The sequence below is a fragment of the Rattus norvegicus genome, assembly GCF_036323735.1.
Source record: "Rattus norvegicus strain BN/NHsdMcwi chromosome Y unlocalized genomic scaffold, GRCr8 chrY_unlocalized_12, whole genome shotgun sequence".
Classification (NCBI taxonomy): domain Eukaryota; kingdom Metazoa; phylum Chordata; class Mammalia; order Rodentia; family Muridae; genus Rattus; species Rattus norvegicus.
This window is the reverse complement of record NW_026947370.1, coordinates 390-72478: the sequence shown is the minus strand read 5'-3', so window position 1 is coordinate 72478 and position 72089 is coordinate 390. Positions and strand designations below refer to the sequence as shown.

The following is a 72089-nucleotide window of genomic DNA, read 5'->3' as shown; positions in this document are numbered from 1 at the left end:
GATATATGTGCCTTTAAAATTCATTTATTTATTTACTCACTTTACATCCCAATATCGGTGCTCCATCTTCCAGGTACGCCAACACGCATTGTCGGGAAAACCCGTGAAAGGACAAAGCTACACATTTCCTACCTATGTTCTGGGGGCTCAATGTCAGTCCATGTTCACTCTCTGGTTGGTGGTTCAGTCTTTGGCAATCCCCAAGAGTCCCGGTGAGTTGACTCTAATGGTCTTTCTGTTGAGTCGCTCATATCAACTGGGCATCAATTCTTCACCTGTTTTTTATTTTTTTAAAGACTCCCCAAGCTCCAGCAAATGTTTGGTGGTGAATCTTTACACTTCTTTCTCTCAGCTGTTGGGTGGAGTCACTCAGAGGACAGTTATGCTAGGAATCTGTCTGTAAGCATGATAGAGTATCTGTAATGTGTCAGGGATCAGTGTTTGCCCACGGGGTAGGTCTCAATCTGTGCTAATCATTGGTTGAATGTTCCTTCCATGTCTGCTGTATCTATCTTTGTCTCTGAAGATGTTGTAGGCTGTGTTCATGGTGGATTGAAGGTTTTGTGGGTGTTTTTTTTTTTCCTTGTCACACCACTGGGAGTCATGCCTGGCTACAGAAGTGGCATATTAAGGATCTGTATCCCCAGTGCTAGAGTCACATCAATAGACACCCTGGGGATTTGCCTTTCCCAGGTCTCTGGCACTTCCTAGAGATGCCCACCCAACACTTGTGTTTTCCATTCCCTTTTCCATGGATTCACTCTACGTAATCCCTCCAAACCCACTATACCTGATTCCTGCAAAACCACTATACCTATTTCCTCCTACCCATTACTTTCTCTACTTCCCCTCCCATTCAGTTTCCTTCCTCCCTACATCCACCACAATATCTATTCTGCTAAATGCGTTTTAACACAATATTTAGGAAAAAACACTGAGTAAGTATAGGAAGTATCCCATAAGTATTTGCGGTGGATGTGTAGGCAAGTTATGCACATATTAAATTTTATAGAGGTCAAAATTACTACATATATTGTTAGAAGAGACATTGTCTTCATTACATTTACCATGAAGGAAAACCATTTATATATTCTATTAAGTTATACAAGGGAAACTGTTAAAAGAGTTATACACATCACACAACTTCATTACTTTTAATGCTCTCTTTATTGCAAATATTTACACAATGAAAAGTACAAAGGCTGAAACTCATGGGAGTGTACTTTGTTTCAAAGTTAAAGTTTATATATACAAGTTAATGACAACAGTCATCTCAGACTCAGAGGCAATAAATACATCAGGGAGTTCTCTATTACTTTACCTGTCTTCTTTCCTTTATTCCTGATGAAGACTCATGTCATTTGCAGCCCCTATTGTGAGAGATGGATCATAAAATGCCTGAGAGTCTACAACCCAGAATCCATCTATAGGAAAGAAAAAAAGACAACATCTCCAAATGATACACGCAATCAAAACTTTCTTGTAGATCTTAATACTTGAAACAAAATGCAAAGAGAAAACCCATTTCCGAGGATATTACAATATACAGGAAATGATAGCTGTAGGAAGCATTCTCAGGGGATTTTAAACATTTGTACCTAAGAATGAAACTGCCTCCATGAAGTTGAAGATTTATTTCTTTGGGAAGAAAGTCAGTTTGCCTCTTAAAAGTTGTGCCATCTGTCCATCACTAGAGCAATGGCCATCTTTATGAATGTGAACAAATAAACACATACCAGTTTTCACTTCTTCAAACAATTTCAAGAAGAACCTGAGAGAGAATGTATAATGCTTTAGAGATACAATACAGGAATTTAAATTAGCCAGCAAAAATATGTTGTTAAAATTTTCTGCCTTCTATTAATAATTTTGACTATTCTTGCTTTGAATAAAAAGATGGCTATGTAACGTCTACCAATCCCCAAAGCCTGAAACATTGTGAAAACTGTCTTACTCCTCCATAATTTGGTGTCACTCTCATGTAGAGGACCAAGGAACTTTCTGTACTTTAATATATTTGATCCTGGGAGCATGCAAATAAATCTTTCAGTTCCAAGAACAAAGACATGGCCATCCATTGTGACCCATTTGAAACAAAATCTTTCTTCCTAACGTCAATGAACTTTAGCACACTGGTAACAATGCAGAGAGCAATATGAAGGAATAATCCTATAATAATAATAATAATAATAATAATAATAATAATAATAATAATAATAATAATGGAATAATCCCCTCAAGGGATCACGGAATAAGGATAGTAAATGTTGAGATGTGTTTTTCAAGTGATATTGTATCCAAGAAAGCAAGTTTCAATAGGACAGACTCCTCACACATGAAAATTACTCAACCTGTCATGGCTTCACAGAGAGAGTTGAGAACCAGAGTGGTCTTTTAGGACAAGAGAAACATTCGCCAACCTCCTAAAAATAAAAGCAATCCAGACAGTCTGTGTGAGGATGGTTAGCTTATGCATGACGGACACACACACACACACACACACACACACACACAAACACACACACACACACACATGCAACACACACAGATACACAGAGAAACACAGAAAGAGACATAGACAGACAAACTGACATACACACAGACACAGACAGACACAGACAAACACACAGACACAGACACACACACATACACAAACACACAGACACATACTCATATACACACACGGAGAGACACAAAAACACATACAGACACACACAGAGACACACACACATACATACATATACACAAATACAGACACACAGACGATAACCAATATACAGATACACACACACACACACACACACAAACACACATACAAACAAACACACACACAGACATACACTCATCTCTTGTCTCCTTCCTAGAGTGTCCAGGTGCACAACAGGTGTGAAAGGATGGAGTGGACCCAGGAAACAGTCAGCCAGCAGAAGATTGGTCTGTGTGAAAGTGAATTATGGTTTCTTCCAAGGATTTCAGTGTCACAGTTCTGTTAGAAGGTATTCAGGGACACACTATCATTGTTTGTATAATTTCTCAGGGTGAACAACGGCTAACCAAACCTTAGAGTGCAGGAAGGGTTTTCCTGTGCATTTACATCAGTTGCAGGTTTAAGGTACCAGGAATCCCTCATTTGCTATATCTTTATAATCTCTTTCCCAGCATCAGTCTGTTGTTCAGGGATCTCCATTTTACCTCCTCAGAAATTGACTCCACTGAATGTGCCCCATCCCCGACCCTGAAGTCCTACTTGCTCGATTTCAAAGGATTGCAGGTTCGTACTCTGCATTCTCTGTCAGATTAAATCCTCAGGAACGTGGCCCTCTAGACACCATGAATTAATCAGTGTTTTCATCGAGTTTCCACATTAACTCGTATGTTCCCTATTTCTGGCTGTTTCTCTCTGCACCGCGCTTTCCCTCCATCTTCCCCGCTGACCCTCCGCTTCTGTCCTCAGTCGCCCTCACTCACTCACAGAATCTGTTCAACTTTTCCTTTCAGATAGGTCTATGCTTTTCCCCTCACGGGCCTTCTCCTTTCCTTTGTTCTCTCTGCATTTGTGGATTGTAGATATAATATGATTAATCGCACAGCTGATACTATGCATAGGTAAACGCCTTACATGTTTGTGTCTCTAGGTCTCAGTTCCCTCTTGGGCTGATTTTTTTTCTAGTTTCATCTATTTTCTCTTAAGCTTCATGATATCATGCCTCGACCACTATGATGTCATTCACCCACCCCTATGATATCATGCCCCAAACCTATGATGTCATGCCCCACCCCCATGATGCCATGCCCCCGTCCCCATGATGTCATGCCTTTGCCCCTTGCTAAAGTGTTTGTACATATTCACCAGGTAACACTCTTAATGCTGCCCTGTCAACCACACTCCTCCAGGCTCCCACCATTTATAGTACCTCTTCCTATCCTCTCCCATTCTACACTGAATGAGCAGAAGACCACTCTGGGTACATCCCCTCCTCGGGCACATCAAGTCTGTGCAAGACTAGATTCATTGTCTCCCAGCAGGTCCTGAAAACGCAGCCCGGGTAGGAGAACAGGATCCACAGACAGGCAACGGGTTTAGTGAACCCACGTGGTGACCATTGTGCTTCTCTACCTCTCTCAGTCCTTCCTTCAGTTCTTCAGTGAGACTCACTGAGCTCCATCTGATATTTGACCGTGCGCGTCTGCTTCAGTGTCAGTCGTCCCTTGGTGGAGCCTCGCAGAGGAAAATAAACATAAAATGCAAACATAAGAAAGGACCATTAATAATGTCAGTGTTTGTCGTTTGCTCATAGGATAAGTCTCACATCCGGCCACTTATCCTTTGGCCATTCCCTCATTTCCTCTTCCATCTCAGTCTCTGTGTTTCTTACACAGAGGGCAATTTCTGGGTCAAAATTTTGGGGGTGGGTTTGGGTCCTTATCCTTCCACCTTGGGTCCTCTGTGGCTACAGAAATTGATCATTTCAGTATCTGTATCCCCACTGTTACGAGTCTCAGCTAAAGTCACCCTCATGGACACCAGTGTAGCCTCACCCATCCCAGATTGCTGGTAAATCAGAGATAGCGCCCACCCTGGACTGTCACTGATTTCTCTTTATTCTCTTGGCCCTCTGTCCCTCTTGCTCGTCTCTCCCAAGAAATGATTCTCAAACCACATTTCCCTTCCCATCCCCTTAGGCACCCACTCCTTTCCTTCCATCTGCCTCCTTTAATTAGTTTATTCCTCCTTCTGAGTGAAATTCAAGCATTTTTCTTTGCCCTTTCTCCTTGTTTATCCTCGTTGGTTCCGTAAATCTTAGTGTCGGAGGAAGAATGAAGAGGATGAAGAGATTCAAAATGGGGAGGAAGCTGGCCTTCTATCTTGGTATAAAAAACAGGGAAGAAATACATGGTCCTTTGGAAAGCTCAGTTAGTCCTTGGTAAGGGTTGAGTGGTATCGCTGAAGAGATAGCCTTGATCTGAGCATTCTACATAAGGGACTAAGGAACTGTGAGGCTCTCAGAAGCAAATGAACTTCCCTGTTCTTAAGGTTCCTGGAAATTAGAGAGTTTATATCCTTCATTCCTTTATTCCAAACCCAAGTGTTGTGAAGGGCACGGTTGTTTTCCTGAGAGGTCATGACCTTTACTCTTCTTTTCTTTTTTTTTTCTTTTCTTTTTTCTTTTTTCTTTTTTTTTTTAACTTGACTATTTCTTATATACATTTCGATTGTTATTCCCTTTTCCGGTTTCTGGCAAACATCCCCCTAACCCCTCCCCCTCCCCTTCTTTATGGGTGTTCCCCTCCCCATCTTTCCTCCATTGCAGCCCACCCCCCAACAATCTAGTTCACTGGGGGATCAATATAAGCAGGACCCGGGGCTTCCTCTCTTTTTTTCATGAAGAAAAGTTCCTAAGGAAGAAGGGAAAAACAAGTATTGTGTCCCTAACTCACGGTAAACTCCTCCATGCTTTGGATACCTATAGTGAAGTTTGGGTCTGACACTGATATTTGAGAGAGAGAAGTGATTCTAGTGGAGACTTCAATAACTCAGTCGTTCCACTACTATTACTCTGACTACCACTTCAGATTTCCGAGATGTTTCTATATATACATTTTGAATATTATTTCCCTTCCCAGTTTCCTGCACATAAGATTGCTAACTTTTCCATTTCCTTCTACTCTAACCAACCTTTCTGCCTCATGATATTGCCTTTAACTGGGAGACAAACTAAGAATGACAAGAGCTTCTCTTTCCAATGTTGCCGAAAAAGGCCATCCTATGCAACATATGCATTTGTATCCATAAGTCAGTCCATGTACTTTCTATGTACATTGGTCTAGTATTAAAAAGCTCTGGTTCACTGGCATCGTTGTTCTTATGGGGTTGAAAACACCTTCAGCTCTTCTAATCCTTTTTCAACATTTACCAACAAGAGGTCCGTTTTCAGATCACTGGTTTGCTACTAGCATTCACTTCTGTATTTGACATGCTGTATCTGTGTCTCTCAGTAAATATCTGTACCCAGTTCCTTGCAGAATGTATTTCCTACCTTCATCAATCTTATCTAGTTTTTTTGTCTGATGTATACATATGTACTTTGGTTCCTCTTAAACCTATGAAGTTAATTGGAAAGTTAACATGGATTCTGAACAACTATGTCAAGAATATAGAATTCAAAAATGACAATTTCAAAGAGACTCCCCCTGTTTTTATGAACCTACTGAAGTAGACTTTATTTTTTCTCCTTTTTTCGGAGCTGGGAACTGAACCCAGGGCCTTGTATTGCTAGGCAAGCGCTCTACCACTGAGCTAAATCCCCAACCCTGAAGCAGACGTATAACTGGTCCTCAAGCCATCCTTTTCCCTGCATATCACATGGTATGTTACGTTTGGCCTGAAGAAAGAATCATTTAAATTATCCTAAACCCTCATGTCTGGCCATGGGAACATTGGAAGCTAGATAGGGTAGTACAGATATCAAATGGGACAAGAAACAGAATTCAATAGTCCATGTTGTCCTTTGCTTTCCTGATGTCTCGTAATTTTTCGATAAAATAAGAATTTGGGAGATTAGCATTTGAAGTAAGTACACAGAATTTACACTATTATAGTTACTATATAGCTGGGCCCCATTTGTGACCATATCATTGCAGAAAATGGTATTGAAAACAGAATTTTTGTGTGTATTGAGAAATATTTACAAAGTCCCCTAACAAGGAATTTACAATAAGAAATTGAAATACAGGATATTTAAGTTCTTTTTATTTCCAGAGCTGGTAAGAGCACCAGTGGAAGGGGAAGCCCTGGGTCCTGCTAAGATTGAACCCCCAGTGAACTAGATTGTTGGGGGGATGGCGGCAATGGGATGAGGATGGGAAGGGGAGCACCCATTAAGAAGGATAGGGGGGAGGGGGATGTTTGCCCGGAAACCGGAAAAGGGAATAACACTGGAAATTTATACAAGAAATACTCAAGTTAATAAAAAAAAAGAAATTGAAATACAATATTCATTCAATTTTACGTCTGTAGGGAAAATACTGGTCATTGGGAAACAGAGAAAACCTAGAAAATTCAACTGTATGTCACAAGAATGAACCTAGGAATAAAAGTATTATCTAGGAGAATCTCCTACTCTTCATGTTCCTAAATCTTTTTCAACCATGTCAAGCGCCACAGCATGTAACCACTAGTGAAGCAGCGAGAAGTCTCTAGCTTTAGAGAGAAGGAATATATAATGGTTTCCACTGTGTCACAGGAGACATACCTTTAAAGTGCAAACTTGAATCTTGTCAATGTAAGGAAAGTTGTTCATCAGGTAGTCCATGAGAGTTTTCAGTGACATCATCATTAGGCATCATGACCTTCACTCTTTTTGTCAAGTATAAAAGGTCCTAAGGAAGAAGTGAAAAAGAAGTATCTAGCTCGGAGTAAACTCCTCCATGCTTTGGATACCTATAATGCAGTTTGTGTCTGACACTGATATATGGGAAAGGGAAGTACTTGTAGTTGAGACTTCATCATCTCAGTCTTTTCACTTGTATTATTCTGAATAACACTTCAGATTTCTGCATGAATATGTCTTACTTGGCAACTCTCTTTCTTTTATATCATTCTTTTTTATTTTTTACGAAAATTTGATTTTTTAACTGAATGTTTCTATACTTACTTTTAAAATATTATTTCTTTTCCCAGTTTCCTGCCCATAAGGTTACTACCCAATCCATTTCCTTCTTTCAAATCAGCCTTTCTGCCGCAATGCATTCCCTTGAACTTGGAGACAAAGTAGGGAATACAAGGGCTTCTCTTTCCAATGTTGCCCAAAATGGCCATCTTCTGCCACATATGCATTTGAAGGCATAGGTTAGTCCATGTACTTTCTTTTTATATTGGTCTATTATGAGAAAGCGCTGGTTCACTGGCATTGTTGTTCTTCTAGTGTTGAAAGCACCTCAGCTCTTCGAATCCTTTTTCAAAATTTACCAACAAGAGGTCTGTTTTCAGATCACTGGTTTGGTCCCAGCATTCACTTCTGTATTTGACATGCTGTATCTGTGTCTCTCAGTAAATATTTATATCTGGCTCCTGGCAGAATGCACTTCTTACCTTCATCATTCCTATCTAGTTTGGTTGTCTGAAGAGTACAAATATAGATTTGGTGCGTCTTACACCTCTTTCGTCAAGTGGAATGTTCACATGGATTTTGCCCAACTATGTCAAGAATGTAGAATTAAAAAATGCCAACGCAAATAGACTCTGCCCTGTTTATATGAACCTATTGAAGTAGTCGTATAACTGGTCCTCAAGCCATTCTTCTTCCTGCCCATCATCTGGTATCTTCCTTTTGGCTTTAATAAAGAATCATGGTAAAACATCCTAAACCCTCAAGTCTGACCATGGGAACACTGGAAGACAGATCGCGTAGTACTGATATCAAATGGGACTAGATAACCAAATCCAATAATCCATGATGTCCTTTGCTTTCCTGATGTCTGGTAATTTTTTGTTAAAATAAGGATTTGGGAGTTTATCGTTTGAAGGAGGTACACAGTATTTACACTGTTATGCTCACTCTATAGCTGGGCACCCTTTGTGACCAAAATCATTGCAGAAAATGGAATTGGAAAACAGAATTATCGAGTACACATTGAGGAATATTTACAATACCCCCCATCAAGGAATTAACCATAATTAATTGAAATACAATATTCATTCAATTAAAGGTCTGTAGGGAAAATACTGGCCTTTGGCAAACAGAGAAAACAGAGAAAATTGAACTGTATATCACAGGAATGAAACTGGGAATAAAAATATTATCTAGAATTATCTCCTACACTCCATGTTCCTAAATCTTTTCTACCCATGCCAAGTCCCTGTCTAATTTTCTCTATTGAAAGCATGTAACCACTAGTGAAGCAGAGAGAAGTCTCTAGCTTTAGAGAGATGGGTTATGTATAGGTTTTTACTGTGTAACAGGAGACATACCAGGAAAGTGCAAACTCGAATCTGGTCAATGTAAGGAAAGGTGTTCAGCAGGTAGGCTATTGCAATTCTCACTGATATCATCATTAGGCCTTCCTTGAAAAAGCTCTTTTATCCTGCAGAGGCCTAGCTTCTTTTGTGATGTCACGAGTGTTGTCCTGACTGCAATTGAATTGATGATAATCCTTCAGTACCTCTAGGGTTTACTAATTCGCTCCAAATTCAGAGTAAAGAGCTATTTGCAAAGGAGAACAAAGAGGAAGATGATATCAGGGATGGGGAGGAGGAAGCTGCCCTTCTGTCTTTGTATAAAAAATGGAAGAAATATGTGGTCTATAGGGAAGCTCGGTGAGGCCTGCGCAGGTGTTTAGTGGATTCGCTGAAGACATATCCTTGACCTGAGCCTTCCACATATGGGTATTAGTAGTTGGAAGCCTCTCAGAAGCATCTGGACTTCCCTGCTTGTTATGGTTCCTGTACATCAGAGAGTTTATACCATTAATTTCTTACAAAATTCAAGAGTTAGGAAGGGAATAGTTGTTTACCTGAGAGCTCATGACACATATTCTTTTTGTCACAGAGGAAAAAGTTTCTAAGGAAGAGGGAAATACAGGTATTGTGTCCTCAGCTCACAGTAAATTACTCCATGATTTGGATTCATTTAGTGCAGTTTGTGTCTGACCCTGTTATCTGGGAGAGAGAAGTGATCCTATTCGCCACTTCATTGTCCCCGTCTTTTCACTAGTATTTCTCTGCCTACCATTCCCTGTCAATGACTTTTTAGATTTCTGAGTAAATAGGTGTTATTAGTTGGTTGTACTCTTTTCTTTAATTTCTTTAATTTTTTTATTTTTTACCATATTTTATTCCTTATTATTAATTGGATATTTCTATATTTATATTGAAATATTATTTTGTTTCCCAGTTTCCTACCCATAAGATCCCTAACCATGCTCCTGCTCTTGTTCCATTATGCCCCAAACTGCCCCTTTACGTTCCAATGAACTGTGAGTCTAACCCAGGGAGAACAAATGGGTTGTCCTTCCATTGATGCTTAAGGAGGACTTAACCAGCCATAGTTGTGTCTGTGTACCTACATTGAATATTGGTTTAGTACCAGAGAGCACTGATTCATTTGCATTGTTGTTCATATGAGGTTAAAGCCCCTTCACCTCTTGTAATACTTCCCCAAAATCTACCAACAAGAGGTCCATTTTAAGTTCACTGGTTTGCCACTAGCACTCATTTATGAATTTTTTCTAAGGAAAGATCTATATCTGGTTACTGACAGAATGCACTTCTTAGCTTCATCAATATTATCAAGTTTTTGTGGCATTCATATATATATATATATATATACATATATATATATATATATATATATATATATATATATATATATATATATATATACAGTTCGATGGCTCCTGCAGTGAGGAAGTAAGGACGAATTTTAACATGGATTCTGCTCAACTAGGTCAAGAATGTAGAAGCTGGGTAGGAGATTTGGCTCAGTGGAAGAGCGCTTGTCTAGTAAGCCCAAGGACCTGTGTTCGGTCCCCAGCTCTGAAAGAAAAAAAAAAAAAAGAATGTAGAAAATGCAAATGAAAATGGCAAATAGAGTCCCTCCTTTTCTTATGAAACTACTGAAGTACAGTGTTCCCTGGACTTCAGTCATTCTTCTCCCTGCCCATCCTCCTGAATCTTCTGTTTGGCCTGAAGAGTGAATCATGGAAAAGCATCCAAAACCCTCAAATCTGTCACTGGGACACTGGAAGGTTGATACTGTAGTACTGATATCAAAAAGGTCTAGAGAAACAAATTTGTTACTCCATGTGGTCCTTTGATTTACTGATGTCTGAAAAATTTTTGAAATAAATAAGGATTTGGGAGTTTACTATTTGAAGTAGGTACACAATATTTACACTGTTTTACTCACTCTGTACCTATGCTCCTTTTTTTGCCAAAATCATTGCAAAAAATTGAATTGGAAAACAATTTTTGAGTACACATTCAGGAATATATATTTCCCCTCTCAAGGAATGTAGAAAAAATATTAATACAATATTTCATCAATTGAAGGTCTGAAGGGAAAATACTTGCCTTAGAAAACAGAGAAAACCTGGGAAATTGAAGTGTATGTCACAGGAATGGACCTGGGAATAAAATTATTATTCAAAGAATCTCCTCTTCTCCATGTTCCTAGACCTTTTCTCCCATTCCAAGTCCCTGACTAACTTTCTCCATTCAGACAACATAACCACTAATGAAGCAAAGAGAAGTATCTAGCTTTAGAGAGATGTAGTATGTAAAGTTTTCCACTGTGTCTCAGGAGAAACTCCTTGAAAAGCCACTTTCGAATCTGTTCAATGTAAGGAAAGCTGTTTAGCAGGTAGTCCATGCAGCTCTCAGTGACATCACCATTAGGCCATGCCTGAAAAATCTCTTCTATCCTGGAGATCCCTATCTTCTCCTGTGATGTCACAAGTGTTGTTGTGTCTGCAACTGCCGCTCAGATATTCCTTCAGTACCTCTACGGTTTACTAATTGGTCTCTAATTCAGAGTCAATAGCCATTTGGGAGTGAGAAGAAAGAGGGTAAAAAGAACAGTGATGGGGAGAAAGAAGTTGGCCTTCTGTATTTGTCTAAAAAAGGAAGAAACACTTGGTCCATTGGAAAGCTCAGTGTTTCCTGGTTAGGGGTTGAGTGGGTTTGCTGAAGAGATATCCTCTATCTCAGCCTTCAACATATAGGACTTAAGAACTGAGAGTCTCCCAGAAAAATCTGGACTTCCCTGCTCCTTGAAATCAGAGAGTTTATATCATTAATTTCTTTATTCCAAAAGCCAGGTATTGGAAAGGGCCCAGTTGTTTCCTGAGAGCTCATGGCTTTTATAACTTTTCCGAGAAGAGAAAGGTCCTAAGGAAGGAGGGAAAGACAAGTATTGTGTCCTCAGCTCAGAGTACAGTCCTCCTTGCTTTGGATTCCTATACTGCAGTATGTGTTAGACAGTGATGTCTGGGAGAGAGAAGTGCTTCTATTTGAGACTTCATCATCTCAGTCTTTCCACTAGTATTACTCTGACTACCATTCCCTGAAAGTTACCCTTTAGATTTCTGAGTCAATAGGTGTGATTTGCTTGCAGTTAACTTTTCTTTTTCTCTCTCTTTTTTATTTTTTAGCAATATTTATTACTTTTTCTAATTGTATATTTTTATATTTACATTTCAAATATTATTTCCCAGGTTCCTGTCCATGAGATTCCTAAGCAGTGCCACTAACCTACTTCTATAACCCCCGTTACTGCACGTTGACATTCCCTTGAACTTGTAGTCAAACCTAAGGAGCAGGAAGGGCTTCTCCTTCCATTGCGGCCCAACAAGGCCATTCTCTGCTACCTATGCAGTTGGAGCCATAGGTCTGTCCGTACACAGTCTTTGAATATTGGTTTAGTACCAGAAAGCTCTGCTTAGTTGAATTGTTGTTCTTATGGGGTTGAAAGTCCATTCAGTTCTTGTAATCTTTTCTAAACATCTACAAACATGAGGTCCATTTTCAGTTCTCTGGTTTTCCACTAGCACTCACTTCTGTATTTGACGTGCTCTAGCTGTGTCTCTCAATAAAAATCTATGTCCAGTTGCTGGCAGCATTCTCTTCTTAGCTTCAAAAATCCATCTAGTTTTGGTGCCAGATATATATATATATATATATATATATATATATATATATACTTTTGGTGGCTTCTACTACTAAGAATTTTGATGGAAGATATACTTAGATTCTGTGTAACTAGGTCAAGAATATAGGATTCACAAATAACAAGGCCAAATAGACTCCCTCCTGTTCTTATAACCTATGGAAGTTGAGGTTTCACTGGACCTCAAGCCAATCTTCTTGCTGACCATCACCCAGAAATTGATGTTTGGCCTGAAGAAAGAATCGTGTTAATACAACCAAAACCCTCAAGTCTTGCCCTGGGACCACAGGCAGGTCGATATTAGAGAATTGATCTAAAAGAACTACAAAACCGCATTCTATAGTCCATGTTGTCCTTTGCTTAACTGATGTCTGGTAATTTATGGACAAAATAAGTATTTGGAAGTTCAACATTTGAAAAAGGTACACAATATTTACACTGTTATATTCACTCTATAACTCGGCCCAATTTGTAGCCAAAAAATTTTATTGCAAAAAATTGAATTGGAAAAATGAAAATTTTGAGTACACATGCAGGAACATATGTAATGTCCCCTATCAATGAATGTAAATTCAAAAAATGTAGCACAATTTTCACTCAATTAAAGGTCTGTAGGAAAGGAAAATACTGGCACCTGGGAAACAGAGAACACCTTGGGAATTGAACTTTATGTTACGGGATTGGACCTGGGAATAAAATTAATCTTCAGAAGAATCTCCTTCTCTCTGAGTTCCTAGATCTTTCTCAGCCCTTGACTAGCTTTCTCCATTCAGATCATGTAACCACTAGTGAAGCAGAGACAAGTCTGTAACTTTAAAGAGATGTAGCAAATAAAAGTTTCTACTGTGTCACAGGAGACACGCCCGGAAAGGACACCCTTGAATCTGGTCAATATAAGGAAAGCTGTTCAGAAGGTAGCCATGTCAGTTCTGAGTGACATCATCATTAGGCCATGCCTGAAAAATCTCTTGTATCCTGGAGAGCCCTAGTTTCTTCTGTGATGTCACAAGTGTCGTCTTGACAGCAAATGCCTCACAGATATTCCTTCCTTATATCTAGGGTTTGCTAATTGGCCTATAATTCAGAGTAAACAGCCATTTTGGAGGGAGAACAAATAGGATGAAGAGATCAGAGATGTGGAAAAGGAAGCTGGGCTTCTGTCTTGGTATAAAAGGAAAGAAGAAATATGTGGTTCTTGGGAAAACACCCTGGGAAGATGGCTTTAGTTCTTTTGTTCTCTAGGTGCACCAAGCTCTTGGAGAAATTGCTGAACATCCTAAAGACCTTTGGGCCGACGGTTAAGTTTCTAGATACCCCTTTTTAGATTTCGATGGTCCTGGGGATTGCATGACTGATGGTAAATGTTTCCCAGGAAGAGTTTGAGAGTCAGACTGATTTTTAGATGTTTTAGAAGACATGGAATTTTTCTGATATAAAATAATTTTCTGCATATCCATTAATAAAAAGGACACTAACTGGCAAGCCCCAACACAAGGAGGCAAGTAAAATCATAGATAAAGCAAGAAATTAATCTTTACAACAAAAGAAACAGAAGCACACAAGCATAAACTAACCTCCAATTATGAAAATAAGAGAAAGTGACCATCACTAATCCTTAATATCTCTCAACTTCAATGGACTCAATTCCCCACTAAGAAGACCCATGCTCTCTCTTCCACATGGAGGTAGTCTCTACAAGGTCCCTCTACACACTCCCGGCATTTTACTGAGTCCTGATAGTCTCATACCTCTCAGGTCTCTGGAATATTCTAGAGCCACCAACTACCTCCAACATTTTAGCTCCTGAGATTGCTTGTTTCCATTAATTCTGCTGAAACTCAGGGTTTCAGTCTTACTCCCCACCAATAACTGACCATGTTCCCCTCTTTCCCTTACTGTCTCCTTTCTCACCCAGGTCCCTCACTCTTCCCTCCTGAGGTTCATTTCTTCACCCTCTCTAGTGCGATTGAGACTCTTCACTTTGGCTGTTCAACTTGTTAAACTTTTATTATTTCTTTTATAAATATTAGATATTTTTGTTTACATTTCAAATATTATTCACTTTCCCCGTTTTCCGGTCATAAGAGTCCTATCACTTTGCCCACCAGTTCTTCTATAAAGGTGTTCCCCCTCACCAACCACTCCCTTTCCCAGCACACCCTGACATTCCCCTACACTGGGGTACTAGCTTTGGTAGGTTAAGAGCTTCTCCCCCCATTGATGTCCAACAAGGCTACATATGCAGCTGCAGACATAGTTCTGTCCATGTACAGTCTTTGAATATTGTTTTAGTACCAAAAAGCTATGGGTCATTGGTATCATTGTTTTTATGGGATTGAAAGCCCATTCACTTCTGGTAATCCTTTCTCCAAATTTACTAACAAGAGATTCGTTTACATTCCACTGGTCTGCCAATAAACTTCATTTCTATAATCGGCAGGCTCTACCTGTGTCTCTCAGGAAAGATCTATATCGGTTTCCTGGCAGCATGCACTTCTTAGCATCATCAATCTTATGTAGTTTGTGGCAGATCTATCTATCTATCTATCTATCTATCTATCTATCTATCTATCTATCTATCTATCTATTTATCTATCTATCTCTATCATATATATATATATATACATATACATACTTATACATATACACATACACACACACATATATATATATGTATTTATGTATATATTTGGTGGCTCCTACAGCTATGTGGTTAGTTGGAATTTTAGGATAGATTCTGTGCAACTAGTTCAAAAATGTAGAATTAGCAAAGGCCAATGCCAATCAGACTCCCTCCTGTTATTTTTGAACCTACTGAAGTTGAGGTATCTCTGGACATCAAGACATTCTTCTTCCTGCCCATCCTGCTGAGTCTTGTGTTTGGCCTGAATAAAGAATCATGGTAAAACCTCCAAAACCCTTAAGTTTGGCCCTGGGAACAGGAAGGTAGATATTATAGAACTGACATCTAATGGGACTAGACATCCACATTCTATAATCTATGATGTCCTTTTGCTTTAATGCTGTCTCCTAATTTTTGGATAAAATAAGGATTTTGGACTTCATCATTTCAAGTAGGTATACAATATTTACACTGTTATATTCACTCTATATATTGGCATGCTTTGTTGCTTATTAATTGCAGAAATGGAATTGCAAAACAGAATTTTTGTGTACACAATCTGGAATATATATATATATAAAGTCTCCTATAAGGAAAGTACAATACGAAAATGAAATACAATACTCAATCAATTAAAGGTCTGGAGGGAAAATACTGGCCTTTGGGAAACAAAGAAAACCTAGGAAATTGAAGTGTATGTCACAGGAATGGACCTTGGAATAGAATTATTATCCAGAATAATCTCCTCCACTCCATGTTCCTAGACTTTTTCTACCCATGCCAAATGCCTGATTAACTTTCTCCATTCAGAGCATGAAACCATTAATGAAGGAAAAAAACTCACTAGGTTTGGAGATGGAGTACATAAAGGTTTCCCCTGTGTTACAGGAGAGATACCTGGAAAAGGCACTCTCAAATCTGGTCAATGTAAGGAAAGCTGTTCAGCAGGTAGGCTATGGCAGTTCTCAGAGACATCATCATTAGGCCCTGCCTGAAAAATATCTTGCAACCTGGAGATCCCTATCTTCTTCTGTGATGTCACAAGTGTTGTCGTGACTGCAATTGCCTCTCATATATTCCTTCAGTACCTCTAGTACTTACTAATTGGCCTCTAATTCAGAGTAAACAGCCATTTGGGAGGGAGAATAAAAAGGATGAAAAGATCAGATATGGGGAGAACGAAGGAAGCTGGCCATCTGTCTTGGTACAAAAAAGGAAGGAATACATGGTCCTTGGTATAGCTCAGTGAGTACTTGGTAGTGATTTAGTGGGAATGCTAAAGAGATAGCCTTTATCTGAGCCTCCCACCTATGGGAATCAGGAGATGGGATGCTCTCAGAAGAATCTGGACTTCCCTGTTTTTATGGTTCCTGGAAATCAGAGAGTTTATATCATTAATTTCTTTATTCCAAAAGTCAAGTGTTGGGAAGGGCACAGTTGTTTTCCTGAGAGCTCATGACCTTTACTCTTTTTGATAAGAAGAAACATGTCCTAAGGAAAAAGGGAGAGACAGGTATTGTGTCCCTAGCTCAGAGTAAATTCCTCCATGTTTTGGATATCTATTGTGCAGTCTGGGAAGCAGCAGTGCTATTAGTTGAGATTTCATAATCTCATTCTTTCCACTAATATTTCCACTGATTACTACTTTACTTCTCTGAGTCACTAGGTATGATTAGCTGTCAGTTATCTCTTCATTTATTCCTTTCATTTTTTTTATGTTTTAGCTTTATTTGTATTGATTTTTTTAACTTGATGTTTCTATATTTACATTTAATGATATTTCGTTTCCCATTTAACTGCCCATAAGATTCCTACCCATATCCTTCCCCTTCTACTTTAACCCCTCTGACTGTGCATTCACATTCCCTTGAACTGGGAGACAAACCTAGAGTGGGCCAATAGCTTCTGCCTCCATTCGTGATGAACAAGGTCATCCTCTGCCACATGCAGTTTGAACCATAGCTCTGTCCATCTACATTCATTGAATATTGGTCTAGTACCAGAAAGCATTGACATTGTTGTTCTTATGGGATTGAAAGCTCCTTCACCTCTTGAATTCCTTTCTCAAAATCTGCCAACAAGAGGACTGTTTCAGTTCACTGATTTGCCACTAGCATTAATTTCTGTAGTTGACATGATCTACCTGTGTCTCTCAGGAAATATCTATATCAGGTTGCTGGCAGAAGGCACTTTTTAGCTACATCAATATTATCTAGTTTTGGTGGCTGATGTATATATATACTTTTGTGGCTCCTACAGCTATGTGGTTAGGTGGAATTGTGACATGGATTCTGAGCAAGTAGGTCAAGAATGTAGAGTTCAGAAATGACAGTGCCAAATAGACTCCCTCAAGTTATTATGAACCTATTGAAGTTGAGGTTTCACTGGTCCTCAAGCCCTCCTTCTTTCTGCCCATCCTCCGTTATCTTATGTTTGGCTTTCAGTGAGAATCATTGTAAAACATCCAACCCTCAAGTCTAGCAATGGGAGCACAGGAAAGTAGATAGTATAGTACTGATATCAAATAGGACTAGAGAACTGAATTCTATAGTCATTATGTCATTTGCTTTGCTGAAAATAAAACTGGAAACAGAATTTTTGAGTACACATACAGGAATATTAATAAAATCTCTTATCATGGAATGGACAATGAGAAAGTGAAATACAATAGTCATTCAATTAAGGTCTGTAGGCAAAATACTGGCCTTTGGAAATAGAGGAAACCTGGGATATTGAACTCTATGTCACAGGAATGAACCTGGGAATAAAATATTATCTATAAGAATCTTCTTCTCTCTATGTTGCTAAATCTTTTCTAGCCATGCTAAACCCCTAACTAACTTTGTCCATTGAGAGCATGTAAACCCTAATGAAACAAAGAGAAATCTCTACCTTTAGAGAGATTTAGTATGTAAAGGTTTCCACTCTTAAACAGGAGACTCTTCTGAAAGTGTCACCCTCAAATCTGGTCAATGTAAGGAAATCTGTACAGCAGGTAGTCTACGGCAGTTCTCAGTGACATCATCATTAGGCCCTCCTTGAAAAATCTCTTGTATTCTGGAAGCCCGAGCTTCTTCTGTGATGTCACAAGTGTTGTCCTGACTGCAACTGACTCTCAGATATCCCTTCAGTACATCTAGGGTTTATTAATTGTCCTTTAATGCTTTGTATACAGCAATTTGGGAGGGAGAAACAGAGGATGAAGTGATCAGACATGGGGAATATGAAGCTGGCCTTCTGTCTTGGTATAAAATGGAAGAAATACGTGGTCAGTGGGAAAGGTCCTTGAGTCTTGGGTAGAGGTCGAGTAGGTTCACTGAAGATATAGCCTTGATCTGAGATTTCCACATATGGAATCAGGAGCTGGGAGTCTCTCAGAAGCATCTGAGATGCTTCTCAGAAGATCTGAAAAATAACTTGTTATTTTTCTTGGAAGTCAGATACTTTATATAATTCATTTCTTTATCCCAAAAGCCAGGTGTTGGGAAGGGCACTATAATTTTTCCTGAGAGCTCATGGCTTTTACCATTTTACCTTGAAGGAAAACGTCCTAAGGAAGAAAGATAAGTCAAGTATTGTGTCCTCAGCACAGAGAAAACTCCTCCATGCATTGAATTCTAATAATGTAGTTTGTGTCTGTCACTGATATCTGGGAGGAACAAGTGCTTCTAGATGAGACTTCATCATATCAGTCTTTCCACTAGTATTACTCTGACTACCATTACCTGACAGTAACCCCTTAAAATTCTGAGTCAATAGTTGTGATTAATCGGAAGATTTCTTTTCTTTTATTTCTTTCATAATTTTTTTTAATTTTTAACAAATTTTATTGCTTTTTTAATTGGATATTTCTAAATTTACATTTAAAATATTAATTCCTTTCCCAGTTTCCTGACTATAATATCCCTTACCAGTCCCCTTAAGCATTTCATTATAACCCCTCTTTCTGCCCCTGGACATTCACTTGAACTGGGAGTCAAACCTAGACAGGACCAAGGGTTCTATTTCCATTGTTACCCAACAAGGCCATCCTCTACAACATATGCAATTGGAGACATAGGTCTGTTCATGTACATTCTTTGAATATTGGTCTACTACTAGAAAGCTCTGTTTCATTGGCATTGTTGTTCTTACAGGGTTAAAAGCACCTTCACCTCTTCTAATCCTTTCTCAAAATCTACCAACAATAAGTCTGTTTTCAGTTCACTGGTTTGACACTATTGTTCATGTTGTGGTTTGCCCTGAAGTTATCTGTGTTTGATGCTAATTCCACTGCCCCAAGGTCAGTTGCATAGTCCTGTACTCAGAACTAAGGTTACTTCACCAGAACCACGACCCCATTGAATTTGTAAAGTATATGTGAGTGTCAGGAACAAGATAGAAGGAGGGTTATCATGGGAGGAGAAGGCAGAATGAGCGAGAGAGAAGTTTGAAGGGAGAGGAGGAGACTAGAGGAAAAAAAAGAGTGAAAGGAAGATGACAGAGTGAGAAGCCATGGTAGGTGAATTTAAGATTGTGCTCTGTGTAATTACAGGTCATTATTAATGTTCCTAAGGAATGGATGGTACCTGGTTTGTATGTTTAAATGGACAATTATATCGAATCAACTGGATCAAAGAGTATTGTGTTGTGTGTTTTTTTATGTGAGGGTTTGAGTATTGGAAAATGTGCGGTGGCATGAAACATTGCGCAGCTGAGGAGTGAGGTGTTTCTCCCAAGATATCTAGCAGAGAATCTCAGACACTTTGGTGCCAGAGTTAGCAGGGTAAAAGAAAATTTATTTTTTATTTTTATATTTTACAAGAACACATTCACTTCTGTATGTAATATGCTCTAGCTGTGTCTCTCAGGAAATATCAATATCTGGTTCCTGGCAGAATGCACTTCTTAGCTTCATCAAACTTACCTAATTTTTGTGATATATATACCCTTTGGGTGGATCCTACCGCTACGTGGATTTTCACATGGATTCTGCACAACTAAGTCAAGAGTGTAGAATCCACAAAGGACAATAACAAATAGACTCCCTCCTGTTCTTGTGAACATATTGATGTTGAGGTTTCCCTGGAGCTCAAGCCATACCTCTCCCTGTCTTCGTCTAGGATCTTATTATTCCTGAAGAATTAATCATAGTATAAGATCCACAACATTCAAGTCTGGCCACGGGAACACCGTATGGTAGATAAAGCAGAACTGATATCAAATAGTTAGAGAACTGTATTCTATAGTTCATGTTGTCCTCTGCTTTACTGATGTCTGGTAATTTTGGGATTAAATAGGGATTTAGGTGTTTATCATTTCAAGTAGGTACATAATATTTGGACTGTTATATTCATTCTATAGCTGGACAACATTTGTTGCCAAAATCATTGCAGAAAATGGAATTGGAAAAAAGAAATTTTGAGTACACATTCAGGAATATTTATAAAGTCCCATACCAAGGAATGTACAATAAGAAAGTAAAATACAGTATTCATTCAGTTGAAGGTCTGTTGGGAAAAACTTGCCATTGGAAAACAGAGAAAACCTACAAAATTGAACTGTATTTCATGAAAAGTACCTGGGAATAAAATTATTATTCAGAAGAATCTCCTCTACTCCATGTTACAAGATCTTTTCTATCCATTCCAAGCCCTTGAATAACATATTCTTTAGAGAGATGGAGTGCATAAAGGTTTCCACTGAATCTCAGGAGACATACCAGGAAAGGGCACCCTCAAATCTAGTCAATGTAAGGAAAGCTGATTAGTCAGTAGGGACTGGCAGTTCTCAGTGACATCATGATTAGGATCTGCCTGAAAAATCTCTTGCAAGCTGGAGAGCTTTATCTTCTTCTGTGATGTCACAAGTTTTGTCATGATTGCATCTGCCTCTCAGGTATTCCTTCAGAACCTCTAAGGTTTAGTAATTGTCATATAATTCAGTGTAAACAGCTATTAGGGAGTGAAAACAAAGAGGATGAAGAGATCAGAAATGGGGAGAAGGAAGATGCCTTTCTGTCTTGGTCTAATAAAAGGAAGAAAGATGTGTGCTTGGGAAAGCTCAGTGACTCCTTGGCAAGGGTTGAGTGCTATTGCTGAACAGAAAACATTGATTTTAGCCTTCCACATGTGGGATTCAGGAGCTGGGGTCCTCTCAGATGCATCTGGATATCTCTGTTCTTATGGTTCCTGGAAAGCATAGAGTTTATATCATTCATTTCTTTATTCCAAAAGGAACGTGTTGGGAATGGCACAGTTTTTCCGTGAGAGCTCATGGCCTTCATTCTTTTTGTCCAAATGAAAAAGTCCCACAGAAGAATGTAAAGGCAAGTATTGTGTCCTCAGCTCAGAGTAAACTCCTCCATGCTTTGGATTCCAAAAGTGCAGTTTCTATCTGACTCTGATATTTGGGAGAGAGAAGTGCTTCTAGTTGAGACTTCATCATCTCTGTCTTTCCAATAATATTACTCTGAATAACACTTTAGATTTCTGAGTCAATAGGCATGATTAGGTGACAGTTTTCTTATCATTTATATCATTCTTTTATTTACATTTGGCAAATTTTAGTGGTTTCTTAAACTGGATATTTTGATATTTACATGTAAAATAATATTTTCTTTCTCATTTTCCTTCACATAACATCCCTACATATTCACTATCCCTTCTTTAACCACACTTTCTGTCCCTTGACAATCCCTTGAACTAGAAGATAATCCTAGGTTGGATCAAGGGCTTCTCCTTCCATTGGTGCCCATCAATGCCATTCTCTGCCACATATTCATTTAGGGCTATTGGTCTGTCCATGTAAAGTCTTTGAATATTGTTCTAGTACCAGGAAGCTCTGGTTCATTGGCAAAGTTGTTCTTATGGTGTTGAAAGCACCTTCAACTCTTGCAATCCTTTCTCAAAATCTACCAACAAGAGGGCAGTTTTCAGTTCACTGCTTTGCAACTAGCATTCACTTCTGTATTTGACATGCTCTAGCTGTGTCTCTCAGGATGTATCTACATCCGGTTTCTGGTAGAATGCACTTCTTAGCTTCATCAATCTTTTCTAGTTTTGTTGGCATATATATATATATATATATATATATATATATATATATATATATATATAGTATTTTTGGTGACTCCTACAGTATGAAGTTAGGTGGAATTTTAACATGGATTATGCGCAACTAGGTGAAGAAGGTAGAATCCACAAAGGCATTGCAAAATAGACTCTCTCCTGTTCTTATGAACCTATTGAAGTTGAGGTTTCACTGCTCCAGAAGCCATTCTTCTTTCTGCCAATCCTCCTCTATCTTATGTTTGGTCTTAAGAAAGATTCATGGTAAAACATCCTAAACCCTTAAATATGACCGTGAGACACTGGAATTTAGATATTGCAGATGATATCAAAAGCGACTAAAGAAGAGAATTCTATGCTCCATGTGGTCCTTTGCTTTACTGATATCTGGAAATTTTGGATAAAATAGGATTTCAAAGTTTATCATTTGATGTCGGTACACCATATTTACACTGTTATACTCAGTCTGTAGCTGTGCGCCTTTGTTGAGAAATCATTGCAAAAAAATGGAAGTGGAAATTCGAATTTTTGAGTACACATTCAGCAACATTTATAAAATCACCTATCAAGGAATATACAATAAGAAGTGAAATACAATATTCATTCAACTAAGGGTCTGTAGAGAAAATACTGACCTTTGGAGGACAGAGAAATCATAGAAATTGAACTTTATTTCATAGTAATTAACCTGGGAACAAAATATTATCTAGGAGAATCTCTAACATCCCATGTTCCTAAATCTTTTCTATCCATGCCAAGTCCCTGACCAAATTTCACCATTCAGAGCATGTAACCAATAATGAAGCAAAGAAAAGTTTGCAGCTTTAGAGAGATGGAGTTCATAAAGGTTTCCAATGTGTCACAGGAGACATACCAGGAAATGTCACCCTTGTATCTGGTCCATGTAAGGAAAGCTGTTCAGCATTTAGGCTATGGCTGGTGTCAGTGACATCATCATTAGGCCCTCCTTGAAAACTCTATTGTAACCTGGAGATCCCTAGCTTTTTCTGTGATGTCCCAAGTGTTGTTGTGAATGAAACTCCCTTTCAGATATTCCTTCAGGACCTCTAGCGTTTACAAATAATCCTGTAATTCAGAGTAAACAGCCATTTGAGAGGGAGAACAAAGAACATGAAAAGATCAGAGAAGGGGAGAAGGAAGTTGGTCTTCTGTCTTGGTCTAAAAAAAAGGAAGAAATACATGGTCCTTGGGAAAACTCAGTGAGACCTTGGTATAGATTGAATGGGAATGCGGAAGAGATAGCCTTGACCTGAGTCTTCCACATCAAGAGCTGCGAGCCTCTCAGAAGCATCTAGACTTCTCAGTTCCTATGGCTTCTGGAAGTCAGAGATTTTATATCATTCATTTCTTTATTCCAAACGCCAAGTGTTTGGAAGATGACAGATGTTTTCTTGAGAGCTCATGGCATTCATTCTTTCTGTCAATTATAAAAAAGTCCTAAGTAAGAAGGAAAAGACAAGTATTGTGTCCTCTGGTCAGTGTAAACTTCTGTATGCTTTGGATGCCAATAGTGCAGTTTGTTTCTTATACTAATGTCTGGGAGAAAAAAGTGCTTCTAGTTGAGATTTCAACATCTCAGCCTTTCCACTACTATTTACACTGACTAACACTTTAGATTTCTCAGTCAATTGGTGAGATAAGCTTGCAGTTTTCCTCTCTTTTATTTCTTTAATTTTTTAAATATTTTTTTAGCAAAACTCTAAACTCTCATCCTGGGTGACGATGTAGATTAGACCCATTAGATGAAATGAAGAATTAAAAAACTCTCCTGATGATGAAAGTGGTAAGGAAATCATATTGATGTATCATAAATGCAGTGCCAAGAGCAATATTCAGTCTAGTCTGGGGAGATGCTGCCTTCATCAGAGACCACAGACCTTTAGTGGAGTATGACTCAGTACTAAACTGGGAAGGGAAAATTATGGTTGATATTGTTCTAGTAGATCTCACAACATTAAAAAGTGTTTCTTCCAGATAAATGAATGATTATTGTAAAGCAACTCCCGGAATGAACTTATGAGACCCACCATTAGCCTGTGAAATAATGTGTTAAAGAAGAAATCTGTGTCTCTCCAGGGACAAACTGTTGCTTTCAAACCAACCGTAAAGTGTCCATTCTATGAATGATACATTGATATATACACATTATAACAGGAAGGATACAGAGTTTCTTCAGGTCCATGAATGAGGTATTCAGCAGTTGACCTGACTCAGCAATAAAGGTAATTTTTGCCAACTCTTGAGACCTGAGCTCCTTCACTAGGAGCCCCATGATTGAAGGAAAGACCAAACTTCAGACAACGTGTCTCAGATTTTATTTAGTTCAGGTTTCATGGTCTTGGTCCTCAGAGGGAAAGACATCTTGTTTTCCAATTCTTGTTTATCCTATAATCCTTCTCTCTGATGCACTCATGCAAATAAATTACTGTGCATTTCATTGATAGGTTATTATTGCTATTTTAATTCTCTTGCCAAGAACTATAGAAAATAAGAATGACTGTATCAAAGCATCATACGAAAATCAGACTAAGGCAATGTGGCCATTGGAAATTTGTAACTGAGCTGAAACTCTTACTAGAGACCAACTGTTGTAGAAGGTCTTCTATAGATACCTGGTGTAGTAGTTGTTGTTCCCCAACAGATACTAAAGGATGAATATCTCTCCAGAGGAATCAGACTAGTCACAATGATCACAGACTATGGACCACATAATTTAACAATGGCTGACTCTTTGTAAAGTCCTAGAATGTTTCATTAGTTTATTAGTCCAATAGGCTAGATGTCTCATCCATCTGGTCATTGGTATATGGATAAATCTTCAGTATGTAGGTTCTAATGTCTGTGAGGGTTTGGTAGCAATGTGACTGCAAGCAGGAAAGGTAAACGCTTCTTTCTTCCATGTTTTCTATGGGGATTCAAATAGAATGCATGGTTAAGAATACATTGGGATTGCCATTCTCAAACAGACCAGTATCTTCAACTAAACATTCTTTTCTGGGAAGATGCACCCTGTCAGCTTGGCTCATGTGTATGTGAACTGCAAGATCTTGTGTGGGAAGGCAGTCCTGTTCATCAATCCCAATTGCCCCTATTACAGAAATATCCAAGACTTCCTCAATCAACTCCTTTGCAAACATGGTCTTCTGAGATTTGAAGACATTACATCTACTAACAACACCAATGCGATTCAAGATTACTTGCAAAAGCTCACTGGAGTGAGAATAGTTCCTTGGTTCTTTATATGTAGAGAAAGAATGCATAGGCAGACACAGTGATCTAATCTACCTGCAAAAGAATGGGGAGCTGATGATGTGCCTGAAGCAGATTGGAGCTCTGCACTTATAAAAGGGGTGGCAGTAAAAGCCCATGCTGACAGGAGACATTCAGCCATCCTGAAGCCAGGCAGAGAGTTGATGTGCGTCACAGAAGATGTCAGCATTTTCTTATGATTGACATTTTCAACAAATTGGCTTTTATTCTATTCCGCAGTGCAAAAATCGGTTGCTGTTTGCCTCAAAAATTGTGGTAGGGAAATTTAAGGGGCAACAGAAGTTTGATTATTCAGTCTACATGTGCTGACATGTCTCTACCTCTAAGTCTATGTTCCACAATCCAATGCATTTAAATCTACAGAGAATCAGTTACTGTTTCTCTACCATGCTGATCTGCTGAAGTCATTTTACAGAAGTCCACCTCCTAGTAATTATTAAAGCAATGAATATTGTGAAGTTGTTTATGATCTTTCACACCCCAAGCATGTACCATCCCACTTCTGCATTTGCAGCTCTCAGCCAATGTTCTCAACCTATCCATCCTACAACCCACAGAAGTCCACAATTGTATGAGGATGCTGTTTGAAAAACAGATGAATAGATTTATTATAGTTGTTCTTCACTGTACCCATATTAACACAGACGGCAGAGCATATGATGCATTCAGCTCTGTTTGTAGTGTTTAATTGCCCATAAGGTCCCAAACAGTTGTGAGTTGATTCTGTCAGAGTACCAGCAAAGTAAAATATGAAATGCAAAATTTCAGAACTCTCCTTCCAAGACTGTTTGTGAAAGAAGTTGTTTGCAAAACACTGTCCTAATAAAATTATTCCATTCTCAATTTGATATTTTGCTTTGATGTCTTGAAGTGATGTTTATTATTGATATGCAGGTCCCCTCTATTGTCTCCAGTGAGAAGGATTCATTCCTTAAATGAATGTATCTGCAGATGCCTGAAAAAATAAATATAACAATTTGATCTTGATAAAGTTCTAGGTTAAAGATGCAACATCCTACTCCAAAGATCCATATAAGAAATACATTTGACCTTGACCTTATGCAGAAATTTGACACATATTCCCTCTGTCCTTGGAGTTTAATTAATCTCAGATGAATAATTGACAACCAAGAATAGCCTTTAGAATCATTTTACCCTCTTCACTAATAGTTTTGAGCAAATGGAACACTAAAAGATCACAAAGAAGAAATGGTTATAATCAAAAGATACATGTGGTTCAGCTCTAACTCTCATGGTCTAGGTGACTTTGGACACGCTCATTATGGTCATGGATTGCTATCATAAGACTCTGCAGAAGGTTGTTCCTACTGCCTCACTTTAAGCTCCAGGAAGACCAAGCCACCAGAGCTGATCATGTTCCCTTAGAATGCACTTGAAAGCCACATACGCTGAGGAACTTTTGATGTGCTTTAGCTCTATTTTCAGTTTTTTTTAAGCCTCTACCAAACAGCAGGCTACCCTTTTTACTCCCTACTCAACACCTCTAAATCTGTCCTAGCTCAGTTGCTCAGTTGACATTAGTCATTGCTCACCACCCCAAGTATGCTCTCATCTTACTGTGTTTCTAACATCCTGCCTGCTACACCAATTGCCACTCCATACTAGATATCACATCACATAGCTCTTACTCCATCTGAAGTACTAAATCCTTTCTCCACCCTTGTGTCTACTAACCTGCCTGCAGTAATACTAGATATCCACACAACTGCTTGGCCAAGAGCTTCTTTATTGAACTATACAGAATCAATTTGGGAACAGGACCTTCAGTGTTCGCAGGATGATTCCCGATCTAAGAATCAAAACGAGACCATACAAGACTCAATCCATGTCTCTGGTTTTGGAAGGGAGACAGAGCAGTTAGAATTTCAGAGTCGAAATTCAAATAATTATAATATATATGTAATATTAATTATGCCAGGATAAAAAGATCCAAGAAAGTGGAAATGGGTAACATTAAAGGCAAAAGAAAACAAAACAAAACAAAACAAAACAAAACAAAAAAAAAACATACTACAGCCAACAATGTGGACCTGTCAGAAAGGCTGGGCTTTTTCTGGCCATCTGAATTTGTACTTGAAATTCTTCCGACCAATTATTGATCTCTGCATGTAGAAAAGAATAAAAAGAAAAAGAAAACAAAATAAAATAAAATATCAAAAAAATGTAACAATAAGCAAAAGCAAAAGCAAATCAACTCCATTTCTAAAAAAAGAGGATCGAGTGAAGATTGAGGTTCTCATTTTCAACTACAACTACAAGCCACCAATAGCTTTCAATGCAAAAATTATTCATTATTTTATTTGAATCTTATCTGTTTGTCAAAGAAACAAGGTTTATATGATGCAAAAACAGAAAACAGAAACAAATCATACTGTACAGCTCACCACTCATATTACTATGGTGACTGTGGGCAATGCGGAGAATACGTGTTTGACAACGGGTCTTGTGGTTTTCTATATGCTGGCAATATCTATGACTCTGATATGAGTTAGGGTCATCACAAAATCATCACTAAATGAACTGCTCCTTTTCTTTGGAGCACAAGATGTGGCAAACACTTGACTGACTATGATTTGTAATTTGGACCTAGCATCTGTAGTAAAGCTAAGGCATCTGATGGAAAATCCTCCACCAAAACACTGGATCATCAATGTTGTTGCCAGCCAAAAACCGTGTCCTGAGTCTACCCTGCAATCTCTAGAAGAGGTTTCAAAATGTCAAACTTCACAATATTTTATTTGTGGCTTTGTCTTGTTGTCACTTTTTATTTTAAATAAAGTGTGATTTCTGGCATAATCCTTCTAATTTCTTCCTCATATAGAACTTCACTTTTGACCTCAAATTCCATTCATGAAGGGGTACTCTTATCTTTTGTTGGCTAAGTTTTCTATTTTCCTTTTATGGCTTGCTGTGATTGCTTATTGTGGCTGACTAAATGATGCATTATTGAGGAACTGACTCCATCAGATTGGCTTGTAGGCATCAGTATTTTGCATTTTCTTGATGGCTAGATGATGTATGGATACATTGCCCACTGTGGATGGTACCAACATTAGTAAGCAGAGGAGGTTATAGAGAAAAGGTAGCTGAGCAGATTAGTAAGCAGAGTTCCTCTTAATTTTCCTGCTGCTTCCGTGTGTCCTTTTCTTGTATTCCATTATGAACTGTAACTTGTGAGGTGAAAAAAACCTTCAATTTCCCACCTTGGCACTTTTATGATTACTATAACATAGTAGTACTAACAGGAACATTTGGCATTTTCTGGAGATCTGATCTGATAATCTAGCCTCCTGTTGTATGTAACCTCAACTTTTTAATCAATAAATTAATCCTGGATGCTCCAATCCTTTGAAATATTCACTCTGCCAACAACATCACACTGTGTATGTAACCCTTACATTTTTTAATCTCATGATATTTTTCCTCCCTCTTTGTTTCTCTTTAAAATTATCTCCCTAAACATGCTAGCACTTTGCACTTTAAAGTTGTCCTCTGTCCTATAGTAGAATAATTATAGTCAAATTCTTGAGTTTCATATAAGTGGGTGATTTATTGTAGTAAAATTTTCTAATCAATATTTATTTCAACAGCTTTATTAATTAATTAACAATTGACATTATTATATTATCTACTTACACTTAAAACTATAAAAGCTTTGATTTATTCAAGTCTTTAAGGTCCTTCAGAACATCAGCTGGAACATTTCCTTATATATTCTGGATGGATCATCATTACTTCATATGTCTTCTAACTGATAGTATGCTTTATAACTTTGCTAATCCAGGGTATTTTGTTATATATTTTAAGAGTGTTTCAAGTGGAATATTTCCCTGATTTTTCCCATTGCTTGAAATTGGAAAACAGGAAAGATAATGTGTTCTGAGTAATCACTTTGAATTCTACTATTTATGAATGTATTTTCAACTTTAAGAAATTTAATCTTTTAGAGAACAATTGTCTCTATTCAGGATCACTTCTATCTAATTCATAGTGGTCTTTGCATTTTAGATATTTTTATCCACAATATTTAATTTTATATTTTCAGGTTATTGTGAGGGGAATTTTACCCATATTTTCTCACAGTATGGTTTGTATTGGCAAAAAGTAAAGCTAAGGAATTTTGTGTGTTCGTATGATGTTCTGCTTTTATGACCCTATTTCTCAGTCTTAAGAGACTGATACATTTTTAGAGTTTTTAAAATGGTATGACAACATCTGCAAATTTGAACATTTTGATTTCTTCGTTTTTCATTTGTATTCCCTGGATCTTCTTCAGTTGTCATATTGTTCTAACTAAAATTACAAATACTATAATACATAGGTATGAAACCAGTGTATATTCTTGTCTTCTCCTGCTTGTAGTGGAACGGCATTTGATTTTTCTCTCTTTAGCAAGATGATTTTGGTTGGCTTCTTGTACCTTGCCTTTATTATGTTGAACTATATCCTCCATACCTACAACTTCCCCAGGACTAATCAAACTTGTATGTCTGGGATTTGAAGAAAGCTTATCTGGTTGAAGATTATTTATAATGTTCACTTGAATCTGTTCACAAGTATTTTATTGAGAATATGTGTGTATAGGTGTAAATTAGTGTGTAATACTCTCTCTTCCTCTCTTTGTGTCAGTCGTCTGTAACTTTTTCTCCCTCTCTCATTACCTTCCCTTTTGCCTCATTGTCCCCGTGTCTCACTCTCTCTCCTTATTTTCTCTGTCATTGTTAGATAATACCAGATTCAAAAATATAATTTTAATGTATTCAATTTTTTCTCTACTTTATGAAATAGTCTTAGACACTTTAAATGCTATTTAAATGTATATTCATTTCTTTTCAACTGAATACATGTGGTCCTATGATATTTGAGGTGGGAGAAATTAAATACCTGATTCAATGTAATTGTTTAGTATAGAGCTGTTTAAATTATAAAAAATGAGCTGATTTAATATTGATAAATCGAATACATCTAGTATTTACTGTCACTTCCAACCCCGACCAGCAGGAAAGGAGTGACACCCCACATTCTTCTCAAAGCAGTTTATTCAGGAACCCTTTTGTCTGCAAGCAGGAACAATGCCTCCATCCAGCCCCGAGCCCACTCCCTTATATCCTCCCTCAACCACCTCAACCGTCCAGTCTGCGTAACCTCCATTCATAGGTCCACGTCACATGGCCTGATCTATCCTCATCGTGCGCCTGCGCAGCTCTCACGATTGGGCGTGGCTTAATTTCAGGTGCTAATCTTGAAACTCGGCAGCAGTCCCGGCTCCATCTTGGGATTGCCCCTACATCCGCTCCCCACAGTAAATCACTAATGCTTTAAAATATATTCTAGATTTTGGACTGTAAATCTAAATAATCTGTGTTTTCTTCATGTTTCCTATATTCTCTTTCATTTTATTAATTCAAACCTTTCATTACCTAACATGGCCAGAGGTTATGACAATCTTGTTAATACTTTCCAGGAGTGACCTCTTCCTTTCATTCATTATATAGTTGTCTACATTTTATTGATTTCAGCCATAACGAGTTGGATATGCATGTTATACCCCAAGACTAAAAAGCCATCCTGAAACAAGGTGCTAAGAGACTGTAGGTGCCCAAATTGTGGGTGGGATCAGACATAAAGAGCGTCGTCTGGATACAAGAAGTGATACTCTCATTTCACATAGCAGCTGTGGTTTCCTGCACAGCTTCAAGCCAGTCAACAGTCCAGAATGCAGTATAAATGCCTGAAAGCTGTTACTCCTAAGTGACACACTGTGGACAGTTAGTGTCTTTTGTTGGTGGATTGAAAAATTTTTGTAAGGGATTATCATGGGATTATTAAACAGTATTTTAATGTAGAAGTTACAGAAAAGTAGGATTCAAAGAAATAGAGTGATGTTGACAAAATAAATGGGTAAATTGTCCTCAAAATACTTTGGTGGAAATTCTCAAAAATTTAAACAATTAAAGCATATTCTACAATTATATGTACATAGAGTATGTTTTATGATATAGGAATGTTTCATAAAGTGACCTTAATGAATTTTCTAAGCTACAACAGATCTGCCAATTCTGTGAGTTTAATGGGAGCACATTATATGATTTGACCTTAGCAAATTTAAATTAAAGTGTCTATTTTCAAAAATACTAAGCATTGTTTACATGTACACGTTGAGCAATGAGCTTCTATAAACCAAAATAAAAAACTAAAGAACTATATATCAAGGAAAAATAATTAAATTTTGCTACATATCTAAACAAAAAATTCACAATTGAAGAACTGAAATCAATAAGAATCTAATGGCAAATATGTATAATCCTTATATATTATGGAAATGCAAATCAAAATTATTCTGAGATTTTTTCATCCCCTTCAGAAAACCTTGGTTAATAACACATGAGCCAACTGATCTTTACTGTATTTTTTTTTATTAACTTGAGTATTTCTTATATACATTTCGAGTGTTATTCCCTTTCCCGGTTTCCGGGCAAACATCCCCCTCCCCCCTCCCCTTCCTTATGGGTGTTCCCCTCCCAACCCTCCCCCCATTGCCGCCCTCCCCCCATAGACTAGTTCACTGTGGGTTCAGTCTTAGCAGGACCCAGGGCTTCCCCTTCCACTGGTGCTCTTACTAGGATATTCATTGCTACCTATGGGGTCAGAGTCCAGGGTCAGTCCATGTATAGTCTTTAGGTAGTGGCTTAGTCCCTGGAAGCTCTGGTTGCTTGGCATTGTTGTACTTTTGGGGTCTCGAGCCCCTTCAAGCTCTTCCAGTTCTTCCTCTGATTCCTTCAATAGGGGACCTATTCTCAGTTCAGTGGTTTGCTGCTGGCATTCGCCTCTATATTTGCTGTATTCTGGCTGTGTCTCTCAGGAGCGATCTACATCCGGCTCCTGTCAGTCTGCACTTCTTTGCTTCATCCATCTTGTCTAATTGGGTGGCTGTATATGTATGGGCCACATGTGGGGCAGGCTCTGAATGGGTGTTCCTTCTCACTTTGATCTAAATTTTGCCTCCCTATTCCCTGCCAAGGGCATTCTTGTTCTCCTTTTAAAGAAGGAGTGAAGCATTCACATTTTGATCATCTCTCTTGAGTTTCATGTGTTCTGTCCATCTAGGGTAATTCAAGCATTTGGGCTAATAGCCACTTATCAATGAGTGCATACCATGTATGTTATTCTGTGATTGGGTTACCTCACTCAAGATGATATTTTCCAGTTCCATCCATTTGCCTACAAATTTCATAAAGTCATTGTTTTTGATAGCTGAGTAGTATTCAATTGTGTAGATGTACCATATTTTCTGTATCCATTTCTCTGTTGAAGGGCATCTGGGTTCTTTCCTGCTTCTGCCTATTATAAAGAAGGCTGCTATGAACATAGTGGAGAACATGTCTTTTTTATATGTTGTGGCATCTTTTTTGTATATGCCGAAAAGAGGTATAGCTGGATCCTCAGCTAGTTCAATGTCTGATTTTCTGAGGAACCTCCAGACTGATTTCCAGAATGGTTGTACCAGTCTGCACTCCCACCAACAATGGAGGAGTGCTCCTCTTTTACCACATCCTCACCAACATCTTATATCACCCGAGTTTTCATCTTAGTCATTATGACATGTGTTAGGTGGAATCTCATGGTTGTTTTGATTTGCCTTTCCCCTATGACTAAAGATGTTGGACATTTCTTAGGTGTTTCTCAGCTATTCGGCATTACTCAGCTATGAATTCTTTGTTTTGCTCTGAACCCCATTTTTCAATAGGGTTATTTGTCTCATGCAGTCTAACTTCATGAGTTCTTTGTATATCTTGGATAAAAGCTCTCTATCTGTTGTAGGATTGGTAAAGATCTTTTCCCAATCTGTTGGTTGCCATTTTTCCGAACCAAGTGTTCTTTGCTTTACAGAAGCTTTGCAGTTTCATGAGATCCTTTTTGTCGATTCTTGATCTTAGCACATAAGTCAATGGTTTTTTTCTTCAGGAAAATTTTTTCAGTGCTCATGTGTTCGAAATGCTTCCCCATTTTCTTCTCTTAGTTTAGTGTATCTGGTTTGATGTTGAGGTCCTTGATACAGTTGGACTAAAGGTTTCTACAAGGCAGTAAGAATGGATCAATTTGCCTTTTTATACATGCTGACTTCCAGTTGAACCAGCACCATATGCTGAAAACGCAATCTTATTTTCCATTGGATGGTTTTGGCTTCTTTCTCAAAAATTAAGTGACCATGGTGTATGGGTTCATTTCTGGGTCTTCAGTTCTATTCCACCAGTTTATTTGGCTGCCTCTGTCTCAATGCCGTACAGTTTTTATCACTGTTGCTCTGGAATACTGCTTGAGTTCAGTGATAGTGATTCCCAAGGAAGTCCTTTTATTGTTGATGGTAGTTTTAATTGTTCTGTGTTTTTTTGTTATTCCAGATGAATTTATAAATTGTTCTGTCTAACTCCATGAAGAAATGATTGAAATTTTGATGTGGATTGGAATAAATCTGTAGATCTCTTTTGGTATAAAGGCCATTTTTACTATATTAATCCTGCCAGTCCATGAGCATGGGAGATCTTTCCATCTTCTGAAATCTCCTACAGATTCTTCACAGACTTGATGTTCTGGTCATATGCTTATATTTTTTACTTGCTTGGATAAAGTCACCCTGAGATATTTTATATTATTTGTTGCTATTGTGAAGGGTTTCATATCCCTAGTTTCTTTCTCGGCTTGTTTAACTTATGTGCAGACTTATTATTATATCCGACAACTTTGCTGAAATTATTTATCAGGCTTTGCAATTCTTTGCTGGTACTTTTGAGGTCACTAAGTATACTATCTTATCATCTACAAACAGTGCTATTTTGACTTCTTCCTTTCCAATCTATATCCCTTTGACCTCCTTCAGTGTCTGCTTGTTCTGACTAAGATGTCTAGAACTATAATGAATAATTTCTGAGAGACTGGGTAGCCTTGTCTAAGACCTGATGTCAGTGTGATTGCTTTAAGTTTCTGTCCACTTAGTTTAATGTTAGCTATGTATTTGTTTTATAGGTTTAGGTATGGGCCTTAAGTTCATGTACTTTCCAGTACTTTTATTATAAAGGGGTATTGAATTTTGCCAAATGTTTTATCAGCATATAATGAAGGGATCATTGGGTTTTTATATTTGAGTGTGATTATATAATGGATTACATTGATTGTTTCCATATACAACACCATCCCTGCATGCCTGGGATAAAACCTACTTGATCATGATGGATGATTGTTTTGATATGTTCTTGGACTCGGTATTTTTGCAAGGATATTCATAAGGGAAATTGGTCTGAAATTCTCTTTTTTGTTGGGTCTTTGTGTGTTTTAGGTATGAGAGAAATTGTGGCTTCATAAAAGCAATTAGGTTGTGCTCCATCTGTTTCAATATTGTAGAATAGTTTGCAGAGTACTAGTATGAAATTTTCTTTGAATTTTGGATAGATTTCTGCACTAAACCCATCTTATCCTGGACTCTTTTTGGTTCAGAGGCTTGTAATAACTGCTTGTATTTTTTTTAGCAGTTATTGGTTGTTTAAACGGTTTTTCTGTTTTTTTTTTTTCTGTTTTTCTGTTAAATCGCTTTGGTACCTGGCATTTGTCTAGAAAATTGTCATTTTTCTCCAAATTTACAAGTTTTGTTGAATATAGTGTTTTGTAAGACGATCTGATGACTTTTTTAATTTGCTCTGATTCTGCTGTTATGTCTCCCTTTTCATTTCTTATTTTGTTAATTTGGACACACACTGTGGGCCTTCAGGTTTGTCTGGCTATGGGTTAATGTATCCTGTTGATTTTTTAAAAGAACCAGCTTTTGGTTCTGTTCATTCTTTGTATGGTCCCCTTTTTTCTACTTGGTTGATTTCAGCTCTGAGTTTGATTATCTCCTGACTTCTACTACTCCTGTACATATTTACTTCTTTTTCATCTAGAGTTTTAGGTGTGCTGTCAAGTTCCTGATGTATGCTCTCTCCTGTCTTTATGCAGGCACTCAGAGATATTTTTCCTTTTACCACAGCTTTCATTTGTCCCAAAAGTTTGGGTATATTGTACGTTAATTTTCATGAAATTCTAAGAAGTCTTTAATTTCTTCCTTCATTTCTTCCTTGACCAAGTTATCATTGAGTAGAGCATTGTTCAACTTCCATGTATATGTGGGTGTTCTTTCCTAATTGTTATTGAAGAACAACCTTAGCTCATTGTGGTCTGATAGGATGAATTGGATTATTTCTATCTATCTGTATACTTTGAGACCTGGTTTTTGATTGATTATATGATCAATTTTGGAGAAAGTGCCAAGAAGTGGTGAGAAGAAGTTATATCCTTTTGTTTTATGATATTCTATTTATGATAGTATGTTCTAAAATATCTGTTAAGTCCATTTTGTTTATAACTTCTGTTAGTCTGTCTATGTCTCTGTTTAATTTCTGTTTCTGTGATCTGTCCAGTGATGAGAATGGGATATTGAAATTTCCTAATATTATTGTTTGCAATGCAATACTTTCTTAGAGATTTAATAAGGTTTCTCTTATGTATGTAGGGGTCCTTGTATTTGCGGCATAGATTTTTAGGATTTCGAGTTCATTTTGGTGTATTTTTCCTTTGATGAATATGTAGTGTACTTCCTTATGGATTTTTATGACTTTTGGTTGAAAGTCGATTTTATATGATATTAGATCTTCAGACCATTTGCTTGGAAAGTTGTTTTCCAGTCTTTTACTCTGAGTTAGTGTCTGTCATTATCTCTGGTGTGTTTCCTGTATTGCAAAACGATGGGTCCTCATTACATATTCAGTTTGTCAATCTGTGTCTTTTTAGTGGGGAATTGAGTCCATTGAAGTTGATGGATATTAAGGAATAGTGATGATCACTTTCTCTTATTTTCATAATTGGACGTTAGTTTACGTTTGTGTGCTTCTGTTTATTTTGTTGTGAAAAGAATAATTTCTTGCTTTATCTATGATTTTACTTGCCTCCTTGTATTGGGGTTTGCCACTTAGAGTCCTTTGTATTACTGGATATGTAGAAAGATATTGTGTAAGTTTGGTTTTGTCATGGAATATCTTGGTTTCTCCATCTATGTTAATTGACAGTTTTGCTGGATACAGTAGCCTTGGGTGGCGTTTGTGTTCTCTTAGTGTCTGTATGCCATCTGTCCAGGATCTTCTGGCGTTCAAAGTCTATGGTGAGAATTATGGTGTAATTCTGATAGGTTTGACATTATATGTCATTTAACCTTTCCCTTACTGCTTTTAATTTTTATTTGTTTTGTGCATTTGGTGATTTGACTATTATGTGATGGGAGGATTTCTTTTTCTGGTCCAATCTATTTGGAGTTATGTAGGCTTTGTGTATGTTTATGGACATCTCTTTCTTCAGATTAGGGAAGTTTTACTCTATAAATTTGTTGAAGCTATTACTGTCCCTTGATGTTGGCAGTCTTCACTCTCTTCTATACCTGTTATTATTATGTTTGATTTTCTTATTGTGTCCTTGATTTCCTGTATGTTTTGGGCTAGGAGATTTTTCTGTTTTACATTATCTTTGACAGTTGTGTCAATGTTTTCTGAGGAATCTTCTGCTCCTTAGATTATATCTTCCATATCTTTTATCCTGTTGGTGACGCTCACATCTATGACTTCTGGTCTCTTTCCTAGGTTTTCCATCTCCAGGGTTGTCTTCCTTTGTGCTTACTTTATTGTTTCTATTTCCATTTTTAAATACTGGATGGTTTTGTTCATTTCCTTTTCCTGTTTTGTTGTATTTTCAGTAGTTCTTTAAGGTACCTTTTTGTTCCCTCTCTATGGGATTCTACGTGTTTACTTCTGTATTTTCTATTGCCCTGTATTTTCTTAAGGGAGTTATTTATGACCTTCTTAACATCCTCCATCGTCATGATAAAATGTGAACTTAAATCTAGATCTTTCTTTTCTGGTGTCTTTAGATATCCAGTTTTTGCTTTGGTGGGAGATTTGGGCTCTGATGAACCCAAGTAGTCTTGATTTATGTTGTTTGATTTCCTGTGCTTCCCTCTAGCCATCAGGTTGCTCCTGAATTTAGCTTGTCTTGCTCTTTCTGACAGTGGCTTGACTTCCTGCTTTTTTGTTTTTTTCTTTTTATTTTTACCCTGTTATTGGAACAGAGTATTCTGCTCTCATGTGTGCAGTTACTCCTCTCCACTGGCTTTAAGCTGTCCTTGTGGGCAGGAAGCAGAAGGAACTTCCCATATTTCTCCTAGGACCTTCTGTTTGGTGAGGTGGCATAGAAGGAACAAGGTGTTTTCCTCTTGAGTCAGGAACTTGGCAGAGTGTAGACTCCTCTCTTTTCCCAGGAGTGTCTGCTTTACTGAAGGTCTAGTTCCCTACTCTCAGGATTTGGGGGCAGGGAGTTGTTTGACCAGTTCCTTTCAGATCCAGGCACAGTCTGGCACATGATACTCCTGCAGTTTTACTCCTCTTATATTCCTGTGTCCAGAGGCACTGCTCTTTTGTCTTGGGCCAGAGATGTGGGAAATGGAGGGCAGAAGTGGCAGTCTCTGTGCCTTGTAGGCTCATTATTGCCCACACCCCTGGGTGATCAGCTCTCTCTCCCACAGCATCTGGGAGCAGGGAGCTCTAGGTCAGGAGTAGTAAAGCTCAGGAGCCAGCTAGAAACTGGAAGTGCCTTCTCCCAGAGGAGTTCTGTTTTTTCGTGTCCTGAGTCCACCAATCAGGTCACTTAGAGCAGAAAATTTTGATTCACCTCTGGTCTCAGTCCTGAAGACGCTCCTCGGGCTGACTTTCAGCTCTCTATGAGAGCTGCAACCAGAAATGTTCTGCCCCTACTGCTCCTAGGTCCCTATGCACAGGAGGCCGAGATGGAGCTAGGTGTTTGTTTTTTTTTCTTAAGTCAGGAATGTGAACAGAGTTCTCAGGGGTTTCTGCCCCTCTGATGGTCTATGTGTTCCCCACCCCACAAGAAATTTGGGTGTAGGATGCGGTTTGGACCAGTTCAGATCCAGGTGCAGTTTGGACTGCAGGGCTCCTGCAGCTTGACTACTCCTATATTCATGTGTCCAGAGGCACTCTGCAGTTTCCTCTTCGGCTAGGGATGTGTGCACCGGTGGTCAGAAGTGGCAATCTTTCCTTCCCTATGGTCTCAGTATTGCCCACTCTTCTGGGTGATCAGCTCTCTGTCCCACAGAGTTTCCAAAGCTGTTTCAAATGTTAATTCCCTATCCTACAGTTCTCCAGTCTTTCCAATTCTACTCCAAAGTGTATTGGAGAAGACCCCTCTGGTCAAGGGGATGTAAAACAGGCCCCATCAGACAAAGAGGGCTGCAAAAGTTCTTGTCTTAAAGGTAATCTCAGTGATTTCTCATGTTCTACAAAAGGATTAAGTCCTGCCCCCTCTCCATATGAGACTTTACTACCTTTGCCAGCTGTCAAAGCAGGGCAGAGAGTTATGTCCATTCACAAAGATAGTCAAAGATGTCCTCCATCTCCACCAAAGTCCCTTCTGCAATCTGCTTCGGGTATAATGAGTTTGAAACCTGATTCTGCTGACTAAGGGGAATTCAGAGCTTCCCTATTAAACCAAGAGGAGCTTCAGAGTCCTCCAATAATAAAATTGAGCTTAATTCATCACTTATGGTCCAAGGGGTACAAAATACAGTCACAAATCCCCACGTGAACCTCATAAGACACGTACAAGACCAAGCAGAGACAAAACTTTCTGCATGTACACCATTAGATCAAGGACCATTGCCAGTTTCAGAAGGGGCTCTTGAGAGTTCCACACCCACTCAAGATGTGGAACAAAATTCTGAGTTCACTCAAGGGACTCTTCTTCCTTCTGCACATAAAAAATATGATATAGCACCCTCAACATCTCACCCAGTATTTCTAATGTCCCTATAAAACAGGGATTTATTCACATATCCTCTACCACCGAAAAGGATCCTCCCGACTTGTCATAAGGGCCAAAAGAGTCAAGTTTATCACAAAACACAGTCAATGAACCATGCAGACTCCATATTTATACAAAGTAGAGAGAAGATAAACCATTCCCTACCTCCTCAGTGGACTGGAGTCATTCTTTCCTGAAAGGAGAGGCTCCAAAATGTTCCACATATACATCAGAGATGCTAGAATTTCCCAAAGTTGACCAGTATTCCCTGAGTAATACGCTATCTTATAAAGAGACTGTGGGACAAGAAACATCTACAAAAGGAATTCTACCCACAGTCACATCTTTAGAAATGGCTTGTGGTTGTGACACATGTACAAAAGATGTTCTGGGACATATTCCATCTGAAGAGAAGGTTACGGATCCAACCATATGTGAACGAGAGTCGGGAAACATGGTAAGCAAACACCAGTGTCTGTAGGATCCTCGACATCTGAAGAAATGGAATCCTTGGTTTCCATTTGTGCAAAAGAATGCATACAACCTCCGCAAATTTCACAGTAGGCTATAGGAACTTCCTTATCTCCTCAAGATCAGCCATCTTCCCCAACTAAAGAAGATGTTTCACACTCTTCCAAATGTGCACAAAGGGTTGTCAGTCCTTCTTTATACCCACAAGCAGACTCAGAACATCTGCCAAATACCCAAAAGGCTCTGGATTTTACCTAATCTTCTGAAGGTTCCTTGGAACCTGTTTTGTCTATCAAGAAGCCTAGGGATCCTGACACTTCTATACAAAAGTCTGTTTCCTCTTCTCCAGTGAAGAAATTTTTCATGGAACTTCCTCAATTACACAACAATATCTAGAAACATCCTTATCTGCTGCATGAAGCTCTAAGACATCTCACATATGTCCATGATGCTTTAGGAGAAGTCACATCTTCAGAAGTAGCTCTAATACCTAACCCCCATTCTGACATCACAGTCAGGATTTCTACACATATACACAGCACATTAAGACCTTCCTCATCTGAGAAGGATGTCTTAGGATCTACTGCATCTAAACACCATGCTTTACAACTATGCCCATCTACCCAAGTAGATTTATTTCACATGTCCACTCTGGGAAGAAATAGTAGACTATCTCCCTCTACCAAAGTCGACCACAGGCCTCCAGTTTCTAGAAACAAAGGGTTAAGATTTGATCCTACTGAAGGAATCTTGAGAAATTTCTCCTCTAAGGAAGACAGTTTCAACTTTCTCCCTTCTGCTAAAAGGGAACTTGTGCCATCTTCTGTTCTCAAAGATACACCAAAAGCTACAACTACTCCTCAGTTTGGTCCCACACCTTCTCAATCTATCCAAAGGGCCTTGAAATTTTCCAAAAATGATGAAGTAATTTTGGAAAGTTTCCAATCCTTACAAGAGTATGCTGGACATTCCATATTTTCCCAAGATGCTCTCGTAATTCCTCCTCCAACCAAAAAGGTATGTTCACTGTCTGCCCTAGAGTTTCAGGGAATTTCTTCACCACTCTCGAGGGCTCCAGAAAGTGTTCTACATCCTCAAAGTAATTTGTCATTGTGGAAATTAGATTTCAAAAATACAAAAACTTTTTTATATATCCAACGGTCTGAGGGAAAGCCCACACTGAAAAAAAAATCAATTAGACATTGTGCCATTAACCAAAGTATATCAGAAAAATTCCTTGTCTTCTAAAGCATCTAAAAAACAATCTGGTTCTAGCATTTTTCCTGGGAAACATTTACCATCAGCCAAAAAATCCCCAGGAACATCAAAATCTAAAAAGAAACTTTTCCATCTGCCCAAAGGTCTTTAGGATGTTCAGCAACTACTCCAAGAGCTCGGTTAACCTAGAGAAAAAAAGAACTAAAGCCATCCTACCAGGGTGTTTTCCCAAGAAACACATATTTCTTCTTTTCTATTATACCATGACAGAAGGCCATCTTCCTTCTCCCCATCTCTGATCTCTTCATCCTATTTGTCCTCCCTTCCAAATGGCTCTTTACTCTGAATTAGAGGCCAATTAGTAAACCATAGAAATATGGAAGGAATATCTGAGAGGCAGTGGCTGACATGACAACACTTGTGACATCACAGATGAAGCTAGGGCTCTCCACGATACCAGAGATTTTTCAGGCAGGGCCTAATGATGAAGTCACTGAGAAGTGCCATGGCCTACCTGCCGAACAGCTTTCCTTACATTGACCAGATTTGGAGGTGGCCTCTCCAGGAGTGTCTCCTGTGACACAGTAGAAACCTTTACATGCTACATCTCTCTAAAGCTAGAGACTTCTCTCTGCTTCATTAGTGGTTACATGTTCTGAATGAAGAAAGTTAGTCAGGGGCTCGTCATGGTTAGAAATGATCTAGGAAAACGTAAGGAAGGAGATTCTTCTGTATATTAAATTTTTCTCAAGTCCAATCCTGTGACAATAAGTTCAATTACCTAGGTTTTCTCTGTTCCCCAGGTGCCAGTATTTTCCCTACAGACCTTTAATGAGTGAATATTGTGCTACATTTTCTGATTGTACATTAATTGACAGTGCACATTATATATATTCCTGCATGTGTACTCAAAAATTTCATTTTTTCCAATTCCATTTTTGCAATGAATTTAGCAACAAACATGGCCCAGCTATAGAGTGAATATAACAGTGTAAATATTGTGTACCTCTTTCAAATGATAAACTCCCAAATCCTTATTTTACCCAAAAATTACCAGACATTACTAAACATGGACTATAGAATGTGGTTCTGTAGTTCTATTAGATATCAGTTCTCTAATATTTACCTTCCTGTGGTCCCAGGGCAATACTTGAAGGTTTTGGATGTTTTACCATGATTCTTTCTTCAGACATTATATATATTCCTGAATATGTACTCAAAAATTCTGTTTTCCAATTGATTTTTTGCAATAATTTTGTCAACAAAGGGGGCACAGCTATAGAGTGAATATAAAAGTGTAAATATTGTGTACCTTCTTCAAATCATAATCTGCCAAATTCTTATTTTATCCAAAAATTACAAGACATAATTAAAGCAAAGGACAGCATGGGCTATAGAAATTGTTTTTTTAGTCCCAGTATATATCAGTTCTCTAATATCTACCTTCATGAGTTCCCAGGAAGAGACTTGAAAGATTTGGATGTTTTAGTATGATTTTTTCTTCAGGCCAAACAAGATTCAGGAGCATGTGCAGGATTAGGAATGGCTTGAGGTACAGTGAAACCTCAGCTTCATTAGATTCATAAGGACAGAAGAGAGTCTATTTGGCACTGCCACTTGTGGATTCTACTTTCTTGACCATGTTTCCAGGAATCCAGATAAAATTCCATCTAACCTCATATATATACATATACATACACACATATACATATACATATATACATATATGTGTGTATGTATATGTATATGTATATGTGTGTATGTATATGTATATGATGTATATGTATATGATGTATATGTATATGATGTATATGTATATGTATATGTATATGTATATGTATATGTATATGATGTATATGTATATGTATATGTATATGTATATGGATATGGATATGGATATGGATATGGATATGGATATGGATATGGATATGGATATGGATATGGATATGGATATGGATATGGATATGGATATGGATATGGATATGGATATGGATATGATATGTATATGTATATGATGATGTATATGATGATGTATATGATGTATATGATGATGTATATGATGTATATGATGTATATGATGTATATGATGTATATGATGTATATGATGTATATGATGTATATGATGTATATGATGTATATGATGTATATGATGTATATGATGTATATGATGTATAGATATAGATATAGATAGATACAGATACAGATACATATATATATATATATATATATATATATATATATATATATATATATATATATATCACCACCAAAAGTAGATAAGATTGATGAAGCTTCTAATTGCATGACTTGAAAAAACGGATATAGGTCTTTACTGAGAGACACAGCTAAAGCATATCAAATACAGAAGTGAATGGTAGTGGCAAATCAGTGAACTGAAAACACATCTCTGGTTGGTATGTTTTGAGAAAGGATTACAAGAGCTGAAGGTGCTTTCAATGCGATAAGAAAATCAATGCCGACACCCGCGGATTCCGGCCCGCAGCAGCTTTCTGCCCCCAGACCCTGTGAGAGAGAGACCCAACTGCCTGGTCAGGTGGGCACTCCTGAGGCTGCAGAGCGGAAGAGACCACCAACTCTGCTCACCCCTGCCCACATCCCTGGCCCAAGAGGAAACTGTATGAGGCCTCTGGGCTCCCGTGGGGGAGGGCCCAGGAGCGGCAGGACCCCTGTGCCTGAGACACCACCAGAACCAGAAGGAAACAGACCGGATAAACAGTTCTCTGCACCCAAATCCCGTGGGAGGGAGAGCTGAACCTTCAGTGAGGCAGACAAGCCTGGGAAACCAGAAGAGACTGCTCTCTGCACACACATCTCGGACGCCAGAGGAAAAAGCCAAAGACCATCTGGAACCTGGTGCACTGAAGCTCCTGGAAAAGGCGGCACAGGTCTTCCTGGTTGCTGCCGCTGCAGAGAGCCCGTGGGTAGCACCCCAGGAGCGAACTTGAGCCTCGGGACCACAGGTAAGACCAACTTTTCTGCTGCAAGAAAGCTGCCTGGTGAACTCAAGCCACAGGCCCACAGGAACAGCTGAAGACCTGTAGAGAGGAAAAACCACACGCCGGAAAGCAGAACAATCTGTCCCCATAACTGAATGAAAGAGAGGAAAACAGGTCTACAGCACTCCTGACACACAGGTTTATAGGACAGTCTAGCCACTGTCAGAAATAGCAGAACAAAGTAACACTAGAGATAATCTGATGGCGAGAGGCAAGCACAGGAACCCAAGCAACAGAAACCAAGACTACATGGCACCATCGGAGCCCAATTCTCCCATCAAAACAAACATGGAATATCCAAACACACCAGAAAAGCAAGATCTAGTTCCAAAATCATTTATGATCATGATGATGGAGGACTTCAAGAAAGACATGAAGAACTCCCTTAGAGAACAAGTAGAAGCCTACAGAGAGGAATCACAAAAATGCCTGAAAGAATCGCAAAAATCCCTGAAAGAATTCCAGGAAAACATAAATAAACAAGTAGAAGCCCATAGAGAGGAGACACAAAAATCCCTGAAAATTCCAGGAAAACACAATCAAACAGTTGAAGGAATTAAAAATGGAAATAGAAGCAATCAAGAAAGAACACATGGAAACAACCCTGGATATAGAAAACCAAAAGAAGAGACAAGGAGCTGTAGATACAAGCTTCACCAACAGAATACAAGAGATGGAAGACAGAATCTCAGGAGCAGAAGATTCCATAGAAGTCATTGACTCAACTGTCAAAGATAATGTAAAGCGGAAAAAGCTACTGGTCCAAAACATACAGGAAATCCAGGACTCAATGAGAAGATCAAACCTAAGGATAATAGGTATAGAAGAGAGTGAAGACTCCCAGCTCAAAGGACCAGTAAATATCTTCAACAAAATCATAGAAGAAAACTTCCCTAACCTAAAAAAAGAGATACCCATAGACATAAAGGAAGCCTACAGAACTCCAAATAGATTGGACCAGAAAAGAAACACCTCCCGTCACATAACTGTCAAAACACCAAACGCACAAAATAAAGAAAGAATATTAAAAGCAGTAAGGGAAAAAGGTCAAGTAACATATAAAGGGAGACCTATCAGAATCACACCAGACTTCTCGACAGAAACTATGAAGGCCAGAAGATCCTGGACTGATGTTATACATACCCTAAGAGAACACAAATCCCAGCCCATGTTACTGTATCCAGCAAAACTCTCAATTAACATTGATGGAGAAACCAAGATATTCCATGACAAAACCAAATTTACACAATATCTTTCCACAAATCCAGCACTACAAAGGATAATAAATGGTAAAGCCCAACATAAGGAGGCAAGCTATACCCTAGAAGAAGCAAGAAACTAATCGTCTTGGCAACAAAACAAAGAGAATGAAAGCACACAAACATAACCTCTCATCCAAATATGAATATAACGGGAAGCAATAATCACTATTCCTTAATATATCTCAATATCAATGGCCTCAGCTCCCCAATAAAAAGACATAGATTAACAAACTGGATACACAAGGAGGACCCTGCATTCTGCTGCCTACAGGAAACACACCTCAGAGACAAAGACAGACACTACCTCAGAGTGAAAGGCTGGAAAACAACTTTCCAAGCAAATGGTCAGAAGAAGCAAGCTGGAGTAGCCATTCTAATATCAAATAAAATCAATTTCCAACTAAAAGTCATCAAAAAAGATAAGGAAGGACACTTCATATTCATCAAAGGAAAAATCCACCAAGATGAACTCTCAATCCTAAATATCTATGCCCCAAATACAAGGGCACCTACATACATAAAAGAAACCTTACTAAAGCTCAAAGCACACATTGCACCTCACACAATAATAGTGGGAGATTTCAACACACCACTCTCATCAATGGACAGATCATGTAAACAGAAATTAAACAGTGATGTCGACAGACTAAGAGAAGTCATGAGCCAAATGGACTTAACGGATATTTATAGAACATTCTATCCTAAAGCAAAAGGATATACCTTCTTCTCAGCTCCTCTTGGTACTTTCTCCAAAATTGACCATATAATTGGTCAAAAAAACGGGCCTCAACAGGTACAGAAAGATAGAAATAATCCCATGCGTGCTATCGGACCACCACGGCCTAAAACTGGTGTTCAATAACAATAAGGGAAGAATGCCCACATATACGTGGAAATTGAACAATGCTCTACTCAATGATAATCTGGTCAAGGAAGAAATAAAGAAAGAAATTAAAAACTTTTTAGAATTTAATGAAAATGAAGGTACAACATACCCAAACTTATGGGACACAATGAAAGCTGTGCGAAGTGGAAAACTCATAGGGCTGAGTGCCTGCAGAAAGAAACAGGAAAGAGCATATGTCAGCAGCTTTACAGCACACCTAAAAGCTCTAGAACAAAAAGAAGCAAATAAACCCAGGAGGAGTAGAAGGCAGGAAATAATCAAACTCAGAGCTGAAATCAACCAAGTAGAAACAAAAAGGACCATAGAAAGAATCAACAGAACCAAAAATTGGTTCTTTGAGAAAATCAACAAGATAGATAAACCCTTAGCCAGACTAACAAGAGGACACAGAGAGTGCGTCCAAATTAACAAAATCAGAAATGAAAAGGGAGACATAACTACAGATTCAGAGGAAATTCAAAAAATCATCAGATCTTACTATTAAAAACCTATATTCAACAAAACTTGAAAATCTTCAGGAAATGGACAATTTCCTAGACAGATACCAGGTATCGAAGTTAAATCAGGAACAGATAAACCAGTTAAACAACCCCATAAGTCCTAAGGGAATAGAAGCAGCCATTAAAGGTCTCCCAACCAAAAAGAGCCCAGGTCCAGACGGGTTTAGTGCAGAATTCTATCAAACCTTCATAGAAGACCTCATACCAATATTATCCAAACTATTGCACAAAATTAAACAGATGGAGCACTACCGAATTCCTTCTACGAAGCCACAATTACTCTTATACCTAAACCACACAAAGACACAAGAAAGAAAGAGAACTTCAGACCAATTTCCCTTATGAATATCGATGCAAAAATATTCAATAAAATTCTGGCAAAGCGAATTCAAGAGCACATCAAAACAATCATCCACCATGATCAAGTAGGCTTCATCCCAGGCATGCAGGGATGGTTTAATATACGGAAAACCATCAATGTGATCCATTATATAAACAAACTGAAAGAACAGAACCACATGATCATTTCATTAGATGCTGAGAAAGCATTTGACAAAATTCAACACCCCTTCATGATAAAAGTCCTGGAAAGAATAGGAATTCAAGGCCCATACCTAAACATAGTAAAAGCCATATACAGCAAACCAGTTGCTAACATTAAACTAAATGTAGAGAAACTTGAAGCAATCCCACTAAAATCAGGGACTAGACAAGGCTGCCCACTCTCTCCCTACTTATTCAATATAATTCTTGAAGTTCAAGCCAGAGCAATCAGACAATAAAAGGAGATCAAGGGGATACAGATCGTAAAGAAGAGGTCAAAATATCACTATTTGCAGATGACATGATAGTATATTTAAGTGATCCCAAAAGTTCCACCAGAGAACTACTAAAGCTGATAAACAACTTCAGCAAAGTGGCTGGTTATAAAATTAACTCAAATAAATCACTTGCCTTCCTCTATACAAAAGAGAAACAAGCCGAGAATGTAATTAGGGAAATGAAACCCTTCATAATAGACCCAAATAATATAAAGTACCTCGATGTGACTTTAACCAAGCAAGTAAAAGATCTGTACAATAAGAACTTCAAGACACTGAGGAAAGAAATTGAAGAAGACCTCAGAAGATGGAAAGATCTCCCATGCTCATGGATTGGCAGGATTAATATAGTAAAAATGGCCATTATACCAAAAGCAATCTACAGATTCAATGCAATCCCCATCAAAATACCAATCCAATTCTTCAAAGAGTTAGACAGAACAATTTGCAAATTCATCTGGAATAACAAAAACCCAGGATAGCTAAAGCTATCCTCAACAATAAAAGGACTTCAGGGGGAATCACTATCCCTGAACTCAAGCAGTATTACAGAGCAATAGTGATAAAAACTGCATGGTATTGGTACAGAGACAGACAGATAGGCCAATGGAATAGAATTGAAGACCTAGAAATGAACCCACACACCTATGGTCACTTGATTTTTGCAAAGGAGCCAAAACCATCCAATGGAAAAAGATAGCATTTTCAGCAAATGGTGCTGGTTCAACTGGAGAGCAACATGTAGAAGAATGCAGATCGAACCATCTTTATCACCCTGTACAAAGCTTAAGTCCAAGTGGATGAAGGACCTCCACATCAAACCAGACACACTCAAACTAATAGAAGAAAAAATAGGGAAGCATCTGGAACACATGGGACTGGAAAAAATTTCCTGAACAAAACACCAATGGCTTATGCTCTAAGATCAAGAATCGACAAATGGGATCTCATAAAACTGCAAAGCTTCTGTAAGGCAAAGGACACTGTGGTTAGGACAAAACGGCAACCAACAGATTGGGAAAAGATCTTTACCAATCCTACAACAGATAGAGGCCTTATATCCAAAATATACAAAGAACTCAAGAAGTTAGACCGCAGGGAAACAAATAACCCTATTAAAAAATGGGGTTCAGAGCTAAACAAAGAATTCACAGCTGAGGAATGCCGAATGGCTGAGAAACACCTAAAGAAATGTTCAACATCTTTAGTCATAAGGGAAATGCAAATCAAAACAACCCTGAGATTTCACCTCACACCAGTGAGAATGGCTAAGATCAAAAACTCAGGTGACAGCAGATGCTGGCGAGGATGTGGAGAAAGAGGAACACTCCTCCATTGTTGGTGGGTTTGCAGACTGGTAAAACCATTCTGGAAATCAGTCTGGAGGTTCCTCAGAAAATTGGACATTGAACTGCCTGAGGATCCAGCTATACCTCTCTTGGGCATATACCCAAAAGATGCCTCAACATATAAAAGAGACACGTGCTCCACTATGTTCATCGCAGCCTTATTTATAATAGCCAGAAAATGGAAAGAACCCAGATGCCCTTCAACAGAGGAATGGATACAGAAAATGTGGTACATCTACACAATTGAATATTACTCAGCTATCAAAAACAACGAGTTTATGAAATTCGTAGGCAAATGGTTAGAACTGGAAAATATCATCCTGAGTGAGCTAACCCAATCACAGAAAGACATACATGGTGTGCACTCATTGATAAGTGGCTATTAGCCCAAATGCTTGAATTACCCTAGATCCCTAGAACAAATGAAACTCAAGACGGATGATCAAAATGTGAATGCTTCACTCCTTCTTTAAATGAGGAAAAAGAATACCCTTGGCAGGGAAGGGAGAGGCAAAGATTAAAACAGAGACTGAAGGAACACCCATTCAGAGCCTGCCCCATATGTGGCCCATACATATACAGCCACCCAATTAGACAAGATGGATGAAGCAAAGAAGTGCAGACCGACAGGAGCCGGATGTAGATCGCTCCTGAGAGACACAGCCAGAATACAGCAAATACATAGGAGAATGTCAGCAGCAAACCACTGAACTGAGAATAGGTCCCGTATTGAAGGAATCAGAGAAAGGACTGGAAGAGCTTGAAGGGGCTCGAGACCCCATATGTACAACAATGCCAAGCAACCAGAGCTTCCAGGGACTAAGCCACTACCTAAAGACTATACATGGACTGACCCTGGACTCTGACCCCATAGGTAGCAATGAATATCCTAGTAAGAGCACCAGTGGAAGGGGAAGCCCTGGGTCCTGCTAAGACTGAACCCCCAGTGAACTAGACTATGGGAGGAGGGCGGCAAAGGGGGGAGGGTAGGGAGAGGGGCACCCATAAGGAAGGGGAGGGGGGAGGGGGACTTTTGCCCGGAAACCGGGAAAGGGAATAACACTTGAAATGTATATAAGAAATACTCAAGTTAATAAAAAAAAAGAAAGAAAAGTAGGGAAATAAATACCACAAAACAAACAAACAAACAAACAAAAAAAAATAAAGAAAATCAATGCCAACGAAACAGAGTTTTCTGGTACTATATGGATATTGAAAGATTGTACATGGATAGCCCTATGGCTTGAACTGCATATGTAGCAGAGACTGGTTTTGTTCGGCCCCAATGGAAGGAGATGCCCTTGGTCTAAATGAGGTTTTATTACCAATTCAAGGGAATGTCAAAATGCAGTAAGAGTGATTATACAAAAAAGGTAGGGGGACCGGTTAGGGATCTTATGGGCAGGAAACAGGGAAAGGCAAAAATATTTGAATTGTAAATATGGACAAATCAAATTAATAAAGCAAAAAAAATGCTAAAAAATGAAAAAAATAAATAAGTTAAAGATAAGAAAACTCCCATTTAAACACATATTGACTGAGAAATCTAAGGATTCACGATCAGGAGTCAGAGAAATATTATTGAAAAGACTGATATGATGAACTAGAAACATGTCTCACTCCCAAATACCAGTATCAGACACAAACTGAACTAAGGTTATCCAAATAATCGAGGAGTTTATTCTGAGATAAGGACATAATACTTGTCTTTCACTTCTTCCTTAGGACTTTTTTCTTTTGGGCAAAAAAATAAAAGCCATGAGCTCTAAGGAAAAGGACAGCCCCCTTCCCAACAAATGGCTTTTGTTATAAAGATATTAATGATATAAACTCCCTGACTTACAGGAATCACTAGAAGCAGGGAAGTCCAGATTCTTCTGACCGAGTCTGAACACCTGATCCCATATGTGGAAGGCTCAGATCAATTCTATCTCTTCAACTTACCTACTCAACTCCTACCAAAGACTCATTGAAATTTTCCAGGGTCGACATATTTCTTCATTTTTTTTCTACCAAGACAGAAGGCCATCTTTGTTCTCCCCATCGCTGAGCTCTTCACCCTCTTTGTTCTCATTCCCAAATTGCTGTTTGCTCTGAACTAGAGGCCAATTAGTTAACCCTATAGGTATTGAAAGAATATCTGAGAGGTATTTGCAGACACAACAAAACTTGTGACATCACAGGAGAAGGTAGGGCTCTCCAGGACACAAGTGATTTTTCAGGGAGGGCCTAATTATGATGTAACTGAGAATTGCCATGGCCTACTGCTGAGCAGCTTTCCTTACATTGCCAAGATTAGAGGGTGTCTTTTCCAGGAGTGTGTCGTTTGAAACAGTGGAAATCTTTACATACTCCATCTCCATAAAGAAAGAGACCTCTCTTTGCATCATTAGTGGTTACATGCTCTGAATGGTGAAAATTAGTTAGGGGCTTGGCATGGGTAGAAAAGAACTAGGAACTTGGAGTGGAGGAGAATCTTCTGGATAATAATTTTATTCACTGGACCATTCCTGTGAAAGACAATTCAATTTCCTAGGGGTTTTCTGTTTCTCAAAGGGCAGTATTCTCCCAACAGACCTTTAATTGAAAGAATATTGTATTACATTTTCTTACTGTACATTCCTTGATAGTGGACTTTACATATATTCCTGAATGTGTATTCAAAAATTCTGTTTTCCAGTTCAATTTTTTGCAATGATTTTGGCTTCAAAGAAGGCCCAGCTTTAGAGTGAATATAAGTTTAAAATTGTGTATCTACTTCAAATGATAAACTCCCAAATCCTCATTTTATCCAAAATTTATCAGACATCAGTAAAGCAAAGGACAACATGGACTACAGAATGTGGTTCTGTAGTCCCATTAGATATCAGTTCTCAAAAATGTATCTTCCTGTGTTCCCATGGCCAGACTTGAGGGTTTTGGATGTTCTACCATGATCTTACTTCAGGCCAAACATAAGATTCAGGAGGATGTACAGGGAGAGGAATGGCTTGAGGTCCAGTGAAACCTCAAGTTCAATAGGTTCATAAGAACAGGAGGTAGTCTATTTGGCATTGTCATTTGTGGATTCTACATTCTTGACAAAGTTATGCAGAATCCATGTTAACATTCCACCTACCCTCATAGTTGTAGGAGAAACCAAAAGTGTGTTTGTGTGTGTATATATATATATATATATATATATATATATATATATATATATATATATATATATATGCCACCAAAACTAGAGAAGATTGATGAAGCTAAGAAGTGCATTCTGCCAGGAACCAGATGTAGATATTTCCTGAAAGACATATCTAGAGCCGGTCAACTACATACAAGAATGCTAGTGGCAAACAGTGTACTGAAAACAGACCTCTTGTTGGAAGATTTTGAAAAAGGATTACAAGAGCTGAAGGTGCTTTCAACACCATGAAAACAACAATGCCAAAAAACTAGATCTTTCTGGTACTAGACCAATATTCAAAGAATGTGCATTGACAGATCTATGGTTACAACTGCATATGTGGCTGAGGATGGCCTTGTTGTGCACCAATGGAAGGAGAAGCCCTTGGTCCTCCCTAGGATTCTCTCCTAGTTCAAGGGCATGCCAAGTGGACTTAAGGGGGATTAAAGGAAGGACTTAAGGGGGATTAGGGGAAGGGAACGGGTAGGGATCTTATGGGCAGGAAACTGGGAAAGGAAAAAAAACATTTTAAATGTAAATATAGAAACATCCAGTTAAAAAAGCAATAAAATTTGCTAAAAAATTAAAAAAAATGGAAGAAATTGAAGAAAAGAGAACTGCCAGATAATCACATCCATTAACTCGGAAATCTAGAGGATCACTATCAGGGAAGGGTAGTAGAGTAATACTAGTGAAAGACTGAGATGGTGAAGTCTCAACTAGAAGCACTTCTCTCTCCCAGATATCAGTGTCAGACACAAACTGCACTATAGGAATCCAAAGCATGGAGCACTTTATACCGAGCTTAGGACACAATGCTTATATTTCCATTATTCCTTAGGACATTTTCTTCTGGGCAAAAAGAACAAAAGCCATGAGTTCTCAAGAAAACTATTGTACCCTTCCCAACACTCAGATTTGGGATAAACAAGTTAATGTTATAAACTCTCTGACATCCAGGAACCATAACAAGCAGGGAAGTCCAGCTGCTGAGAGGCTCCCAGCTCCTGATTCCCATATGAGGAAGGCTCTGATCAATGTTATCTTTTCATCAAACCAACTAAACCCTACACAAGATTCACTGAGCTTTACCATGGACAAGATATTTCTTCATTTTTTTTATACCAAGGCAGAAGGCCAGCTTCTTCTCCCCATCTCTGATATCTTCATCCTCTTTCTTCTCCCTCCCAAATGGCTGTTTGCTCTGAATCAAAGGCCATTTAGTAAACCCTAGAGGTAATGAATGAATATCTGAGAGGCAGTTGCTTTCACGACAACACCTGTAACATCACAGAAGAAGCTAGAGCCCTCCAGGATACAAGAGATTTTTCCAGGAGGTCCTAATGATGATGTCACTGAGACCTGCCATGGCCTACCTGCAAAACATCTTGAGCAGGTATGTTGACAGAAGGCAGCCGAAAAAAAAATACTAAATGTATGACATCGCAGTTGTGATGATCATTCATTAATTAGACCCGTTACCATAGAGATGTCTTATTCAGGGGAATGTATGGATGATAAAGCAGGAAATGGCCCTTAATTAAGAACCAGATGCCTGGTAAAGTTTCACGTTATTCACCCCCATGTTGTATGGGCCCTGAGCGAGAAGAGGGGGACTAGTGGGCAGGTTGTTGATTTTGCAGAGAATGGTAGAAATAGAAACCAATTGGGGTAGGTAATAGTATTATTGAAGAGAAAGGTTTATGACTTTTATGGTGTATGTCTGATAACACAAATATGTCCATAAATCATTATTTTAATGTATTTGAGAATATTCATGTTAATATGCAATGAAGTTAAAGTTGGGTTTTATGTCTTAATTCATTAATTTAAATTACATTTTTATATGATAGGGGAATATATATTAATGTATGATATACATTAATTTTGTAATGTTCTAGATTATTTAATGTACAATATAAACCTGACGTCTGTCTTAGACATATCCTGCCATGCCGTTCAATGTAGGTAGTTATAATATACATTGTTACTGGCAATTCATAGAGTTCTGTGGACCCAAGACAGGTAGCCTGGTCAAGCTGAATTACCAGAAAACTGCCAATTGTTTCTGAAAGAATGATCTTTCCTTCTCCTGTTCACTACCAACCTGTGATTCAAGGTATCCATTTGATTCTTTTGCATGCTCACATCTTATTTATACTGTGAAGTCTCAGGTAGCAGGTCAGTATGATCATGGGTTTTAGGGACACTTGTTGGGAATCCAGGTCAGTGATCTTGTTACCTTCAGTCACAAGGCAGACATCTCTTTGATGTCCATAGTAGTAAGCCTAGCAGATCATAGGGGAATCCAAATATTCTCTTGGAGAGCCAAGACCTTCTCTAAATTCTTAATGTCCTTTACTCAGCAAAAGGACAATTTTGTCTCTGTATTATAAAAAAGACATGTGGAGTATCCAAAGCATAATGTCTGTGGATGTACAAGATGACAGGTTTCCCCTTTCCTTATTTGACATCCTGAGTCAGAGTGATAAATCAGTTCTCTTCTCTGGGCCTAGGTACCTGGCCCTAAGGCTGCCGTGAAATAATTTCAATAACAGTAACTATTGAAGCTACTCGATACCTTGCTCAATGTTTAATGAAAATACTACCAACTGTGCTGACTATTGCATTAGTATCTTTCTTGGGATGGGGTTTTGCAGTAATCCATCAGGTCTGTCTAGATAAATTGGACCATTGTTGTTACCTTGGACAGTCAGTGATGAGCATCTGTGGGTCTACACCACACAACAGGGTAACAGGATTTATGTCAAGTGGGTCTTCTTAACTACACTCCAGGATGGTGCAGGAATAGTATCTGTAAGTGTGCAACAGGGACATATAGAAGCCAGGGTCTCATGAATACACTTGGGAGAAAATAGGGAGGCAAATTTTAAAACAGGGGCAGAAGGAACACCCATTCAGTGCCTGCCCCACATGTGGCCCATATATATACAGCCACCAAACTAGATAAGATGGATGAAGCAGCAAAGAAGTGCAGGCTGACAGGAACTGGATATAGATCTCTCCTGAGAGACACAGCCAGAATACAGGAAATGCATAGGTGACTGCCAGCAGCAAACTACTGAACTGAAAACGGGGCCCCAGTTGAAGGAATCAGAGAAAGCACTGAAAGAGCTGGAATGGGCTCAAGACCCCATATGAACAACAATGCCAAACAACTAGAGCTCCCAGGGACTAAGCCAATACCTAAAGACTATACTTGGACTGACCCTGGCTTCAAACTCATAGGGACAATGAATAGCCTAGTAAGAGCACCAGTGGAAGGGAAAGCCCTTGATCCTGCCAAGACTGAACCCCCAGTGAATGTTATTGTTGGGGGGAGGGTGGTAATTGGGGGTAGGTTGGCAAGGGGAACACAAATATAGAAAGGGAGGGGGAGGGGTTGGGGGATGTTAGCCCGGAAACCAGGAAGGGGAATAGCAATCGAAATGTAAATAAGAAATAATCAAGTTAATATAGATGAGAAAAATAATAGAAGCCAGATTGTGGTGTTCCTTGTAGAAAGGCTTCAACTCTCTTGTCTGATAGGAGTATAAAATGCTGACACAGAATTAACTACCTTGCTTCTTTCACAGAAGAGGGGCAGCTAATATAGCCTTTAGACAAGTGATCATTCCTGAGGCTACAAGGTCCAGTTGTTTAGAGAGATGCACACAAGGTGTTTTCACGGCCCTAAAATGTTCATGTAAATCCTTCATGCAGTGTCTTTTCATGTGTTTCGTGAAAAAAAAAAAGATGGAAACATTCTGAGGAACCTTGAAATTCTAGGAGTTAAACCACAATGAACTATCAAGTATCAAACTCCATACCATCTGTCTCCATGCAGATTAGGTTCTAGTATCCCCACGTGTTCTGGGGTATCTAGGATTTGCTGTTTCTCCAAAACCCTGGTATCCAGGCAGAGCAATACCCACACACACAAATAATCTCTCAAACCTGTCTAGTACCTCCGGAGTTGAGAACAGTCGGATTACATCAACCATTCTATGATACAGGTTCCTTTTGCCTCCCCCAGATTTTTGCCAATATTGTTGTCCTCCTAATATAGAAATGTGAACATTCCTAGCTCACCCTTGCTAGCTAAGTGATTATAACTCTTGGACCAGTGACTCAGTGTCCCTTGTTCAATTATTTTGAGCTTCAGGAGAGAGGAGGAGGTTATCTCTCTGTTGTAAGGGTGTCAACCTGTGAAACTTCTGAGGCCATCAACAGACAGGACTGAAGAATTTTGAAATCCATGAAAGAATAGGGTCTAAGGTATTTGCCCACTTTAACTCATTCTGAAATGGTCATTCAAATGTTAATTTTATCTCCTTTGCAAAAAGCACCTGAAGAATACATCTTCCAAGAACAAGAAAATCTACATACTTTACTGGAGATTCAGACTTCTGAGTGTATATGAGTCGGAACTGTGGGGTTGGTAGTCTCTACCCTCTATTGCCAGTCCCTCATATCTTGGATAGTTCATATGATAAATAGCCCAGTTTCTTCTCAAGTAATGACAACAACTCCAGTGAGACTGTGAGGATATCAGGATGCCCATCTCTTTCAGTTGGTAATATAGACTGTATCTCTCCCTTTGCTTCCAGAGTGTGCATTATTTAATCTACATATGCACAAATGATCTGGTTAGTTGAATAATTATGGGATTATGTTTTAGGGACAGGTATGGGAAGATAGATTCTCCCAATATACCTAGGATTCTTCACTACTAATCTGAAACTACAAGTGTGAGTTTTAGTCCAACTATCTTTTTAATACGTTTCAGGACTTTCACAAAGAAGATATTCTTTTGGTAAACAGAAAAAAGGTTAACTTTTTTAGTATATGTAAGTCGAACTGTGTCTAATTTTTCAAAAAGATGATGGTTGCTTTCTGTTTATGCAAGAGGCCTCTTGCCAGAAGGAAACAGGAAGAAGGGGGGCAATGAGACATGATTAATAACAGGTGAGTTATTATCCCCTTGCCTATGTCAATGGCATGTTTGCTGCTTCAGAGACATTAAGGGAGTTTTCCTTTTGCTACCGTGAATGGTACCTTTTGATCAGGTAATTGTCACAGTACATTATTGAAGACTGAATATGTAGATCCAGTGACCATTATGAAATCAATTGCTTTGTCACAATTTTAGGTTTTACTATAGATTCTTGGAGTACAGTAGCCTGGGTGCCATCACTGTCCTAACTGTAGGACTTGCTGTACCTTTTACTTCCAATTACAGCACTTATTTTCCAATGTTCACTTTATTTTCAAGAGGTATATTGGTCTTTCTCCATGGGTTGCTTGCTCGCTTCTAGCCCTTTTCATGTTTGTTTTAACAGACTTTATTATTATTCAGATTTACTCTTCTGCTTACCGCTTATGGCCTTCTTTTTTTTTTTTTTTTTTTTTGAGTACATTTAGTTTATTGTAAAAAGTGATGGAGGGGGAGAAAATAAATGATACAAAATATTCATAATATTAACATATAAACGTTCCATTATTATTTCACTTTTGGTACATCCACATTGTTTATGTTGTCTACAATGACAACAAAGAAGCAAATTCACAAATCTAATAGCATTAGATATCAGCATTCAGCTTTCATATTCTACATGATCTTTGAAGAATCTGCTCCCATGCTCCTCAAAATCATTTTGTTCACTCCAGTCCCCTGAATGATGAGATCATTCATGGCAATTGTAACAACAGAAGAGTGAGACAAGAAGGAAAAAAAATGCATGACCCCTGTGTTATCCCTTACATCATTGTCCTGGACTCAACAACCTATCACATCCTTCAGCATTTACCATCCATATCAAGTCACACAACTACATTTGAAAGCTGAGGCTATACTTCCCATGTATAAGCAATGATGGCATATGACACAGCCCATCCTTCCATGTGAAAAACATGCAGGTTTACTCCTTTTCTGCATAAAATCACACTCAACAGTTCTTTCCTTAGCTTTTATTTGCCTATGAATTCTTGCTAGGAAAAGACATTAAACTACCACATTCAGCATGCTCCTTTGAGAATTTTGTCTTCCTCTGCAGAATGTTTAAGAAACCTTTTCTATCTTAAAAGTTTGGTCAATAAAATTGCCATTATTCCTTTCATTAAAAATCCCAGTCACCTATTCTTATTATTGTTTATTGCTATTTTTACTATTTTTATTAATACTTATTAGTATATACTTTAGAAGTAAGTCCTACCAAGCTCTTGAAGACTTTTATCCTAACAAGACTTAAAGCTATATGTTATACAACAAGCCATTCCAGGACTTAGCACCTTAAACTACTGAACACTTTCTGACAGCCTCGGGTACAAAGCAGGACAACAACTGTAATGTCTCTACCCCCGTTAGCTTCATCTGTTCTGAGGTCTGTTGCTAAAAGCAATCAGAAGGTCAGACAGGATGCAAGCAGAAGAAAAATAAACTTATTTATTTGACAAAGGAGATTCAGTGACAGTTATCAAAATAAAAACAAAGAAAAACCTGCTTATTCTGCTTCCCAACATAGAGTGGATGGAAAAAAAATGCCTTTTTAAAAATATCATATATGTTTTTAACTTCTTTTTTTTAGGATGCCATTTCTTTTCTTTTCTTTTTTTTTTATTAACTTGAGTATTTCTTTTTTTTTTTTTTTTGGTTCTTTTTTTCGGAGCTGGGGACCGAACCCAGGGCCTTGCGCTTCCTAGGTAAGCGCTCTACCACTGAGCTAAATCCCCAGCCCCAACTTGAGTATTTCTTATTTACATTTCCAGTGTTATTCCCTTTCCTGGTTTCCGGGCCAACATTCACCTAACTCCTCCCCTCCCCTTCTATATGGGTGTTCCACTCTCCATCCTCACCCCATTGCCGCCCTCCCCACAACAATCATATTCACTGGGGGTTCAGTCTTAGCAGGACCCAGGACTTCCCCTTACACTGGTGATCTTACTAGGATATTCAATGCTAGCTATGAAATGAGAGTCCAGGGTCAGTCCATGTATAGTCTTTAGGTAGTGGCTTAGTCCCTGGAAGCTCTGGTTGCTTGGCATTGTTGTACATATGGGGTCTCGAGCCCCTTCAAGCTCTTCCAGTTCTTTCTCTGATTCCTTCAACGGGGGTTCTATTCTCAGTTCAGTGGTTTGCTACTGGCCTTAGACTCTGTATTTGCTGTATTCTGGCTGTGTATCTCAGGAGAGATCTGCATCCGCCTCCTGTCGGCCTGCACTTCTTTGCTTCATCCATCTTGTATAATTGGGTAGCTGTATATGTAAGGGCCACATGTAGGGCAGGCTCTGAATGGGTGTTCCTTCTGTGTCTGTTTTAATCTTTTCCTCTCTATTCCCTGCCAAGGGTATTCTTATTCACCTTTTAAAGAAGGAGTGAAGCATTCGCATTTTGATCATCCATCTTGCGTTTCATGTGTTCTATGCATCTAGGGTAATTCAAGCAGTTGTGCTAATAGCCACTTATCATGTGCATGCCATGTGTGTTTTTATGTGATTGGGTTACCTCACTCAGGATGATGTTTTCAAGCTCCAACCATTTGTCTATGAATTTCATAAAGGCATTGTTTTTGACATCTGAGTAATACTCCATTGAGTAAATGTACCACATTTTCTGTATCCATTCCTCTGTTGAAGGGCATCTGGGTTCTCTCCAGCTTCTGGCTATTATAAATAAGGGGGTGATGAACATAGTGGAGCATGTGTCTTTTTTATATGTTGGGGCATCTTTTGGGTATATGCCGAAGAGTGGTACAGCTGGATCCTCAGGTAGTTCAATGTGAAATTTTCCTAGGAATCTCCAGACTGATTTCCAGAATGGTTGTACCAGTTTGCACTCCCACCAATAGTGGAGGAGTGTTCCTCTTTCTCCACATCCTCGCCAGCATTTATTTTTACCTGAGTTTTTGATCTTAGCTATTCTCACTGGTGTGAGGTGAAATCTCAGGGTTGTTTTGATTTGCATTTCCCTTATGACTTAAGATGTTGAACATTTCTTTAGGTGTTTCTCAGCCATTCGGCATTCCTCAGCTGTGAATTCTTTGTTTAGTTCTGAACCCCATTTTTAATAGGGTTATTTGTCTAACGTCTTGGGTTTTTTGCATCTTTTGAATATAAGCCCTCTATCTGTTGTTGGATTGGTAAATATCTTTTCCCAATCTCTTGGTTGCCGTTTTATCCTAACCACAGTGTCCTTTCCCTTCCAGAAGTTTTGCAGTTTTATGAGACCCCATTTGTCAATTCTTGATCTTAGAGCATAAACCATTGGTGTTTTGTTCAGGAAATTTTTTCCAGTGCCCATGTGTTTGAGATGCTGGCCTAGTTTTTCTTCTATTAGTTTGACTGTATCTGGTTTGATTTGGAGGTCCTTAATCCACTTGGACTTAAGCTTTGTACAGGGTGATAAGCATGGAACAAATTGCACTCTTCTACATGCTGACCTCCAGTTGAACCAGCACCATTTCCTGAAAATGCTCTTTTTTCCATTGAATGGTTTTGGCTCCTTTGTCAAAAGTAAAGTGCCCATAGGTGTGTGGGTTCATTTCTGGGAGCTGCCTTATGTATAATACCCAAGAGCTATAAGAATCCGTAATGGCATTCATCAGAGGAATGAATACAGAAAATGTAGTACATTTAAACAATTGTGTACTACTCAACTCTTAAAACCAATTATCTCAAGAAAGCCAAAGACAAATGGGATGATCTAGAAAATATCATAATGATTGAGGTTACCCAATCACAAAATGGTATGAAATCACACATTTTATGAAATCACCAAAAGTGGATATTGGCACAAAAGCTAAAATTACCAAAGATGCATTTCACAGACAACTGGAAGCTCAATAAAATGATACACAAAATGTGCATGCTTTAATCCTTTTCAAAAGGTGGACACAATAATATCTATGAATTTCGAGCAGAGACTGAGGAAATCCCATTCAGAGCAGGCCGTACATGTGGCAAAAATATATACACATCAGTCACCAAAACTAGATAAGATTGATGGAGCTAAGAAGTGCATTGTGCCAGGGACTGTATAGAGATCTTTCCTGTGAGACACAGCTAGAGCATATCAAATAAAGAAGTGAATTCTAGAGGCAAATCAGTGAATTGAAAACGGACAGTAGGGGAGTTATAGAAAAAGAGGAGTGGGGCCGGTTAGGGATCATATGTGCAGGTAATAGGGAAAGGAAATAACATTTCAAATGTAAATATAGAAATACCCAATTAAAACAGGAATAAAATTTGCTAAAAAATAAAAAGAAATAAAGAAATTTAAGAAAAGAACACTGCGAAGTATTCACAGCTATTGACTCAGAAATGTAAAAGTCATTTTCATGGAATGATAGTCAGAGTAATACTAATGGAAAGACTGAGATGATGAAGACTCAACTAGAAACACTTCTCTCTCCCAGATATCAGTATCAGACAAAAACTGCACTATAGGCATCCAGAGCATGGTGGAATTTACTCTGAGGCGAGGACTCAATACTTGTCTTTCCATTCTTCCTTAGGACCATTTTCTTCTTGACAAAAAGAATAAGGCTATGAGATCTCAGCAAAACAACTGTGCCCTGCCCATCACTTGGCTTTGGAATAAAAAAAAATAATGATATAAACTCTTTGACTTCCAGGAATGATATGAACAGGTAAGTCCAGATGCTTCTGAAAGGCTCCCAGCTCCTGATTCCCATATGTGGAAGATTCACATCAAGCCTAACTCTTCAGAGATCCCACTCAATCCCTACTAAGGACTCTGAGCTATCCCAAGGATGATGTACATCTTCCTTTTTTTATACAAAGATAGAAGGCCAGCTTCCTTCTCCACATCACTGAAATCTTTATCCTCTTTGTTCTCCCTCCCATATGGCTGTTTACCGTGAATTAGAGGTCAATTATTAAACCCTAGAGGTACTGCAAGAATATCAGAGATGCAGATGCAGCCACAACAACACTTGTGATGTCACAGAAGCAGCTAGGGAGTCCAGGTTACAAGAGATACTTGCAGTAGGGCCAAATCATGATGTCACTGTGAACTGCCATGTCCTACCTGCTAAACACATTTCCCTACATTAACCAGATTTTGAGTGCCCTTTCCAGGTACGTCTCCTGTGACACAGTGGAAACCTTTACATAGTCCATCATTCTAAAACTGTTGAAATCTCTTTTCTTCATTAGTGGTTACATGCTTTGAATGGGGAAAGTTAGCCATGGGTTTGGCATGTGTATAAACGATTTAAGAAAATGGAGTGCAGGAGATTCTTCTAGATAATAATTTTTTCCCAGGTTCATTCCTGTGAAATACATAAAAATTTTGTAGGTTTTCTCTGTTTCCCAAAGGCCAGTATTCTCCCTACAGACCTTTAATTGAATGAATATTGTGTTTCAATTTCTTATTGTACATTCCTTGATAGGGAACTTTATAAATATTCCTGAATGTTTACTCAAAAATTCTGTTTTAAAATTCCATTTTTTGCAATGATTTTGGCCCAATGATAAAGTGAATATAACAGTGTAAATATTGTGTACCTACTTCAAATGATAAACTCCCAAATCCTTATTTTATCCAATAATCACAGACATCAGTAAAGCAAAGGACAATATCAACTCTAAATGTGGTTCTATAGTCCCAAAAGATAATCAGATCTCTAATATCTCCCTTCCTTATTTCCAAGGTTCTGACATGAGGGTTGAGGGTTTTTTAACCTGATTCTTTGTTCAGGCCAAACATAAGGTTCAGGAGGATGGACAGTGAGAGGAATGTCTTGAGGTCCAGGGAAAACTTAACTTCAATAGTTTCATAAGTAGAGAATGGCATCTATTTGGCATTGTCATTTGTGGATTCTACATTCTTGACCCAGTTGTGCATAATCCATGTTAAAATTCCACCAAACCTCATAGGTGTAGGAGACACCAAAATTACATAAGATTGATGAAGGTAAGAGGTGCATGCTGCCAAGAACTGGAGAAAGATCTTTCCAGAGAGTCATAGTTAGAGCATGTTAAATACAGAAGTGAATGTTAGTGGTAAACTGGTGAACAGAAAGCATGTCTCTTCTTGGTAGATATTTAGAAAGGATTACAAGAGCTGAAGGGACTTTCAACCCCATAAAAACAACTATTCCAACAAACCAGAGCTTTCTGACACTAAACCAATATTCAAAATCTGCCCATGGAAAGTCCTATGGCTCCAACAGCATATGTGGCAGAGGATGGATTCCTTGGGCACCAATGGATGTAGAAGCCCTTGGTCCTTCTCAGGTTTGGTTCCCAGTTCAAGGAAAGGTCAAGGTGCAGTAAGGAGGGTTGTAAAAGAAGGGGAGTCGGTCCAGTTACAACCTTATGGAGAGGAAATTTGGAAAGAAAATAGCATTTGAAATGTAAATATAGAAATAGCCAATAAAATAAGCAAAAATTTACTAAAAAAATGGAAGAAATGAAAAAAGAAACTGCTAGCCATTCTCACCTATTGTTTCAGAAATATAATGAGTAACTGTCAGGGAATGGTAATCAGAATAATAATGGTGAAAACACTGATATGATTAAGAGTCGACTAGAAGCACTTCTCTCTCCCAGATATTAGTGTCAGACACAAACTGAACTATAGGAATCCAAAGCGTGGAGGAGTTTACCCTGAGATGAGGACTTGTCTTTCACTTCTTCCTTAGGACATTTTTCTTCTGGGCAAAAAGAATAAAAGCCATGAGCTGTCAGGAAAACAACTGTGACCTTCCCAAACTTGGGTTTTGGGATAAAGAAATTAATGATATAAACTCTCTGATTTCCAGGAACTGTAAGAGCAGGAAGTCCAGATGCTTCTGAGAGGACCCCAGCTCCTAATTCCCATTTGTAGACGGCTCAGATCAAGACAATCTCTTCATGAAACAACTCAACACCTACTAAGGACTCAGAGAGCTTTCCCAAGGACCTTTTTTGTACCAAGACAGAAGGTCAGCTTTCTTCTCCCCATCTCTGATATCTTCATCCTATTTGTCCTCCCTCCCAAATGGCTCTTTACACTGAATTATAGGCCAATTAGTAAACCATAGATATATGGAATGAATATCTGAGAGGCAGTTGCTGTCAGGACAACACTTGTGACAACACAGAAGAAGATAGGGCTCTCAAGGATACAAGAGATATATTACGGGGGTACTAAGGATGATGTCACTGAGAACTGCCATGGACTACCTGCTAAACAGATTTCCTTACATTGACCAGATTTGACGGTGCCCTTTCTAGGAGAGTCTCCTATGACACAGTGGAAACCTTTTGTACTCCATCTCTCTAACGCTAGAGACTTCTCTTTGCTGCATTAGTGTTTACATGGTCTTAATGGACAAAATTAATCGGGACTTGGCATGGGTAGAAAAGATCTAGGAAGATGGAGTGGAGGAGATTCTTCTTGATAATAATTTTGCTCCCTGGTCCATTCCTGTGACATACAGTTCAATTTCCTAGTTTTTCTCTGTTTCCCAAAGGCCATTATTTTCCATACAGACCTTTAATTGAGTGAATATTGTATTTCATTTTCTAATTCTTCATTCCTAGATAGGGCACTTTGTATTCATTCCTGAAAGTGTACTCAAAAATTCTCTTTTACAATTGCATTTTTGTAATGATTTTGGCAAAAAAGAGGGCCGAAGTATAGAGTGCAGAGAACAGTGTAAATATTTTGTACCTACTTCAAATGATAAACTCCAAATTCTTATTTTATCCAAAATTATCATACATCAGTAAATCAAAGACAACATGTACTATACAATTTGTTTCTCTATTCCCATTTGATATCATTTCTGCAATATCTTCCTTCTTGTGTTCCCATGGCCACACTTGAGGTTTTTGGATATTTTACAATGATTCTTTTTTCAGGCCAAACATAAGACTTAGGTGGATGGGCAGGGAAAGAAATGTTTTGAGTTCAACTGAAACCTCAATTTCAATAAGTTCATAAGGACAGGAGGGAACTTTGCATCTGTAGATTCTACATTCTTGTTCTAGATGCGCAGAATCAATGGTAAATTCCATCTAACCTCACATAGGAGCCAATATATATATGATAGATAGATAGATAGATAGATAGATAGATAGATAGATAGATAGATAGATAGATAGATAGATCTGCCACCAAAATAAGATAAGATTGTTGAAGTTAAGAAGTGCATTCTGCCAGGAAGAGGATATAGACATTTCCTGAGAAACACAGCTAGAATATGTCAATTACATAAGTGAATGCTTGTGGCAAACCAGTTACTTGTAAATGGAACTCTTGTTGATAACTTTTGAGAAAGGATTACAAGAGGTAAAGGGGTTTGCAAACCCATAAGAAAAACAATGTCAATGAACCAGAGCTTTCTAGTACTAGACCAATATTCAACGAATGTACATGGACATACCTATGGCTCCCACTGCATATTTAGTACCAGATGGCCTTCTTGGGAACCAACAGAAGTAGAAGCTCTTGGTCCTCCCTATATTTGATTCACAGTTCATGGGAATGCAAAGGGGTAGTAAGGGGATTATAGTAGAATGGGAGGTGGACTGGTTAGGGATCTTAGAGACAGGAAATTGGAAAAGGAATAACATTTGTAATGTAAATATAGAAATATCAAATTTAAAAAAGCTATATATTTTGCTAAAAAAGAAAAAAATGAAAGAAATAAAAGAAAAGAAAACTGCCAATTAATTACACCCTTTGACTCAGAAATCTAAAGGGTCACTGTCAGGGAATGATAGTCAGAGTAATACTAGTTCAAAGATGAAGATGGTGAAATCTCAAATAGAAGCAATTTTCTCTCCCAGATATCAGTGTCAGACACAATCTGCACTCTAGGAATCCAAAGCACGGAGTAATTTACTCTGAGCTGAGGACACAATACTTGTCTTTCCCTTCTTCCTTAGGACCAAAACCATCAGCTTTAAAGAAAACTGTGCCCTTCCCAACACTTGGCTTTGGAAAAAAGACATGAATGATATAAATTCTCCGACTTCCAGGAACCATAACTAGCAGGGAAGTCCAGATGCATCTGAGAGGCTCCCATCTCCTGATTACCATATTTGGAAGGCTCCAATCAATACTATCTTTTCAGCAAACCTTCTCAACCACTACCCAGAAATGACTGAGATTTCCCATGGACCACATATTTCTTTTTTTTTATAACAAAGCAGAAGGCCAGCTTCCTTCTTCCCATCTTTGATCACTTCATCCTCTTTTTTCTCCTTCCCAAAGGCTGTTTATGCTGAATTAGAGGCCAAATAGTAAACCCTAGAGGTACTGAAGGACTACTGGAGAGGCAACTTCTGTCAGGACAACACTTGTTACATCACAGAAGAAACTAGGGATCTCCAGGATACAACAGATTTTTTTAGATAGGCCTAATGGTGATGTCACTGAGAATTGCCATGGCCTACCTGCTAAAGTGTTTTCCTTTCAATGACCAGATTCGAGGGTGCCCTTGCAAGGTTTGTCTCCTGTGAAACAATGGAAACCTTTTCATACTACATGTCTTTAAAGCTAGAAACTTCTCTTTATTTCCTTAGTGGTTACATGCTCTGAAAGGAAAAGATAATCAGGAGCTTTGCATGGGTAGAAAAGATCTCGGAACATGGAGTGGAAGAGATTCCTCTGGATAATAATTTTATTACCAGGTCCATTACTATGACATACAGTTCAATATCCTAGGTTATCTCTGTTTCCCAAAGGCCAGCATTTTCCCTACAATCCTTTAATTGAATTCATATTTCATTACAGTTTCTCATTGTACATTCCTTGATAGGTGACTTTATATATTCCTGAATGTGAAGTGAAAAATTCTGTTTTCCAATTTCATGTTTTTTTGCAATGATTTTGGCAACCCAAGGGTCCCACCTAACGTTGAATATAAAAATGTAAATATTATGTACCTACTTCCAATGATGAACTTCCAAATCCTTAGTTTATCCAAAAATTTCCAGACATCAGAAAAGCTAAGGAAAACATGAAATATAGAATATGGTTCAGTAGTCTCATTAGACATCAGTTCTTTAATATCTAACTTCCTGTTCCTCTAGGACCAGACGTGAAGGTTTTCGAGGTTTTACCATGGTTGTTACTTCAGGACAAACATAAAATTCAGGAGGATGTGCAGGGAGATGAATGGCTTAATGTCCAGGGAAACTTCAACTTCAATAGGTTCATAAGAACAAGAGGGAGGTGTTTGGAATTGCCATTTGTGGATTCTACATTCTTGACCTAGGTGTACATAATCCATGTGAAAATTCCACCTAACCTCATAGCTGTAGGAGCCACCAAATGTATAGTTGGAACCAGATGTACATCTTTCCTGAGAGACACAGCTTGAGCAAGTCAAATACAGAAGAGAATGCTACTGGCAAACCAGTGAACCAAAAATGGATCTCTTGTTGGTAGTTTTTGAGAAAGAATTACAAGAGCTTAAGGGGATTTCAATTCCATAAGAACAACAATGCCAGTGAACCAGAGCTTTCTGGTACTAAACCAATATTCAAAGACTGTACTTGGACAGACCTATGTGTCCAACTGCATATGTAGCAGTGGATGGCCTTGTTGGGAACCAATGGAAGGAGAAGTTCCTGGTCCAACCTAGGTTTAACTCTCAGTTCAAGGTAATATCAAGGTTCACTAAGGTAGGTTATAGAAGAATGTTAGGGGGACTAGTTACGGGTCTTATGGACATGAAACTGGGAAAGAAAATCAAATTTGAAATTCAAATATAGAAATATCCAAATAAAAAAAGCAATAAAATTTGCTAAAATTTAAAAAAAATGAAATAAATTAAAGAAAAGACATCTGTCAGCTAATTACACATATTGACTCAGAAATCTAAAGGGTAACTATCAGGAAATGGTAATCAGAGTAATACTAGTGGAAAGACTGAGATGATGAAGTCTCAACTAGAAGCTCTTCTCTCCCAAATATCAGTGTCAGACACAAACTGCACTATAGGAATCCAAAGCATGGAGGCGTTTACACTGAGCTGAGGAGACAATACTTGTCTATCCTTTGTTTCTTCGGACCTTTTTCTTCAGGGCAAAAAGAGTGAAAGACATGAGCTCTCACTAGAACAACTGTGCCCTTACCAACAACTGACTTTTGGAATGAAGAAAATGATTATATAAACTCTCTGAATTCCAGAAACCATATCAAGCAGGGAAGTCCAGATGATAATGAGAGAATCCCAGCTCTGTATTCCCATGTGTGTAAGGCTCAGATCAAGGCTATCTCTTCAGATACAACACTCAACGCCTACCCAAGACTCACTGAGCTTTCCCATGGACCATTTATTTCTTCCTTTTTTTATACAAAGACAGAAGGCCAGCTTCCTTCTCTTTTATCTCCCTAACAAATGGCTGTTTAGCCAGAATAAGAGGTCAATGAGTTAACCCTAGAGGTCTTCAAAGAATATCCAAGAGGCAGTTGCTGTCACCATGACACTTGTGACATCACAGAAAAGCTAGAGCTCTTCAGGATACAAGAGATATTTCAGGGAGGACCTAATGATGATGTCACTGAGAACTGCCATGATCTAACTGTTGAACAGCTTTCTTTACATTGACCAGATTTGAGGGTTCCCTTTCCAAGAGTGTCTCTTGTGACACACTGGAAACCTTTAAATACTATATATCTCTAATGCTGGAGACTTCTCTTTGCTTCATTCGTACGTACATGTTCGGAATAGAGAATGTTGGTCAGGGGCTTGGCATGGGTATAAAGATCTAGGAACATGGGGTGGAGGAGATTATTCTGGATAATAATTCCACTCCCAGTTCCATTCCTGTGACATACAGTTCAAGTTCCTAGGTTTTCTCTGTTTCCCAAAGTCAAATATTTTCCTTCCAGACATTTAGGTGAATGAATATTGTATTACATTTTCTTATTGTACATTCTTTGAAAGGAGACTTTATATATATTACTGAATGTGTACTCAAATATTCTGTTTTCCAATTTTAATTTTTGCAATTATATTGGCAACAAAGTTGGCCCAGCTAAAGCATGAATATAACAGTATAAATATTGTATACCTACTTCAAATGATAATCTCTCAAATCCTTAATTTAAGCAAAAATTACCAGCCATCAGTAAAGCAAAGGACAATATGGACCCTAGAATGCGGTTCAGATTTTCTTTTAGGCTTGAAAAATTTTGCGAAGAAGGTTTTGTGGGTGTATTTGTGTCTTTATCCCTCCATTGCTGGTCTTTCCAGGCAATGGGAGTTGGCCTCTTAATGTTTCATATCACCAATGTAATTCACAGCTTAGGTCACCCCATTGATTCCTGGGTACCTCCATTATACCAGGTCTCTTTCTCTTCCTGGAGGTTTCTCCCACCTCCTCATCTCTTTAAGTTCAAGATTTCCTTTCTTTCTCATGACTATCGGGTCCTATCTCCTGTCCCTGCACACACAGGATCCATTCTCCTCTTCCTTCCATCTCTCATCTAGTTCCTTTCCTCAATCGGCCTCCTAGACTATTTTATTCCCCATTCTAAGTGAGAGTCCAATCTTATGCACTTTGGCCATTCTTCTTGTTTATCTTCTTTGTACCTTTAAGCTTTGTGGAGGATGTCCTGTAGTTTATGGATAATATTACTTATAATTGAGCAATTTCAACAACCCTCTTGATCATATTTTACAGTAGTATGTTAAAATTGAAAATTATAATTTAGTATGAGTGAATGTCATGAGGACCAAATTTAAGTAAAAAGAAACTTAAAACAAGATCAAATCACAGATTTTAAAAATTGACCTAATAATAAAAATTCTCTACTATCATAAGGGAATTATTATATCACAGGCAATTTTTAAGTGGTACCATAAATTGGCAGACAAATGATGTTTTTAACAAGTAATTATGGATAATATGACTAAGATCAAATAAGATAAATATATTATTTTCATTCTGATATCACTTCCTGGCATTTTTCCTCAAACATGATGTTTATAGCATTGAACATTATGGTATTAGTTTTAAATTTTAATATTTATTTTAACCTAACCTATAAAGTAACAGGTTGCCATATGTTATGTTTGTAGACAATCACCCTCATCCTCGCTTCCTCAGTTCTTTGTTTCCGCCTGCCCTATGTCCCTCACCACTTATACTAGTCTCTCTTCATTATTCTTACTTCTAGATTCATATCCCACATGCTCAATATCTTCCATACCACACTGTTTAAAACCCTACTCTATAATCTCTCTAATCTCTGTGACGTATACCAGTTAAGTGAACTCAAACCACCCACAGCTTCACATAAATACAAGTATATTAAAAGGAGATTCTTTCATCTCTTTGAAAAAGAACACATGGTAATTTGCCTTCTAAGTCTTTGTTACCTTACTCGGTTTAGTTTTCCTAGGGAGAATGAAGTACCATTGTGTATATTGTCACATTATTATATATCTATGTATCAATGAATATTCATTATGATTCTCAATAAAAGAGCAATAGATTTATTTTTGAAAAACGATGAGAAAGCTCAGATAGAAAAGTCAAGAAACTAAGAAACTAAGAAACTAAGAAACTAAGAAAATTTCAAAGATAAATATGACGAACATATTTGTGTTTATATTAACTGGAGCAGTGTGTGTTAAAGTTAATAAAGGATGTGGTATTTATAATATTTTTATACTAATAAAATGTAGAATATTCAATAATTTAGAGAATACTTATAAAATTGTTCATCACTAAGTTATATTTCCACTAAAACTATAATCTTTTTATAAACTATTTTACATATATATATATGTATATGTATATATATATTTTACCTTCAAAATAAAGAATATTAAGAAGTTAGTCATAAAATTCAATAACAACACCAAAGACGAATTATATGAATAACCAACAGAATAGGAGATATTGCAAACCTCTCCAGTTAAATTAAGAGACTTAGAAAAGTGATAGCATTTTAATAGAAAGGCACATGGCAAACAAGATACAATAAAATCCTGAAACTATACTAAGATGGTTACTATTCATTCCTATGTGCTAAGATTTCATCAACAAGCATGGTACATGAAGATAATGTATATGTCAGAAAAATTAATTCATGTTTAACATAGTAACTTTCTTCATAAAACCCAAGCAGACACTTCTCTTTTTTGTTGCTTAAAAAGTATGTACAAAGCACGGCTTTTGATTATAACACTAATATTTCAAAACTATCATTAAATATGCAAAGATCTTAACACAAAACCCATAGTTTTCATAGCAACCATACAAACTTAAGAAGGAAAAGAAAACATTTTTAAGTACATAGATGTGCGTAATGAAGTCCCCACCTTACCAGTAACAGATGGGTCAAATTTATTGTTCTATGTATTACATAGAATACTCTATCCCAGTTCACTGTTCCTTAGCATATGTTTTTCCTCATCTTTCTCTGTTACTTATCTTCTGAAAGCAGGTGGTATTTCTCATAAAATTAGTTCAAATCATCCAATCTTCACTCCAACAAAAAGAAGGTGTTGACATTAGAGGAAAACCAATTAAAGGTTCTCATTTTTTATTGTGCAAAATTTTATGTATGATTTTGTATGCTTAATATGCTTCTACACCTTAGTGATGACAATTCAAGATTGGCATGAAATCCATCATTCTTAATTCACAATGTAAATGCCCTTTAGCTAATCACAGAAAAGCCTTCAAAGTGTATTTACATAGGATTATTTAGTAAAAATTCAACTTATAGTTTAAGGGGAATAGTGATGTAAAACATCTTTTCTTACATTTTCGTTGCCTTCACATTATTTTATAGCTAAGAGATTTCATTAGAATCAAGAAAGAATTGTTAACATCTTACTAAAATAAAATGAGAATTTT

The 72089-nt window shown here is 38.1% G+C and overlaps 2 long non-coding RNA genes across 2 annotated transcripts; one reads left to right on the top strand and one right to left on the bottom strand.

Annotated features, from left to right (window-relative positions):
• Nucleotides 1–1166: 1166 nt before the first annotated feature.
• On the bottom strand, nucleotides 1167–18313 carry LOC134484577 (uncharacterized). The gene is made up of 5 exons (XR_010062052.1): nucleotides 18181–18313; nucleotides 7254–7380; nucleotides 4118–4219; nucleotides 1599–1771; nucleotides 1167–1424 (listed from the first exon to the last, which is right to left on the bottom strand). It is a non-coding gene; the product is annotated as an uncharacterized LOC134484577 (long non-coding RNA).
• Nucleotides 18314–60866: 42553 nt separating this feature from the next.
• On the top strand, nucleotides 60867–69736 carry LOC134484583 (uncharacterized). The gene is made up of 3 exons (XR_010062058.1): nucleotides 60867–61900; nucleotides 64040–64201; nucleotides 66153–69736. It is a non-coding gene; the product is annotated as an uncharacterized LOC134484583 (long non-coding RNA).
• Nucleotides 69737–72089: the final 2353 nt, after the last annotated feature.